Here is a 71,769-nt window from a genome sequence, read left to right on the forward strand (position 1 = left end):
CTTCCATGCATATACTTGTGTTTATTAAGGGAACAATTTGACATCCTGTGAATTGTTGCGAACATATGTACTCGCGTATATTATGTACTCTCATTGTAATAGGTATGTGAACACCCGAATGAAAAATCATGACTACTAGCGTTTAAGCCTTATTCCTCGATCTTTAGTAATAGAAGTCGGATTTAATAACAATAACAATACGTTAGCAAAGTTGGGATTAATAGGAGCCTTATTAAAATACTTAGAATTCGGGACAAGCCGTTTAGCGAAATTCCACGGCCTTACCTAAAAATAATAATACGCTAGTCGCTTTAGGCGCGCCTTTAATAATTTAATTTTCTTAAGCTCGGGTGCACATTTATGTGACCCAAATCCAAGTCTCAATGAAATCGAAATGTGTCTCTAATCACGGGTACATTGATTGTGACGTGGTCTGAGATGCATTTCCATGACGTTGTAAATCCTTTTAATAATGAATGAGACGAGCCTCGACAAACAAAAATGCACAACTTGCGGGGCCCTCTAAATGTGTATATATTAAAACACTTAGAATTCGGGACATGCCGTTTAGCGAATTTTACGGTCTTCCCCAAAATAACAATACGTTAGTTGCGTTAGGCACGCCTTTAATAATTTATTTTCCTTAACTCGGGTGCACATTTATGTGACCTAAATCTAAATCTCAACCGAGTCGAGATATGTCAAACAACCACGGGTGCATTGATGTAACGTGGTTCGAGATATGTTTTCGCGACGTTGCAATTCCCTGTAAGAAATAATAATAATAATAATTATGAAAGCGGTAAAAGTTAAAATTTGCACATAAGTTCATATTTGTATAAAATCAGATAATCAAGCCGAATATAACAGTTGAGCGACCGTGCTAGAACCACGGAACTTGGGAATGCCTAACACCTTCTCCCGGGTTAACAAAATTCCTTATCCGGATTTCTAGTACGCAGACTGTAATATGGAGTCATTCTTTTCCTCGATTCGGGATTAAAATTGGTGACTTGGGACACCTTAAATCTCCCAAGTGGCGACTCTGAAATAAATAAACCAATCCCGTTTCGATTGTCCTTTAATTGGAAAAAACTCCCTTGCACCCTCTCGGGTGCGGAAAAAGGAGGTGTGACAGCTCTGGTGACTCCGCTGGGGAATTGACACCCAGAACCACTGGTTCAGGGTTAGAAATTCGAGCTTAGATAAATTGTTATATTTGGCTTTATCTGATTTTTACATGTTTGAGCCTAATGTGCTAAATGTTGCTTTTACCGCTTTGATATTATTTGAACTGTATATAAATTGTGCCGAAACCTTTCTCTTCTTACCTCCGGGGATGTGCTTACTGGTTGAGACTCCCTATTCTGTTAGTGTCATACCCTGAATAAAAGAGGCTCGGAAAGTTTCTAAGCCGGCTGGCCTTTTGGTTCCCGGAAAGGAGCTCCTTCCTCAGCTCGAGTTGTCCGCTCGGGTACACTGTCTAGAACACCGACCCAGGTTTTTGAACATAGAATAACGTGACTTCATGCCGGATCCCTAGTAGGAACGCTTATTTGCATCACGTTGCATTTGACTCAGGGGACTCAACACAGGGGTTGGGTCCGTCTAGGACTAGCGACCTGATATGAAAAGGCCATCCTGATGCATCCTATTTGTTTTCCGTGCATTTATTTGTCTCGTACCCGCATGCTGACCGGTGTTTGAATATTATGAATTTTGTGAAATTGAAAAAAAGGGAAATAACGGTTAAGGAATTGATTGTTTATTTTTGAAAAAAAACCAATACCCAAATACTGTCAAAACTCAGCCAAAATTTTGAGAAAATGAAAAAAAACGTCTTATTAGTTTGTTTTATTAAAAGCAAAGGAAAAATAGAAAAATCGTTGTTCTGTTTTGTTTTTCAGAAAAACATAGAAATATATAGTTTGTCTTGTTATAAAAATAAAAATTAAAAAAAAAGTGTCTTATTTTAAAATGGTTTTTTTTATGAAAATTCAAAAAATAATAATAATAAAAAAGAGTCTTTCATTATTTGTCACAAATATATACATGTATATATATATATATATATATATATATATATATATATATATATCCAAAAAAATTTATTTCCAAAAAATATATATATGTCTTTATTTGTTGCAAAAATATTTGTCTTGCCAAAAAGTTTAGAAAAGTTTTTAGACTCCCAATTTTCAAAAACAAAAAAAATCCAAAAATATTTTCCATTATTAATTTCTTTGGAAAGTCTTTTAATTATTTTTTTAAAAAAAATGTATAATAAGAAGAAAAAATCCGAAAATATTTTGATTCTTCTTTCAAAATTGAAAAGAAAATTCAAAATTCAAAAAAAACATTTTAGAAGCATTTCTTTTATTAAAGGTAAAATTCCAAAAAATATATTCTTCTTTTCTTTAGAATAAAAGATAATGCAAATGAAAATTCAAAAAATATATCTTAGAAGTGTTTCTTTTAAAAAGAAAATCAATCAAAAATTAAAAAAAATATACTTCCTTTCTTCTTTTAAAGTAGTTCTTTCACAAATTCAGAAGAAAAAAAAAGTTAGTTCATCTACTTATTCTTGATTACCCGAACTACGCGGGTTTGATTCTCACCGGATATGAGATACGTAGGCAACCCTCATCGGGTCCAACCCCACCTTTTGCTAAAAAGCCAAAAACAAATATAAAAAAAAACAAAAAAACATGTCAAAGATTTTTAATTTTGTCGTAAATAAGTCTAGTGATGTAACTTCCCCTTTTTACAAAAAAAATAGCAAAAACAAATATGTCAAATTTTAATTGTCATAAAGAAGTCGGGTGCCGCTGTTTTATCAAGAGATAGCCGAATGTTCCCGAAAGGGACGCCGGAAGGCTGACTTTGCATAAACAGCCACCTTTGGGTCATTTTTAAGACTTGGTCCAGTTGACCCACACAGCCTTAAAAATCTTCGTCCCCGAGGCATTGAAAGGCCGTGTTTGCAATGTTGAATTTTCTATTTTTGAAAAATGATAAAAGAGTCATAAACAAGTCCGGGTGATGCCGCTTATGTCAAAAATAGCCAAATGTTCCCGAAAGGAACTCCGGAAGGCTGCCTTGGTACAGACGGCCACCTCGTTTTTTTCTCACACAACCTTAAAAATCTTCGTTCATGAAGTGCTGAGAGGTCGTGTTCAGAAATCCTTTTGAGAAAAATCGCATATATTTTTGTTTTTTATCAGAATAAGTTTCGTTTGTTAAAATCTTATTAATAAATGTGCAGAATGAGCACGACTCCAAATGAACCCTTTTCAATCATGAATAAAATCCCCCTCCAATTGCGGCTCTGGTGGAATGATTTAGGCAAAGAAGGGCATGACGAAATCAAGAAGTATCTGAAAGGCCTCACGAGTTTGTTGGATATCAGGCCACGGGGAGATAGCATAAGGGCACTAGTCCCCCACTGGGATCCTGCGCACAATGTCTTCCATTTCTCGAACTTTGAACTTACCCCAACTTTAGAAGAAATAGCAGGGTATATCGGCAGCGCTGAGACTCCTTTGAGGCACAAATATCTGATTGCTCCAAGAGCTGTAGCAATACACCGGTTTCTGGACTCCTTAAAGATAGTCAGAACAATTCATAACCCTGACTTGGCGAAAGGTTTTTGCAGCATGAGTTTCATATATCAAAGATATGGTCACATAGGAGGATTCGACAAGCCAGAAAACCAGTTGTGCAGCAAAAGTAATCGTCAAAAGTGGGAAGAACATAGACGGATTGCTTTCATGATAACTTTCTTAGGACTCTTAGTATTCCCAAGAAAAGACGGGAATATTGACATAAAGATAGCAGGGGTCGTCAGTACGTTGCTCACACAGAGAGATAGTACGTTGGCGCCCATGATAGTATCTGATATGTTCCGGGCTCTCACGTCTTGCAAAGCCGGAGGAAACTTTTTCGAGGGTTGCAATTTGTTGTTGCAAATGTGGATGACCGAACACCTATGTCACCTAGCCCAGTTTCTGAGCCATGGATCCGCTGAAAAGACCTGCATAGAGGAGTTCTATACCAGAGTTAATGAGACCTACCTACCTGAAGGAGTCACAGCATGGACCTCATATTTCCTTACCCTCGACGCCAGTCAAATACAGTGGGCGCTAGGATGGTTACCGATCGACGAAGTCATTTACATGCCAGCAGCCAGGCCCCATTTTCTCTTAATGGGACTTAAGAGCATTCAACCATACGCGCCGCATCAGGTTTTAAGGCAACTTGGGAGGTGTCAGATAGTGCCGAAAGACGAGGATCTAAGCACCCAGGTGATTGAGATCAGTCCCGACGGCCAGTTTCCTGAAGCAAGGGTTCGCCAAATTTGGAGCTAATGTCAATACTTAGAAGCAAATACTGTTGTAATGAATCAGGCAAAAGGGGAAGTTTCGCCCGGGTATCAGGCCTGGTACAAAGGGGAGACATCATCTGGAAGGCCAACCAAAAGACCTCACCTGCAAGAATTTGCCAAATCTTTACAAGAGCAGTGGGGCTGGTTGGCCAAAGAGCGGGAATATCTTGCCGAAACAGGCAAACTGAAGCAACAAGTTCAGGATATGAAGTTTGAATGACAATTACAGTTTGCTGCCCACAAGGGAGAAAAGAACAGATTAATCAGAGAAGGCGAGGTCCTCAAAGCTCAGATCCGGAAGATGAAAAAGGAGGTCGATAACCAGTTGAGAAGTCGGGCGGATAAAAGATTGATAGCAGGGTTAAAGGATAAGGTTGCGGAATGCCAGGAAGATTTGGAAAGATCCAAGGCTAGCACAGCAAGATTGCGGACCAAGTGGGCAAAAGGTACAATGGCCCGGAGGCAGCGCCTACAACAAGTCATAAGGGATTATGAACTGAGCATCGGGACATTAAGGGAAACGAATTCCACTCTTCAAGAGCGGATCTTCAAGCAAACATGAGATGCCCAAGCCGATAGAAGGCGATTTTACGATGCAATGACCACAATGGAAAGACAAATGGAGATGTTCCAGGATCAACTTGCGAACAATGCGCAAACACTAGGATTGAAGAACCGACAGATAAGGCAGTTGTTCACAGAAAGGGACAACATTCGAGGAAGGATCGACGAGATTGGGCATTACATCTACATGAGATGCCTGGCATGCGAGCAAATGCCTCGGAAGACCCTCTTTGCTTCCATCATGGGTTGCGTCCACCGAATCATGAATGAGTTGAAAAGCCTGCAGAGGGACCTCACACCAAGGGCCGCGGAAAGGCCGAATGATGCCTCGGGGGCCCCTAAGTTGGAAAATTAATCTTTGGTTAAGTCTTGTTTATTTGGCTTTGTTGCTTTTCCATATGTTGTTTTCTTTTCTTTTAGTCAAAGCGGGTTAAGAACTGTGGAGTCTGTACTATTGTTATTCCTTGTTTGAAGTAATTTGTAATAGCAAAATTTTGAGAATGAATTTAATGATTTCACAAGAATTTTGTGTTTCTTTACTTTAAGGCAGAACTACGCCTGGTCTGATTCGCGCGGGGACGTGATACGTAGGCAATCCCCATAAGATTCGACCGCTTTTAATAAAGAAAGAAAAGAAAATACACAAATAAAATAAAATAACAGAAAAGGGGATAAATGAGCAAACCGGGATGACGCATGTTGTTTGAAGCGAAGCATGTAGAAACGGTTAACTGCCTAGGAGCATTGCATCCTCTATGTGTTGAGATCAAATCCGTTAAACTCTAACGCTAACAAAGTTTGTTGTTGTCTGATCAAGACAGTTAGTTGTTAAAGAATTCTGGCAACACACCCTTACCAAACCAGATCCAAAGGACCGGTAGCAATAAGCATGACTACTTCAGAGAATAGTAACGAGGAAGAAAGGCCGATGAGCCAGTTGTTAAAAGAAGCGATGGAAAAGATTGAAAGGATGGGACTAGAGATGAATGCAATGCAGCTAGCTTTAGCCAAAGCACAAAAGAGTCCTGAGCCACTGGGGCGCATGCCGGAATACCCTCATTCCGGCCCTTCCACAAGCCTCCCGAATCCCCGTTATCATCAAGAAAGAAGCCCTCATGATTCCCAAGCTCCACCACCCCATCAACCTCTCCCAACACCAAATATTCCCACTTTTGTGGGACCCCCATCAGCCACCTTGCAAAGAACGACCAGTGAGCCATTGTTTCAGGCCCACGATACGCAGTACTACCCCCCTGAGCCTACATTCCATGCCCCCGAGCCCCAGGCCTACAATCCGCACTTGGAGGTACCGGCAGAGATTGAAAAGCCGGTTAAAGCCCCTGAACAGGATGAGGTATTGAGAAAGTTCAAAAGCCTGGAGCAGTCCTTCAGGAACCTGCACGGTTTGGGCAACCAAGTCAGCGTAGCTTACAAAGATCTATGCCCTTTCCCGGACGTCCAACTCCCGGCTGGGTTCAAGATGCCTAAGTTTGATTTATATGAAGGGCACGACGATCCCATGGCACATTTACGGGGATTCTGTAGCAAAATGAGAGGGGCAGGCGGCAAAGATGAGCTGCTGATAGCTTATTTCGGCCAAAGTCTGAGCGGATCTGCACTAGAATGGTATACCAGGCAGGATTCCAGTAGGTGGTACACTTGGGATGATATGGCGCAGGCTTTCGCAGGTCATTTCCAGTACAATCTCGAGATAGTCCCTGACCGTCTCACGTTGTTGAGGACTGGGAAGAAACCCGGGGAAAGTTTTCGCGAGTTCGGTTTCCGCTAGAGAGAGCAAGTGGCCAGAGTCGATCCTCCCAAGAGAGAGGGAGAGATGGTGGACTATTTCTTACAAACATTGGATCCAACCTACTTTGGTCACTTGGTGACAACGGTTGGAAAATCCTTCAACGAGGTGGTCAAGATAGGGGTCATGATAGAAGAGGGTCTGAGGTCTGACAAAATCCTGAACTACTCGGCACTCAAGGCAACGACCCAGGCTATTCAGAACGACACGGGAGGTGCACTGAGAAGAAAGAAAGAAGAAGTTTCCTCGATCGAGGCAGGCAGTTGGTCCGAATCTGGCAGGCCACACTACAACCAACCCAGACCTCACAGGACAAACTACCCACACAAACCACCACATCACTACTATTCCCCCCAAGAACCGCATTTCACCGTCCATCAAGCCTAGACATACACCCAACCTCTGGTTCGCCCACAATGGCGTGCACTGGCTCCCCACACTACATACCCAGCTCCACATAATACCTACCCATTACTACAAAATACTTACCCTCCACCCAGAGCACACAGGAACCCTCCAGGGACAGGTTTTCGAGGGAGTCAAGTGGCTAAAAATGATAGGCTACAGAAACATAGAGCCTTTACTGAGCTGGGAGAGTCCTATACCGCCGTATTCCACAAGTTGAAACGATTGGGTTTGGTAACTCCTGTCGAACCCAGAGAGCAAAACCCCCCGCCTCAAAATATGAACAGGACGATAAGCTGTGAATATTGCTCAGGGATGCTGGGACATGAAACTGAAAAATGTTGGAGATTGAAGCAGGTGATACAAGACCTCATTGATACTAACAAAATTGAGGTCCAGACACCGGAGGTTCCCAACATCAACCAGAACCCACTGCCAGCACACCACGAGACTCACATGATTGAGTTGGTGTATGAGGGAGGAGAGTTGAGAAAACCCTCACAGACAGTGATGATGATTCAAGCCGCCCCGAAAGAAGAATCAACCAGTGGGGGAACGAGGGTACAGTCGCAGAGGGAAGGAGTCAAGCCAGTAGTGATATTGGGGAAGAGCCCGTCCGCCATAACAAGCAAACCCGAGCCAAACAAGTTGGTAATATTAGGGACTCCGCCCACACCTACGGTTGCGTTGAAGGGGGTATACAAAGAATTGGTCACTATAAAGCCTGTAGTCCAGCTGCCAATGATTGATAGCAAGGCTATGCCTTGGAAATACGAGAAGGCAATAGTGATGTACAAAGGAAAACGGGTGGAGGAAGTTAGTTGTGAAGCACAGGGGCTGACTCGATCAGGTCGGTGTTTTGCTCCGGTGGAGCTGAGAAGAACCAACCCGGCTGCAACCAAGAAACCTGTATCTGAAGAAGAGGCTGAGGAGTTCCTGAGAAAGATGAAGGTACAGGACTACTCCGTGGTCAAACAACTGAGGAAGACACCGGCCCAGATCTCGCTGCTGTCATTACTGATCCATTCTGAGGAGCATCGTCGGGCCCTGATGAAGATATTGAATGAAGCTCATGTGCCCAACGAGATTTCTGTAAACCACTTGGAAACCATTGCCAACAAGATTTTCGAGGTGAACAGGGTAACATTCTCAGATGATGACCTGCCGATGGAAGGTACATAGCATAATAAAGCTCTTTACCTAACTGTCAAATATGAAAACTCGGTAGTTACTCGGGCATTGGTGGATAACGGTTCAAGTGCCAATATCTGCCCATTATCCACTCTGAACCAGTTAAAGGTCGATCACGGAAGAATTCGCAAGAATAGCATCTGCGTCCAAGGATTCGACGGAAATGGAACAGCCACGGTAGGGGATGTTGTACTTGAATTGACCATCGGTCCAGTCCTGTTCACCATGGAATTCCAGGTGCTAGATGCCACAGTATCTTATAACCTTCTGTTAGGACGACCATGGATTCATGCAGCCAAAGCAGTGCCCTCCACCCTACATCAGATGGTGAAGTTCGAGTGGGAAAGGTAAGAGGTCGTGCTACACGGCGAGGACACGGCGTGCACCATGGGTGGCGCCATTGTACCTTTCATAGAGACCGATGATGACAAAGGTCCTTGGGTCTACCAGATTTTCGATACAGTGTCGGCAAACAAAATTTCTGAAGGAGAAATCATCCCGCACCCTAGGGTAGCTGCCGCGACAGTCATGATGGTATCGGAAATGCTGGGTAATGGATTTGTGCCGGGAAGAGGCCTGGGAGTCGAGCTTCAGGGGATTGTCCAACCTGTCACCCTGCCTAAAAATCTGGAAACTTTCGGATTGGGGTTCAAACCAACCGCAGCAGATAGGAAGCAAGCGCGAAAAATGAAGAAGAGGGTCTGGTTTCTGCCCAAACCGGTGCCATGTCTCTCAAGGTCCTTTGTCAGAGCCAGTGCCAAGGGGTCGCCAGTCCCGAAGATCCTAGGACCATTGATTGGTATGGATGGGGACCTGAATCAGAGATTCGAGAGGCTATTCGCTGATATCAGTATGGTAGAAGCTGGAGAAGGTTCCAGCAGAGCAGAGATACAGTTTGTGGGGCCTAAGGCCAAAACCAACAACTGGACGGTTACTCCTCTTCCTGTCCGAGGGGAGTCTTGGTAGTAGGCTTTGATTTATGTTTTGTTTGTTTTGTTTTGTTCGGATTATTCCAGGGTGTAATCCAAATTTTACTTTTGTTTTGTAAAAGTGTGAACCTTTTTATCCCGCAAGTTTAATAAAGTTCTCTTCTTTTGCCCATTTTAATTTTGCTTTGTTCTTTTTCTTTCTGAACAGTTCTCTTTTTACTGGTTCTAATGACATGGCATGCACAGCGGATCGTCGACCTAGTCTAATAAATCAATCTGAATCCGACTTAATGACACAAGAGGTCGTTTGCGACGATGAATCTGAATATGACGAAGATAAAGCCTTCGAAGAGATAAACCGAGAACTGCGCCAATTTGAAGAAAAACCCAAACCTAACCTAAATGACACCGAGGCTGTGAATCTAGGGGACGCTGATAATGTCCGAGAAACCAAAATCAGCATCCATATTGAGCCGAATGTCAGGGAAGAATTGATCAAAACCCTCATGGAATTCAAAGATGTTTTTGCATGGTCATATGATGATATGCCAGGATTAAGCACCAATTTAGTGGTTCACAAATTGCCCACTAACCCGGCATACCCTCCGGTCAAGCAAAAGCTAAGGAAATTTAAAACAGAAATAAGTGTAAAGATCAAAGAAGAGGTGATTAAGCAGTTGCAAGCGAAGGTCATTCGTGTCACTCGATATCCCGAGTGGTTGGCCAATGTGGTACCAGTTCCAAAGAAGGACGGGAAAATCAGGGTGTGCGTCGACTACCGCAACCTCAACAAAGCCAGTCCCAAGGACAACTTTCCATTACCCAACATCCATATCTTGATCGATAATTGCGCTGGGCGCGAGATCGGATCATTTGTGGATTGCTATGCGGGTTATCATCAGATCCTAATGGACGAAGGAGATGCGGAAAAGACAGCATTTATCACGCCATGGGGAACTTACTGCTATCGGGTAATGCCGTTCGGACTAAAGAATGCCGGGGTAACGTACATGCGAGCAATGACTGCTGTGTTTCACGACATGATACACAAAGAAATTGAGGTGTACGTCGATGATGTGATCATAAAATCTTAGCGTCAGGAAGACCATGTAGCAGACCTAAGGAGATTCTTCCAAAGACTCCGAAGGTATGATATCAAGCTTAACCCGGCCAAATTCGCATTCGGGGTTCCATCAGGAAAGTTGTTAGGATTCATCGTCAGTCGACGGGGGATTGAGTTAGACCCATCCAAAATCGAATCCATCCGAGATCTACCACCGCCAAAGAACAAAACAGAGGTAATGAGTTTGCTGGGTAGACTCAATTACATCAGCAGGTTCATCGCTCAACTCATGGCAACTTGTGAGCCCATATTTCGGTTGCTGAGAAAAGATGATGCGGTAAGTTGGACGGCAGAGTGTCAAGGGGCTTTCGACCAAATCAAAGGGTATCTGTCTAATCCACCCGTATTGGTCCCGCCTCAGCCAGGGAAGCCTTTAATTCTTTATCTGACGGTCCTGGAAAATTCTTTTGGTTGTGTACTGGGGCAACATGATGACACAGGAAGGAAGGAGCAGGTCATCTACTATCTTAGCAAGAAATTCACAGTATATGAAGTCAAGTACACTCAACTCGAGAAAACATGTTGTGCCCTAACTTGGGTAGCTCAGAAGTTGAAACACTACCTGTCCTCGTACACTACTTATCTAATATCCCGTTTGGACCCATTGAAGTATATCTTTCAGAAACCTATGCCCACAGGGAGGTTGGTAAAATGGCAAATTCTGCTCACAGAGTTCGATATCGTCTATGTGACGAGGACAGCCATGAAAGCCCAGGCGCTGGCCGATCATTTGGCAGAGAATCTTGTTGATGAAAAATACGAGCCTTTAAGAACGTATTTCCCCGACGAAGAGGTAATGCATACAAATGAGCTGGAGTTACCCGAGGAACCGGGTTGGAAGCTTTTCTTTGATGGAGCTGCAAAGGCGAAAGGGGTTGGAATAGGAGCAGTACTCATTTCTGAAACAGGACGCCATTATCCTATTACGGCTCAACTACGCTTCTATTGCACCAATAATATGGCCGAGTATGAAGCTTGCATTTTGGGTCTACGATTGGCTGCGGACATGGATTTCCAAGACGTCTTGGTCTTGGGAGACTGGGACCTCTTGGTACATCAGATTCAGGGTGAATGGGAAACACGGGACTTGAAACTCATACCTTATCGACAATGCTTGCACGATCTGAGCAAGCAATTTTGATCGGTAAAATTCAAACATATCCCGAGAGTTCATAACGAGGTTGCGGATGCATTGGCCACCTTAGCATCAATGTTGCACCACCCTGACAAAATGTATGTTGATCCTCTGCACATCCAGGTCCGTGATCAGCACGCTTATTGCAACGCCGTAGAAGAGGAAGCAGATGGCGAGCCCTGATTTCATGATATCAAAGAATACCTCAGAATGGGGATATATCCGAAACATGCCACTAGAGACCAAAAAAGAGCCCTTCGGCGTTTGTCAAATGGCTTCTTCCTCAGCGCAGGAGTGCTATACAAAAGGACCCCAGATTTGGGATTGTTGAGATGTATAGATGCCGGTCAAGCCACGACGGTTATGGCAGAGGTACATGCTGGAGTTTGCGGGCCACATATGAGCGGATATGTATTGGAAAGGAAGATCCTTCGGGCAGGGTTTTATTGGCTCACCATGGAACATGACTGTATCACTTTCGTGAGGAAATGCCATCAGTGTCAGATACATGGAGATCGGATTCATTCTCCGCCAACAGAGTTACATACGATGTCAGCACTCTGGCCGTTTGTGGCATGGGGCATGGATGTCATTGGACCTATCGAGCCAGCAGCATCCAACGGTCATAGGTTCATTCTAGTAACCATTGATTACTTCACCAAATGGGTTGAGGCTAAAACCTTCAAGTCGGTAACTAAAAAGGCAGTGGTGGATTTTGTGCACTCCCATATCATCTGCAGATTTGGGATCCCAAAAGTAATCATTACGGATAACGGTGTGAATCTTAACAGCAGCCTGATGAGAGAGGTATACCAACAATTCAAGATTACACACCGCAATTCCACCCCATATCGTCCCAAGGCGAATGGAGCGGTCGAAGCAGCCAATAAGAACATCAAGAAGATACTGCGAAAGATGGTGGAAGGGTCCAGACAATGGCACGAGAGATTACCCTTTGCTTTGTTGGGTTACCGCACTACAGTCCGGACTTCCATAGGTACAACTCCTTATTTGTTGGTGTACGGAACTGAGGCCGTAATACCGGCGGAGGTCGAAATTCCGTCCCTCCGGATTGTCGTTGAAGCCGAGATCGATGATGACGAATGGGTCAAAGCTCGATTGGAACAGTTGAGCTTGATAAACGAGAAAAGATTGGCAGCGGTGTGCCATGGTCAGCTGTATCAGAAGAGAATGGCGAGAACATATAATAAGAAGATACGCCCAGGAAGTTTGAAGTAGGGCAGCAGGTATTGAAGAAGATCCTCCCACACCAGGTCGAGGCAAAAGGCAAGTTCGCCCCAAATTGGCAAGGGCCTTATATCGTGACCAGAGTATTGTCCAATGGAGCTTTGTGTTTAACGGATATCGAGGGAAGATGTGTTGACATGGCTATCAATTCGGATGCAGTCAAGAGATATTATGCGTAATTTCTTTTGATTATGGCAGTTGTTGGTTCGTTTGTTTGTACTTGGTACTTATTGGATAATAAAATGACGGAGGCAATTCTTTCTTCTATCCAAACACTTTTACCCTTGTTTTCCCCTTTTGAGCTTTAAGTTATTCTTTCATACCCCTCTTTTGGAATCACTAACGGAAAAGATATGAAAAGAGAAAGAAGAATAAGAGAAAATTTTAAGAGAAAATGAAAAAAGGGAAAAAAAAGAGAAGAAAAAAAAAGAGAAGAAGAAAAAGAAAAAGAAGAAGATAAGAACCACAAAACAGTGGGAACTACGTTTGACCTGATTCCTCAAAAAGGATACGTAGGCGCCTCACGGCTCGGTCATAGTGTGCATCATAGAGTACATAGTGTGCATAGTATACACAAGTACGCATGATAGGCACAGTGTGCGAACGCACATAATTCAACATAGAGTAAAAATAAAATCCCCCAAGCAAGAAAAACTGAGGCAGAGGTTATGTTTTACGGTTCCAACAAAGTTTTGATTCCAAAAGTTGTAGCGTATCACCCATCAAGTTATTTTATTTTGATAGCCTTTCTTTTAGCCCACACCGAAACCAACATCGACGTCCAAAAGACCTCCCGATCAATATCCAAGAGGCGCCAAGTCAGGCAAATAAAGCCGAGAGTAATACACTGATCCCCGGCAAAGAAGAGGAGCATAAAACGAGAAATGAATTGATCTCCAGAAGAGAGGGTCACATCGATAGCACTCCCATCCTCCGTTGAAAATATATAATAAAATGAGAGAGTCTTGGCGGTGAAAACCTTCGCAGGCACCACAAGGCGACGAAAGATGAGGGATATAAAACGAGAGAGTCTTATTGGTGAAAACCTTCACAGGCACCATAAGGCGCCGGGAGCTGAGAGAAAAGAGAGAGTCTCATTAGTGAAAACCCCTCGAAGGGCACTATGAGGCGACGAGACAGATCAACAAAAGGGATCCGCGTTCATAGAGAAATGGACGCCCATTTATCCCCAGCAAGTAAGGTCATCTGGAAAGTTGATTGATACAAATAGACTGGGTCGGGAATCTATGGTGCACGTCATGATCACAAGGACCAGTCCTGTTGTCCAGATAAGTTTTTCTCTTTTCCTTTTTCCACCAAGTATTGGTTCAGAAAGATTTTCTTCTTTTTTCTATTTCTTTCGTTTTTCTTTCTAAGAGTTCGTGTTGAAAGAGATTTTTCAAAGTTTACTACCAGTCCAAAGTGGTCAGATGCCACAAGAAAGGGAAATCAATCCAGTGCAAGATATCCCCAGGAAATGCAATTCTATGCCTCACAATTCCGGGGGAAGTGAACTCCTGAAGGGGGGTAATTTCGGGATTAAAAGCAGACTCCCACGGCATGTCCTAAAAAGAGAAGCAGAAAGGGGGTTAAATGGAAAAACCACCCCAGCAAGCGACGTCGTCCACCAACCAGTTATTGGTGCACAGAGCAAGGAAAAGAAAAGGGAGAAATCATCCCCCAACGGAAAGATCACCGTTTCCCAACCATGATTAAAACTAATTAAGTCTTTCTGTCTGCTGCAGGAAAATAAAGGTCGATGAAGGCAGAGGAACGCGATACCAGAAAGGTCACCAAAACAGGGGCAGAAAATTTACTGCCATTGTCAAAAAATTTCTCGGAGGAACGGGAAAACAAAATCAAATCTGTCTTAGTTTAAATAGGCGTCCACCTGTATAACGAGAGGAATAAATTTCATGTCTTAGTTTAAATAGGCGCCCACCTGTATAACGAGAGGAATACTTTTCATGTCTTAGTTTAAATAGGCGCCCACCTGTATAACGAGAGGAATAATTTTCATGTCTTAGTTTAAATAGGCGCCCACCTGTATAATGAGAGGAATAATTTCCAGTCTTAGTTTAAATAGGCGCCCACCTGTATAACGAGAGGAATATTTTCATGTCTTAGTTTAAATAGGCGCCCACCTGTATAACGAGAGGAATATTTTTCATGTCTTAGTTTAAATAGGCGCCCACCTGTATAACGAGAGGAATAATTTTCATGTCTTAGTTTAAATAGGCGCCCACCTGTATAACGAGAGGAATAATTTTCTGTCTTAGTTTAAATAGGCGCCCACCTGTATAACGAGAGGAATAATTTTCAGTCTTAGTTTAAATAGGCGCCCACCTGTATAACGAGAGGAATAATTTTCATGTCTTAGTTTAAATAGGCGCCCACCTGTATAACGAGAGGAATATTTTCATGTCTTAGTTTAAATAGGCGCCCACCTGTATAACGAGAGGAATATTTTCATGTCTTAGTTTAAATAGGCGCCCACCTGTATAACGAGAGGAATATTTTTCATGTCTTAGTTTAAATAGGCGCCCACCTGTATAACGAGAGGAATATTTTTATGTTTTAGTTTAAATAGGCGCCCACCTGTATAACGAGAGGAATATTTTCATGTCTTAGTTTAAATAGGCGCCCACCTGTATAACGAGAGGAATAATTTTCAGTCTTAGTTTAAATAGGCGCCCACCTGTATAACGAGAGGAATATTTTCATGTCTTAGTTTAAATAGGCGCCCACCTGTATAATGAGAGGAATATTTTTCATGTCTTAGTTTAAATAGGCGCCCACCTGTATAACGAGAGGAATAATTTTCAGTCTTAGTTTAAATAGGCGCCCACCTGTATAACGAGAGGAATAATTTTCATATCTTAGTTTAAATAGGCGCCCACCTGTATAACGAGAGGAATATTTTCATGTCTTAGTTTAAATAGGCGCCCACCTGTATAACGAGAGGAATATTTTCATGTCTTAGTTTAAATAGGCGCCCACCTGTATAACGAGAGGAATATTTTTCATGTCTTAGTTTAAATAGGCGCCCACCTGTATAACGAGAGGAATATTTTCATGTCTTAGTTTAAATAGGCGCCCACCTGTATAACGAGAGGAATATTTTCATGTCTTAGTTTAAATAGGCGCCCACCTGTATAACGAGAGGAATATTTTCATGTCTTAGTTTAAATAGGCGCCCACCTGTATAACGAGAGGAATAATTTTCATGTCTTAGTTTAAATAGGCGCCCACCTGTATAACGAGAGGAATAATTTTCAGTCTTAGTTTAAATAGGCGCCCACCTGTATAACGAGAGGAATATTTTCATGTCTTAGTTTAAATAGGCGCCCACCTGTATAACGAGAGGAATAATTTTCAGTCTTAGTTTAAATAGGCGCCCACCTGTATAACGAGAGGAATAATTTTCAGTCTTAGTTTAAATAGGCGCCCACCTGTATAACGAGAGGAATAATTTTCATGTCTTAGTTTAAATAGGCGCCCACCTGTATAACGAGAGGAATATTTTCATGTCTTAGTTTAAATAGGCGCCCACCTGTATAACGAGAGGAATAATTTTCATGTCTTAGTTTAAATAGGCGCCCACCTGTATAACGAGAGGAATAATTTTCATGTCTTAGTTTAAATAGGCGTCCACCTGTATAACGAGAGGAATATTTTCATGTCTTAGTTTAAATAGGCGCCCACCTGTATAACGAGAGGAATATTTTCATGTCTTAGTTTAAATAGGCGCCCACCTGTATAACGAGAGGAATATTTTTCATGTCTTAGTTTAAATAGGCGCCCACCTGTATAACGAGAGGAATATTTTCATGTCTTAGTTTAAATAGGCGCCCACCTGTATAACGAGAGGAATATTTTTCATGTCTTAGTTTAAATAGGTGCCCACCTGTATAACGAGAGGAATAATTTTCAGTCGTAGTTTAAATAGTCGCCCACCTGTATAACGAGAGGAATAATTTTCATGTCTTAGTTTAAATAGGCGCCCACCTGTATAACGAGAGGAATATTTTTATGTTTTAGTTTAAATATTTCAGGTTTTGAGAGCAGTAACCCCACCGGAAGGTAGAAGGTTACAACAGGAATATCCAGCGGGTAACAATAAAAATCCCCAGCGCCGGGAAGCAGAGGGCGGCAAACTCAGGCACACGAGTCAAAAGGACGCGTAAGGATGCATTTTGAAAGAAGCAGCTTGTGAACATTGAGTCATGCCCAGCGTGGCAAATCTGATGAAGAGAGCCATACCGCCGAAGGAACCATTGAAAGGCTTGATGAAGAAGGCCATGTCCCCAGCGGATCAAGCAAAATGAAAACTGGTACTCAGAGGAGCAAAAGGCCCGTACCATCCCTCAAGTTCACAAAATAAAAGCATCGGAGGAAAACGCAAGCCGATAAGGAAGTAATCAGGCGTCCACCTGGAGAACAAGGACAAAGAAAAGAAGTAGTCAGGCGTCCACCTGGAGAACAAGGACAAAGAAAAAGAAATCAAGCATCCACCTAGAGAACAAGGACAAAGAAAAGAAGAAATCAGGCGTCCACCTGGAGAACAAGGACAAAGAAAAGAAGAAATCAGGCGTCCACCTGGAGAACAAGGACAAAGGAAGGAAGAAATCAGGCGTCCACCTGGAGAACAAGGATAAAGAAAAGAAATAGAAATCAGGCACCCACCTGGAGAATAAGGGAATACAATTGAAGTATTGAAGCCAAAAGCCCGCTCATATGAGAAGGGAGCACACTTAGAATCAATAAAGCAGAGGAATACAACAGGAATCCCCCGCAGGAAACAATAGGAATCCCCAGCACCGGGAAGCAGAAGGCTACAGCTAAAATCACCAGCATTCAACCAAGTTATAAATAGCATAAGCTCGCCTCAAGAAGGCGAGTCAACATGCTGAGGTGGTCAACAAAAGCTGGACACAAAAAAGGTATCAAGGTATGCTCAAGGATATGTAGGCAGAACAAATATGGTCTGCTCAAGAACTAGCACCTACAACTAGCAAGTGGCAAGGTTCAAATCCAAAGTCTGTATGAAGCACCATTCAAGACTCAAGATCAAGTTTCAGAAGACTTGAAGATAGGAATCCTTGTAACTAGTAGCTGATAGGTTTAGTTAGTCTTTTTCAGTTATCATTTTTGATGTAATGACAGGACCACGGACCGAAACCTCAGCGGAACGGCACCTCGATCGGCTCTTCACCTCGGTACACTCTACCATCTCTCTCATTTCCGAACTACACGTGGCCTGATTCCTGTATAACCAAGGATATGTAGGCAGCTCAGATACCAGGGCTCGGTCACATTCCCTCATTTTCCTTAGTGTAGTCCGTCCAAGTAATGGTCGGGTCAAAAACATGTCTAGTCGTTCTTTGTCGGAAAACTCTTCGTGTTTCCAATCAAAGAGGGGCAGCTGTAGACACCTGATATTTGACCCTCCCCGAGAATTTTTACATTTTTAGCATAAATATGTAATTTAGGCCTAATATAGCTATTTTGACTATTTTTGCTTTATTTCGTCGCAAAAGAGGAAAATTACAAATATATATATATATAAATTTAAGTTTATGTATTTCTCATAAACTTGAAAAAATACAAAAAATTGTACTTTATTTTTGTACTTTATATAATTTCGAAAATTACCAAAATATAGTTCTATTAATGTTTTATAGTCATTTTAATTTTGAAAAATACAAAAATGTTACTTTATATTTTATCTTTATATTAAAAACGAAAATTACAAAAAAATAGTTTTATTAGTATGTTGTAGTTATTTTAATCTTGAAAAAATATTTAAAAAGATCTAGTTTTGTGTTAATTATCAGTCTTATTTTTGTAGTTATTTTGCTTACATAATCAGTTGAGCAACGTCGTGTTCCTATTTCTCGGGTCCGGGCAAAAGAATAATATTCGGATTCAAACTACCCGGTTTTAGGCCTAATTTCGGACCTAGCCCATAATAATTCGAGTCCACCACATGTGAGGGGACACGCGTGGGGAACACGTACGGAACACCGTACACGGGGAACCCACCACACGTGGGGGACACAAGTCTCGAACCCCACCACGCGTGGGGCTCATTTTTCTTGGCAGAAGGTTATCAAATACACGGGCAAAACACATTTGGAGAGGACTTTTGAAATTTTTGAAGAACTTATGCACTGTTGATCTTCTTCTTGAAAGGAAGAAGAACCAAACGACCCTGGAGACCACCAAAAACCACCATTCCTTACGTCCCGTCCAGCTAACCCCTCTCCGTCTCGCCACCTCCGTCAACAACCAAACAGGCCCGTCGACCACTGTCCAAACGAACGCCGGAAAACACGACCATTCCTCCTCCTCCTAGCTCCGTCAAACCAGTCCGGCGATCCTCCATTAAACCCGGCATCCGCTGTTCATCGTCTTCCTCCTCTTCCTGAAGAAAACCTAGGAAAAAACCCTAGCGACCATAACCCAAAACCACCAGCTCCCTCATCGTCGTCACTATCCCGTCGCCACTGCCCCCTACTCTCTCACGTCCCAAAACGCCATAACCACCAGCTCCACCCCCTCGTCGTCACTTTCCAGTCAACAACTAAACGACCAGCGAACACCACCGGAAAACCAGCGGCTTCGCCATCGAGCAGTAGTTGTGACTGCGCTGCTGCATCGCGCCACCAGCTCCTTCCATATCTGATCCTTTCCTTACATCCAAACGACCCCTTCTGCTGCAGCTTCACGTACCAGTTGCCGCGTCGAAAAATACAACAGCAACCCAACAATCTCTGGTCGTTGACAGTTTTTGTGTCCGAGCTTTCTATTTCCATCGAGGTCGTCTTTGGTTCGTCGAGGTCCGGTACGTCGAGGTGTTTGTCCGAGGTTTCGTCATTGTTCCTCGTTTAGTGAGGTCAAGTTCGAGTTCCGTCGAGGCGCTGTTGGTCGTTCTAGGTTTGTCGAGGTTTGAAGGTTAGTGTTCTTCGTCCTTTGTTTCATTTCGTTCGTTTCGCATATTATGGTTCAAGGTGAATGTCAACAATGCAATTTTTTGTCGTTTTATTAAAAAAAAACAAAATGTTTATCTTATGGTTAGTTACGGCATGTGTTTAAAGTAAATGTGAGAACATATCGTGAGCTTAAGTTTTTTACGAGAATGTCTACTTCCATGCATATACTTGTGTTTATTAAGGGAACAATTTGACATCCTGTGAATTGTTGCGAACATATGTACTCGCATATATTATGTACTCTCATTGTAATAGGTATGTGAACACCCGAATGAAAAATCATGACTACTAGCGTTTAAGCCTTATTCCTCGATCTTTAGTAATAGAAGTCGGATTTAATAACAATAACAATACGTTAGCAAAGTTGGGATTAATAGGAGCCTTATTAAAATACTTAGAATTCGGGACAAGCCGTTTAGCGAAATTCCACGGCCTTACCTAAAAATAATAATACGCTAGTCGCTTTAGGCGCGCCTTTAATAATTTAATTTTCTTAAGCTCGGGTGCACATTTATGTGACCCAAATCCAAGTCTCAATGAAATCGAAATGTGTCTCTAATCACGGGTACATTGATTGTGACGTGGTCTGAGATGCATTTCCATGACGTTGTAAATCCTTTTAATAATGAATGAGACGAGCCTCGACAAACAAAAAATGCACAACTTGCGGGGCCCTCTAAATGTGTATATATTAAAACACTTAGAATTCGGGACATGTCGTTTAGCGAATTTTACGGTCTTCCCCAAAATAACAATACGTTAGTTGCGTTAGGCACGCCTTTAATAATTTATTTTCCTTAACTCGGGTGCACATTTATGTGACCTAAATCTAAATCTCAACCGAGTCGAGATATGTCAAACAACCACGGGTGCATTGATGTAACGTGGTTCGAGATATGTTTTCGCGACGTTGCAATTCCCTGTAAGAAATAATAATAATAATAATTATGAAAGCGGTAAAAGTTAAAATTTGCACATAAGTTCATATTTGTATAAAATCAGATAATCAAGCCGAATATAACAGTTGAGCGACCGTGCTAGAACCACGGAACTCGGGAATGCCTAACACCTTCTCCCGAGTTAACAGAATTCCTTATCCGGATTTTTGGTACGCAAACTGTAATATGGAGTCATTCTTTTCCTCGATTCGGGATTAAAATTGGTGACTTGGGACACCTTAAATCTCCCAAGTGGCGACTCTGAAATAAATAAACCAATCCCGTTTCGATTATCCTTTAATTGGAAAAAACTCCCTTGCACCCTCTCGGGTGCGGAAAAAGGAGGTGTGACAGGTAGAAACGATCCTGCTTACCTAATGCTTCTTTGTCCTGCAATGATCTATTGTTCCAACCACGGTCAGTCCTTCTGTCGGTAGTGAACCTATCTGCTAACCGGAAGCCTCTGTCGCGTACTTAAGTTCGTTCGTAGGGCAAAAATCGGCCCCTCGAAGACCGTCTATTTGTTCGAAATCGTCTTTTAATTTTTCTTTATTCTTCTCCCGTCCTTTTGACGAAGCCAACCTAATCATATTTGATCCTTATCTTTGACTCCTATCGATTATGGGCATCCGCCCAAGTTGTTGCTTAGAATTCAAGTAAATTTTCCTTCAGTTTCCGGGAAGTGTTTTAACTTCCTCCTGGTAAATGCTTCAGCCGCCCATTCGTCCGGAACAGCCAGGAGCAACATCATTTCCTTTTGGAATCTGGTGACAAACTCCCGCAACAACTCGGATTCTCCTTAGGTAATTCTGAAAGTGTCGGCCTTTCGGGCCTGCACCTTTCTGGCCTCAGCATGAGCCTTAATAAAAGAGTTTGTGAGCATCTCAAAGGAATCTATGGAGTACTCGGGTAACAACGAATACCATGTCAAGTCTCCCCTCATAAGAGTCTCTCCAAATTTCTTTAGCAAAACGAATTTAATCTCGTGGGGGAGCTAAATCATTCCCTTTTCACCATTATTGCATTGGTGGTAATATGCTCCCGAGGTTCTGAAGTTCCATCAAACTTCGGCACGTCGAGCATTTTAAACTGCTTCAGGATTAATTCTGGTGTCGCGCTGGATTTGTACGGCAGCTGAGTATAATTCTTTAAGTCCGGCCCATTCAGCATATGTGGTACGCCCGGAATTTGGTCCATGCGGGCATTACTTCTCTCATATACCATAAGAGTTTGCTCTTAAAGGGATCGTTCTCGTTGTTGGGGCCGGATCCGCTCCTCCCAGCCCCATCAGATCCAACCTCGCCCCTCTGGGTGTTGTTGTCAATCCTCTGCGTTGCTTGATTTGCGGGAGCACCGGGAGAAACTAGGCCTCGTCTGTTCGCACTATTGGAAGCCTCCGATAATGCCTGCTTCAACTCCGTCATAACCTTATCTTGTCGTGTGAGGTGATCTAGAATGATCGGTTGTTGCTCTTATAGTACCCTTACCGCATCAACAACATGTTTTTCTTCAGCATCATCGGGAGTCGCCTCCCGAACATGTCGTGAGTACCGCCTATCGTGGACCGGCGAGACATCGTTCCCCTCATTGTAGGTGTCACTAACTGAATCCTCATGACGAGGCTAATCTTCTTGAGCCTCGAGATTATGCTAGCTATTAACACAATTGTCTGCCATTTTTTGTGATTTTTAATAAGACAAACAATCAAAACACGTTAGTAAAAGAGGCAAGGATCAAGTTAATTACATGTCTGTCTAGGCCCTATTATAGGCGCCAAACTATTTACCCATACAATGGTACAGTTGAATTTATACGTGGTTTCTAAACAAGTGAATTAATTCGATCCTGAAATAATAGAATAATTGAAGAAATACGCAATACTTAGCCTCGAAACGAAGATAAAATCGCATAAACACTAATTCTGGGAGCAAAGCTTTCGAGCACAACAGTGATGAAATCAAGGAACAAGAAGATAAAATTATATAAAACTTTGAATCGATTATAGCATAAGTTTCCTAGAAAAGTCCTTCCCCTTTACAATTATAACAGAGCTTACTATTTATAGTTGCACCTAGGGAACACGGTCCTAGGATCAAGCCCCTCTTAAATGTCAATTATGAGGGTCATTGATGAAGGTGTAATGGTGAGCATAAATGACAAGTTCTCGATAATGGGTAACGCACTAAATGCTGTAGAATATTCTTCATTAAACACCACCGGGCGAAGGATATTTATTGCATCTTTACGAGTGTCATTCTTTCCGGTGACAAACGAAATAATTGCATTCGGTTCTAACTATTTCCGTTTTAGATTCCACATATCACTCTCTTAAACGATCACTTAGCATAACATATTTTACCATATACGGTTATGCCTGAGTAATCCTAACGAAGAAGACGGCAGCAATAACAATAAGGGGAAGCATATAATAATGGATCGATATTTATTTCCATCAAGTTCCATTTTTATTTTTTATTATTTTGTGCTGATGGTGATTTTTGCCATCTCCCTTATATCCAGAAGCTAAATAAAAGGAAATCAGATATAATAATCTTAGATACTTCCAAAGTGCCCAATTTGATGACTTCATTTCAATTATCCATAAAGTATGTTTGACACTTGTTGTTTCGTGGTAGTGCCACTGTTATGTACGGTTCTAAATGGTGCATTTTTGACTTTGCTGACACTGCGTGTCTTAATCAAATACTAACCCCCAACCAACATTCTCCCCCATAATTATCTTCGTTTTCTTTATTACTAGTTTTATTGTATGCTTTTGCGTGTGTGTCTAACTCAATAAAAGATTTATTTAAATTTTATCTTTGAATTATAAAATAAAAATATAAATTTTTTAAAATAATAAATATTAATTGTATATAGCTAATAAAAAATAAAACTTCTCCAGAAAAATACTCAATCACCAATCAAATAATTTAACTTAAATTACATTTCAAAGAATTACTGAAGTTAGAATTGCAAGTGTGTATTTAGTTTAGAAGTATAATTATTTAAATGAGATTAGTATTTAAATAATACTAATTAGCTAGCTCATACTAATTTTAAGTATTTATTTACAATTATTTTTTTATTCGATAGGAATTTTTTTCAAATAGTAAGAAACCGATTAGGTGAAAAATCATTTATGCATGACATGTTCCAAAAAAATCAAATGATAATTCTTTGTAAATCTCAAAAATTTAAGAATTACTGTATAGTATAAATAAAGTCTACAATTGAAATGTATTTTTAGAAGTCATAATTACAGTCAAGAAACTCCCTTATATTCAGCAAAATTAAATACTATCTAGAGAAGTTAAAAGATCCCATAAATTATCTTGTTGGAATAATTAATAATTTTGAAGTTTGTTATTGATTTCTACTCAATATTCCAAATAATTGTTATTGATTTCTAGCCAGTATGCATAGATTATACATTGATTATATATAGCTATATATGTATTATAATGAATTATACATCTATTATACATTCACCGGCTATTTTTAGAGCTTGTTTGGATGGGCTTAAAAGCCGGTCAAACCAGCTTTTAAGCCCTTTCTAACTTCTGGAAGTGTTAGGCAACCAAAAAACGGCTTAAAAAAGTTAAAATCTACTTTAAAAAAGCTAAAACCAACAAATTGGGTAAACCCAACTTTTTCAAAATTGGCTTAAAAATCATATTACTTTGACCAAAGATATTACTTTCTTATCCATTATAAGTTTTCGTAATACCAAAATTACCCTCAGTCAAATAAAATCCTAAAATCTCGCATTTCTCCTCTTTTCTGCACTTTATGAAGACAACAGTCATCTTTTTTCCTCTTCCTCTCTGCTTTATCTTCATTTTTCTGCATTTTTGGCAAGTGTCCATGCCAAAATCCACTCTAAATCAGAAAGTTAACTCAAAAACAAAGAGAAAGCTTTGGAAAAGAAAGAGCAAGATCCATAAATGTTAAAAGAGAACATATGCAAAAAGAAGAAAAAACAGAACATAATAGCAAACCCTTTGAACTTGACAACAACGTTGCCACTAGCTGCTGTTAGATTCTCTAAAGAATTTGAGTTACTTAGATTTTGAGGTTGGCCAATCAAGCTTAAACATGAGTAAAAATTATCTAAAGTAATCAATTAAATTAACATATAATTTTTTATTTGGATTAATTCATAATTAAATAAATTATACTTCCTCCGTTTCAATTTATGTGAACTTGTTTGACTAGGCATGGGGTTTTAAGGAAAAATGAAGACTTTTAAAATTTGTGGTCCTAAATAAGTCAAAACGGGGTCTAGAGTATTTGTGTAGTTATAAAAGCTTTTCATTAAGGGTAGAATTAGAAGTTAAGCTAAATTGTTTCCAAATTTAGAAAGGGATCATTCTTTTTGGAACGGACTAAAAAAGAAATAGGTTCACATAAACTGGAACTGAGGGAGTAGTAATCAGCTACTTTATAATGTTAACAACTTTAAGGTATTTCCGCCTTTTTAACAAAAAAAATGTTTACCAACACTTGTTTACCAAACACTTTAACAACTTTTGTCACTTTAAAAGCTGCAAAGCTACTTTTTTCCAGCTAATCCAAACGGGCTCTTAGTTTAATATATTAGTTGGACGGCTATTTGGGCTAAAGCATCAAAAAGCACGGCCTAAACAGGCTATAAGCCCATCAAGCCTCAAGGGCATTTGCATTTGTACCCGTTTTTTGGGTCACGTTTTAACTTGTACCCGCTTTGCAAAAAAAAATTGCAAGCGTACCTACTTTTTCGCGCAACTTCAGCATACGGGTCTGAAGTAGCAAAAACAATAATGCAAACTTCAAATTCTAGTAGATGGGCCTGAAGTAGCAAAAATTGTTGAACCAAGTGTGCTGAAGTTTTTGTTTGTAATTGCTGAACTTAAGCATTTTAGTAGCTGAAGTTTTGTTCTCTACCCTCCGTGCTAATATTTAACACAAAATATCAGTTGTTTTTCTTCTCATCTTGACTAATTATGCTTCGTTGATTTCTTTGCATTTTCCTGCTGGCAGGTAATTCCAGTGTATTGCAATGTATTGCTACTCTTAACGTATCTTGATTTAATTAGTATTCCTACTATAGTAATCTGTTCTTACAGCAAGACACATTTCTTTTTAAACTTTGGTTCTTTAGTCCGTCAAGAGTGCAAATTTTGTTATAGAAATACTGAGATTTATATTTGACTAACAGAAAAATAGGTCGCCATATAAAAGTATTGTTTATTTGCCAAATTATAGCAGCACCAACAACAACAGAAGAAGAAGAAGAAGAAGAAGAAGAAGAAGAAGAAGAAGAAGAAACGAAGGAGGAGAAAAAAAGGGGTTAAAGTTGTTTAAAAAGTGCGTACAAATTAAAACTTTTAAAAAATATGAGTATATATTAAATAAGCGTGATTAAATAGAACGCTCCGTGCAATTTTTATCAGCCCTTACCATAGGTCACGGCCCACATCAAAATTGCCTCTAAGCACATACAAAATCCTAATGCTGAAAATAAGGGATGAGTAATAGGATAGTTTGGTCATTAAACTTCCAATTTGAACATTTAAACCCCAATCCAGCAACGGTCATCTCTCAGCATATACATCTCTAACGTCTCTCTAATTCCAATCTCACATTCAAATCTTCGTCTCCATCTTTCCCAGAGACGCTCCTTCTTCTTCTTCCTCCTCAATCCCTCTTTTCTTCTTTCAAAAGATGTCAGAAAACAGATTCTTAGGCAACATTTCAGCCTCATCGATCCGAAACCTCCTCCCAAAATCAGTTTCAACTAAGAAAAAATTTAATTCAAGCCGCTTTAAACATAAAATGAACAGTGAAAATGTTGCTCCTGTTGATCCCAACATTCAGATCAGCGATCCCCCGCTTCTACCTACAAGTTCTATCCTCAAAAAACCCGTCTTGAAGACTGTTGATATTGATTATACATCGGAAGATCTCACCAGATCTGAAACCCCGGAACAAACTCTAGAAGCTCCTGACTCACCAGTCAAGGTAAGTTAATAATTCCTTGCCCTTTTCATTCATTTTTTGCATGAGAGTTTTTATTTTAAAATCACTAGGTTAGGAGTAGCATTATATGGACTGTGTTACTTTTTGACAATAGATTCCAAAATCCAACTGTGTATATATTTAACTCGAGCCAAAGATTTATAAGTTATATATACACTGGCAATGTTATCAATCCTGTAATAGTAGGTCAATTACCATTTTTAACAGATTATCAATTAATACATGAATATATCTGTAATTACCTAATCCTGATTGTGTAAAAAAAAATTACACTACTCTTCGCTATATATCTGCCCTGGTTGTTGTGTTTTTGGTTATAATGATCTTCATATACACCGTATGCTGGGTGTTTGACAGGTTGTTGTAAGGATTAGACCTGCCAATGGTAATGAGTGTGGAAGCCAAGCGGTTCGCAAAGTTTCTGATACTTCAGTATGCATTGCTGATCGAAAGTTTAACTTCGACATGGTTTTTGATTCCAATTCAACTCAGGTTTGGAAATTAAGTCCCAAGTTTCTGCCTTTTCAAGTTATTTTGGATTAATTGCTTTTAGATGGTGCATGGTTCTTGGCGTCTATACAACCCTTTTCATTTTTAGTTATTTCTGATATTCTCATAATTAAAGAGGGGACTTAGTTAAGAGTTGAACAATGGAAGAAACTATCGGCTGTACTAGCTAATCTGATTAGTTTAGTTTTAACACTTACATTAGCTAATTAGATTGTAAAATATTAGTGAATTCATATAGCCATCCCTACTAGTTTGGGATAGAGGTGCAGTTGTTGGAATTAAGGAGGGATCTGATTTGTGATATACTACAAGGTTCCGATAATTAGGGGATCTTTAGTTTTAAGCTGGTTTTTCTTATGACAACAGGAAGACATATTTCAATCAGTTGGTGCCCCTTTAGTTAGGGATGCATTGGCAGGTTACAACACTTCTCTCTTAGCATATGGACAGGTTGGTCTTACTTGTTATGTTTCATTTTTATTGCCTATTTGTATCATAATAGACTCTATCTGATGCCTGAAGTGATTCTTTTGGTCATAGACTGGAAGTGGCAAGACATATACGATGTGGGGACCTCCTAGTTCCATGGTTGAAGTTCCATCACCTAATGGTCTTCAAGGCATTGTTCCGCGCATTTTCCAGACATTGTTTTCTAGTATTCAGAGGGTAAGTTCTTTATCCAGTCATGAATCAGAACTAAAGACTGTGAAGACATCTCTGATATTTGGATAATTTCCCTGATTGATCAGGAGCAAGAGAACTCTGAAGGTAAACAGATAAACTACCAGTGTCGTTGCTCATTCCTAGAGGTATGTTTTTTCTGTCTTTACCCAAGTCCATGTCTCTTGCATATGGTATCACGTTAAAACATGTCAAACTTGTACCTTTACAGATATATGAAGAACATATCGGGGATCTACTCGATCCTACACAGCGAAACTTAAAGGTTAGTTGCCTATTCTAACTTGGAAAAGAATGTTGTTCTGGTGTTTATTTACTTTCTGAAGATAGAGCGCTGAAGATTTGGCTGTTCCAGATAATGGACGATCCAAGGGTTGGATTCTATGTTGAGAACTTGACTGAAGAATACGTGTCTACCTATGAGGACGTCACCCAGATATTGATTAAGGTGGCATTACAGCACTGAGTGCTTTTCCTATCTTAAAACTTTTATTTTTTTGTTTTGAAAAATCTTGTTGCTCTGTCAATGCAACAAGTTTAGATTGCATCTGCTTGACATGATCTTTCTTTTATAGTTTTTCAGTTCTTTTTGTTTCTTACTCTTTTGCATTTGAATTGTAGGGCCTTTCAAGCAGAAAAGTTGGATCGACGAACATAAACTCGAAGAGTTCAAGGTCCCACATTGTTTTTACCTGCATAATTGAATCCTGGTGCAAGGTATTTTTCAACAATGAAATCCGATTTCTTGTGCATTATCATTGTCAGGAAAGAATTACCTTCTAATTCATCAACACTTAACTACTCGTCCTGCAACAAGCTCAAGTCTGCAATTCATATTACCTTCTAGTTTCTAAAATTCCTTTAATCTTTTCAAGTTGCTTAATCTAAAAATATTGCTTCAGGAGTCCTCATCAAAGTGTTTTGGTAGTTCAAAGATGAGCAGAATGAACCTTGTTGATCTTGCTGGATTTGAAAGAAATATACCTGATGATGCTGGTAAACTGTTTGTTAAGGAAGGGAAGCACGTAAAGAAGTCCACATCACAGCTTGGGTATGGTTCATAAATTAATTTGAGTGATTGTTGGATGTTGATTTAAATGTCATCTTGTGTTTGATGTCACTTGCACTCAAACATCCTTTTTCCTAAATTTCTTCTTTACATATTGCCAAAACTATTGCATAGAGGCTTGAGATGTTTGCAGTTTGAAAGCACTTTGATGCCTTTGTGATCATTGATGTAGTTATACTGATAGAAGAAAGGAAAGTAGCTGGGTTTGTGCATTGAAATAAAATGTTAAAAGCTGTAAATGGTGTTAAATTTTTAAATTTGATCAATGTTGCCAATTTGCTGTCATCATAAGTATGTCTCAAAAAATTTGCAACCCAAAGCAAAAATTGTGCAGTAGATTGTGACAGGAATACTTTCTTGTATGTATGGAGGGAGTTAATGTTCTGATCTCAAATTAGCTCATATATGTCAAAGAAGCCTTCTCAGATTAAAGTTTGTGGTGCCAACAGAAATTTTATGGCCAGGAAAAAGTAAAATTTAGTTCCAGCTATTTTGGCATGGTGTACTTAGTTAATTGTTTCTAAAACTGGTGCAGGCGTTTGGTAAATGTCCTTTCTGAAAGGAGCCAGTCCGGGGAATTTGGTGATGTTTCCTATAGCAGTTCCGCTTTGACCCATTTAATGAGAGAATCGCTTGGAGGGAATGCCAAACTCGCAGTGATATGTGCTGTCACCCCTGAAAACAAGTACCTCCTCGTTTGATTCATTCAGTGTTTATTTAGGAAGATATATTGCAGAGATCATCTTAATTTAGCTGGGAAAAGCATTCTGTTACCTATGGCATGCATGAATAACATATCTTATCTGACGCTTAACATTGTAAAATTATTTGGTACACAAATAATCCTGGATTATTTGGTCATATGACCAACTGCATATGAAATATCAGTTTTTCTTTTCTTTTCTTTATGTCACTGATTTGGGGCACATTTATGTAGGCATAATAGTGAAACAATAAGCACTCTCAGATTTGGAAAACGGGTGAAACTCATGCCAAATGAGCCATTGGTAAATGAAATATCAGAAGACGATGTTAATGGCCTGAGTGATCAGATTCGCCAACTGAAGGTACTCCACTTGTCTCAAGGGGGCAGACTGTGCTTCCAATTCATAGAGAAACTGAACCTTATCTGACAAATACTTTTATCACTTACAGGAAGAGCTAATAAGAGCACGGTCAAGCACAAACATTTCAGTTGGAGGCAATGGCTACTTCAGAGGACCAAATGTACGTGAAAGCTTGAATCAGTTGAGAGTGAGCCTTAACCGTTCACTGATCTTACCTAGCATAGATAATGATCCTGAAGAAGAGATTCACATCAATGAGGATGATATAAAAGAACTACAACTCCAGATTGATAACTTACATGGTTCACATGGAGACAACTCAAAAGCAACACTTGAGAAGAAAGACTCCCTAAAATATTCTTCTGGAGAAAGTGAACACTATCTCAGCTGCTCAGAAGAGAGTGAAAATGAAGAAATTAACTCAGAAGAAGCACTAGAGGAGACCCAAAATAATGCTGATCAAGAGATGGAAATAATGCAACCTGAGTACTGTAATAGCATCTCAATCAGCCCACGTCGCGGTTCTGCTGTTCTTCAGGGCCCTGTGTTATCTGAGTCACCAAAGTTCCGAAATACACAGAGGAAAAGCTTAATTATCTCCAGTGAAGATGATATTCAATGTTCTTCCAAAAGTCCAGAGTTGTCTCCCCTACCACAAGGTGACCTCGTCCAGTCTTCTTTGAGGTCCAGCAGAATATTTCCTGGGCCAACTGAGTCCTTGGCTGCCAGTCTGCATAGAGGTCTGGAGATCATTGACTATCACCAGAGGAACTCCGCATCAAATAGATCCTTAGTTTCTTTCTCTTTTGAACATTTGGCAGTAAAACCAAGCCCATTATCAAATGATAAGGCCAACTCTTCTGTTCAAACATCATCGGCAGAGGGACTAACTTCTCGTTTTTTAGCTACTTCATTTGTGTGTCCAAAGTGCAACACGAAAGCAACTTCCTCTAGTGATGTTCAGGGTAGCCTTCGGACATCATGGATGGTCCCTGTGGAAGGGGCAAGTTCCGATCAAGTGCCTGAAGTATGTACAGGGTCGCCTTGCCTCTTTCTTTATTGGCTCATTGTGACTGTTAAATTAAAATGTTATTTTTTCTTTGGCAGGACCCAGAGAAAGTTCTGTTCCAAGCTCTAGAGAGAGAGAAGCAGCTTGAAAGTGTATGCAAGGATCAAGCAGACAAAATTGAGCAGCTAAACCAACGAGTAAGAGTTCTTCCACTCTAGTAATATTTTGTTTTAATGTGACAACATTTTACTTGAGATTTGATGACATCCATTGCGAATTTTGTCCTTGCAGCTAGCCCAGTGTAAATGCACAATAGAACCGAGTTCCCTCATTGAATGTGACAAGGTTGTTGATATCAAGGACTATGAGAAGCAGGGTTCAATAATTTATCAGAATGGGAGTCAATCACTAAACAATCCAAAGGTTAGTGCTGCGTTTGCTTTCTTTTGTTAAAGTGGAGCTTTTTCCCATATTTTCTCAATGCCTACTTGTGATTTGTTTTCAGCTTCTGAAATGGGATGATGAGGAAAGTCCTGATCCTGAAGCTGTAAAAGAGAAGTATGAAATTAAAGAAATTCAGGGCGATGTGGACCATTGTGGTGGGAAAAGATTGTTTGATATGGCTGAGAGAGAAACACTACTAAAAGAAATTGAAGGTTTAAGGTCCCAATTGCAGTCACATAATGGAGCCTCTACAAATAAATCAATGGAAAGAACCAGATCCTCCTTATTGGCACAATCAATGCAGCTGAGAAAAAGTGGTGCATATCTTAAAAGTTCTGGTGAAGAACTTGAGAAGGAAAGAGAAAGATGGACCGAAATGGAGAGCGAGTGGATTTGTTTAACTGATGAACTGAGAATTGATCTTGAGGCTCACCGCCGGTGTGCAGAAAAGGTGGCAATGGAATTGATGTTGGAGAAGAAGTGCACAGAAGAGTTGGATGATGCCCTCAAAAGATCCGTCCTTGGGCAAGCAAGAATGATTGAGCATTATGCGGAATTACAGGATAAATACAACGACTTAGCTGAGAAGCATAAGTTGATCTTGCAGGGGATACAAGATGTGAAAATGGCTGCAGCAAAAGCAGGAAGAAAAGGTCATGGTGCTCGTTTTGCCAAGTCTCTCGCTGCGGAGCTCTCAGCTTTGAGAGTGGAAAGGGAGAGGGAGAGGGAAATGCTGAAAAAGGAGAATAGAAGCCTTAGAGCTCAACTTAAAGACACTGCTGAAGCTGTTCACGCTGCTGGAGAACTTCTTGTTAGGTTGAGAGAAGCAGAGGAAACAGCTTCAGTTGCTGAGGTAATTTTGTGTTTAAACGTGTCTGGTGTATTCAATGATTAAAGATGGTAGTCATTTTGATCAAATATTCCCTTTTTTTTAACAGGAGAACTTTACAAAATCAAAGGAAGAGAATGAGAAATTAAAGAAGCAAATAGAGAAGCTGAAGAGAAAACATAAGATGGAGATGATAACAATGAAACAGTATCTTGCTGAGAGCCGATTGCCAGAAGCAGCATTGAGGCCGCCATTGTACAGGGAGGACTCGGATGTAGCAAACAGTGAAACCGTCCAACATCATGAGTATGATGATGATCAAGCATGGAGAGCAGAATTTGGTGCCATTTACCAGGAACGCATATGACCTTGGAGACTAGGCAAAAGTAGGCAAGACCCTGCTCGGGACTTTGCTGACAAAATGTGCTCTCCTTCATTTCCTTTTATCTTTTGTTACTATTTAGGCTGAATCTGTTGCATTCTTATTCATTCTTTTACAAGACAAGATTGACCGGATTTGACATTTGTTGAGCTGTTTCTTCAGCTTGTTTATAATAATGCTTGATGTTTCATTTTATTTTTAATGATTGTGCACAATGAAGGATCTTTTGCATTGTGTTAATGTGCCTATTAACTCCATGCTTTTCCTTCCAATCTCATTCTCAAACTAATTGGGGCTGATCATACGAATTTGTTATAATCCATCCTGCTCAATTTTCATGCTAAGTTTTAAGAGTAGGAATCTTGTTTCTCATTTCTTAAAGTCCATACCCGTTTATTTAACCAATTCAATAAAACAGATGGATGACCACTCAACTTTCACTTTGTTGCACCAATGAATAAGTCAGTCAACATCACAAAAGTCAATAAATTATTCTCTAATCAAAATATCACTCAACCTTGCCTTAAGTATCATAAAAAGTTACTATAAGGAAACAAAGGAGACGATTTCTATGATAATTAGGCAAAGTTGAGTGTTTTTCCATATAAAAAATATACTAGTTTAGTAACTCTGGTGCAATAAAACAAAAGTTAAGTGACTATTCGTGAAATTATTCGGAAGATAATCCGATGCCCATTTTCTCTGAGTTTCGTTGGCATCAAAGTATGAAGATTTGGCTGTCAAAAACCGAAACTCCATAACAATGATATGAACTCATTACTTAATTAAAAAATTTAATATATTATTTTCTTTTAAAGTGGAGTGTATTAAACATGGAGTAATTTCTTTTTCAGAAAATGATCGAGACGGGAACCTTTATATAAAATGGCTAATTTTAATACATTTTATTTATCAAGATTATGCTACGACTCTAAAACAGTATATATAAGTTTCCCACAACATGATCGGTTCAATTAAGGGCGAGTGATGATGAATTAATTCTAAAAGAAAATAATTCATATAACATATCCCAATTAATTTGAGATTGAAGCATATTCCTTGTTAATTTGTTTTAAATTATGAACACTTTGCTATATAAGCTATTCTTCAGATACAATTGTCTATTGAACAGGAGACAGTTTCTTTTTATTTGTGAAGGTTTTGGTAGATAAATTTGCAAAATTATCTATGTGAGTGAGAAGTAATCTATTATCTATTATCTATTATATATTAAAAAGAAGGAAGTCATCCATGAGATTTCTCCAAGTCTCGCATAAAGAATGCCATGTCACAACTTTAAAACAAATTAGTTATGTTAGGTATAATAATTAGTTACTTGATTTAAATTTAAAATAAAATAATGAAATATCTCCTGCGTGTGATTGCACATAGATAACCCAAGTTTTGAATTGACTACATAGATAAATTTTTTAGATTAAAAATGAAATATAAGTTTAACTCAACTTTTCTTACATCTTCAAATATAAAAACCAAAAAAAAAAAAAAATCAATACCCTTACTGCTACTGCTGGAGTAATTTATCCATGGTATAAAATTTCTCCTAAATGATAGGCACATATCTCTCCACTTAAAATAACAAAACAAAAAATTAAAATAGATAACCCACACGTAGGAATCAGGTAGTTATTATAATTCTTTGGGTAAATTTTGAATTGAGTTAAGAGATAAAATATTTAGATTAAAATTGAATATAAATTCAACGCAATTTTCCTTATATCTTCAAGTATACTAGTATATGTACTCGCGCGATGCGCGAATTGTTTCAAAGGAAAAAATGATATAGTAGAAACAGGTCTCTAAGTACTTCTTTATTAAAAAATAAGCTTTACACACCAAGTCTTTTCCGTCATCCTCGATAAATGCACTTTCTCAAAGAACAGAATTTTTTTAATCCACTAAAACTAATTAAAGTATTAAAAAAAGTAAATAAATAAAAATCTTATTGCATGAATCATCATATTTTTCAAAATTATTTAAAGCTTCGAAGTACTACACTTATCGTTACAACTAAATAATATTGTACTTAGCTTAAGCTTTTGGCTTAGCAAAATTAATGTGATTCATCTGTAACATACAATATATAGTTGTGCTTTCTTGTGCAATTTTTAGAGATACAGAAAAAATTTGGCAAAAGAAAACTTACACCGTTTGCTCTGATCTTTTTTCTATTTTAGAGTTTTTATAGCCATGAGAAATTTCCTTTTCTTTTTTCACTTTGATAGCTCATTTTATTAATTATTTGCAATTTTAGGTTCATATTGGTGCTCTTGTTGGTAAGACCCTATATTTTCATTAACTTTTGTGTCAAATATTGTGTCTCGCACAAGGTGTCGCACTCAATGACACAAAGTGCTGGTCTTCACACTCCATATCAGCAAAGTAGCCAAAGTTATAGCTTAATATCATGCACAAATTTTGCATCACTTGGTTCCCTTTGCAGCACATTGACGCAAAAATTGAGCTGCACACTGGAGTTTATAATTTTTTTGTGAGCTTTAGTCACGTAGATACTAATTCTATTAGATTATAGAAGGGGGGTTTCTGCAATGTATCACAAAAAATTTCACTTAGAGGAAGAAGTTTACATTTCTTACTATATGGATCATAGAGTAATTTAATGCAAGAAAAAGAACTAAACTCAACAACCACCAAAATAACTGAATTTATGAGTTAGCGCAGACTTTATAGCTTCCAAATAAATGCATTTATGACAGATCATATTTAGGTGCTGACTAAGTGAAGATGGCAATATATTTATAGCTTTAGAAATTGATTATCAATTTGTGAGGGAACTTAACTTAAACTCTAAGAATCTAAAGTTCCATCAAATCCTAAAGGAAACAATAGAGATTACAATACATGAGCAGTTTCTCGACACATTTCTTGTTTCCAACTTTTGATCATTGACAATATCTTCTATTGCAGACCAATATCTGATGTTTCTAGTAATCTTACAATAGAAGTCGGAACAGCCAGATTTGCTCTTCACAAGGGAATTTTCATATATCTCAGTAAATACACTTCTTAGTTGACATAATTCTGGCACGTCAGCGAGTCTAGCTGCTGCAAAAATCAAAGATTTTACAGCTTCTCTACGCTCCTCAGGACATGTCCTTTAAACAAAAATTACCCAGAATGAATTAACATGTGGTAAATCATTTTATATTGAGAGGGAAAAAAAAGGTAGTCAACATCAGTAATGAGAATTTTCTGCACAACCTTTGTATAAAGCAACAATCATTGTAACTAACAAGATTATATCAAAATAAGCCATCATCAGAATAAAAAGTTGACCAAATATTTAATTACCAGTATATTTTATAGGAAGCTCTAGAAACAAGTTGTAATTTTCTACCTGTGTGAATATAAGCACAGCTCACATGCTCTATGCAGAGTTAATGATAAGATAGATATGCATAATATGATGGTTAATGCAATGCAACATTAAATCTAAATGATGACCTCCACACAAGTTGCTTTAAGTGAAGCATTTGACAAAATGTAAATGCATTGGCTAAATATTGAAGATTAAAAGCTATCTTGATTCTCTCAGATGAGATTATGTCCATTCCTTAAAGACTTCTGGCTCTACACAAACTACTGCTACTAAAGAGGAATTAAAGCTGTCACCTGTAATGTTGCAGCAGTGAGCAAAGGAGACACCATTTAGTTAACTCGCAAGAGAAAAGTTCTTTATCGGCTTATCATAGACAAAGCACTGTGCAATAAATTTGCATTTGGCATAAACATTCTCAATTTTCTCAGGAGCTACATATTCAACCAACTTGAAGATATTCTTCTTCCTATTCATAATGAGCATTTAGACATCAGACTACCACTCTTATTATATATTTTCTAATAAAATTCATTCTAAGTAATATTGCATACCTAGTAGCAATCTATAAATGTGAAATGATGGTTGGTAATCCATATTCTTGCAATTCCACAATGTAACTGAAGTGATTGACTGCAAATATATATATATATATATATAATTTAACAAATAAAAGTATTTCCCTGTGACTAAAAAACAATTAGGCTATAACAGGATATATCAAAGTAAATTAAATTTAGAAGAATGTTTACCTCATCCAATTTTATGTTTGTCTGTAGTATGACCAACTATATACTGAGTATGTACACTGAACTTGTTATTGGTGATGCTTATTTGATACTTACTCATTAAAAACTTCTATCCTCTAAATTTCGGAAAAGTTCTTTATACACTACATTGGTAGCTTCATTTGTTATTTTTCCATCTTCATCATAACATATGATCTTCAACCCTTTTCTACTTGTTACTCCTGAAAGTGCAACGTATAGTTGTCCATGAGTAAACACAGACTTCTTCAAAATAATCCCACATTACATAATGACTGACCTTGCTTTTATTGATGGTCATGGCAAAAGATACAATGACTGGAAATTGCCTTCTTTGGAACTTAAAAGGAATTCTTACATCAGATGGAGTAAGTGTTATTCTTGGTATAAAAACTTTGTCTCTAGCCATTTTTCCTGATAATACTTTGACTTCAATTACCCGATTTCCAAGACTTGTGATAATCAATCTTGTACTATTACTAATTGTATAGAGTCCTTTTATTGTAAAGTAAGTAGAAAATTTAATAACCTCGGTATTTGTGTGCTCTAATCAATTGCATGACAACGACAATAAATTTATCATTAGATCAATTCAAATATGGCTTGATCTGTTCCACAAAATCTCCCTAAAGAGTTGCAGAAATATTGTTGCTCCTACAATAATTATAAGGTTAAGCATAGAAATCAAAATAAAGAATTATTGAAATATGTACTTAGTTGAATAAATTATGGCGAGCTTACTCATAATCTTGTATCTCAATGTTCATGTATACATGGATGTTATCATCTTGTTTTTTGATAGATTGTACGTCCTCATAGCTCACAATTTTGCCAATAACAACTACAATAACATTGACCAAGGAAAAATGTGCAAAATTAGTAATCATTATAGACAATATAAATGAAGATTATAAAAGAATTAATAAATATTATGATCTACCTAAGATATAGCAATTGGTATTGCAATAATGTGAAGAAATCAGATTATTTCATCAACAATAAGCAGCATGATAGTGGTAAGACTTTTTAAGATGACATACTAACAGATTTAAAACTCTCACCCATAGTATGACATTTTAAAATCACATACTAACAGATTTTAAACTCCCACCGTCTTTTACTCAAGAGATCAAAAGGATTGCATCCGCATCACATGCCCTTTTTTCAGAAACTATCTTTTATTTGTTCATTTTGCATCCCCCCCCCCCTCTTCTTTAGTTCCATGTTTCTTCAAAAGCCTTCTAGAAATCAGATTATAATTTTCGATTTAGGATTTAACAATGTTAAGAAATTCGGCTTTAATCTAAAACTTAAGCTTTGATCTTATGTACTGTGAAGTCAAGAAATGAGACTATTTCATCAACAATAAGCAGCAGGACAGTGTTATAACATTTGAAAATCACATACTAACAGACCCTCTTTTACTCAAGAGACTAAAAGGATTGCATCTGCATCACATGCCCATTTTTCAGAAACTATTTTTTATCTGTTCATTTTGCATTTCCCCCTTCTTCTTTTGTTCCATGCGCCTACAAAGGCCTTCTAGAAATCAGATTATGATTTTTGATAGAGGATTTAACAATGTCAAAAATTTCAGCTTTAATCTAAAACTTAATCTTTGATCTTATGTACTATAATTAGTATCGATTTAGTTCACACTAGGCACTCATAAGATAGAAAACAAATAACACAAAGTAAAATAAAAGTGGAAAAAATGAGAGAAGTTTAATTACCGAATAGCTCAGTATTGTCAAATTCTTGGGGATTTGACAGCTGCTCATAAGTTCTAAATTTCAAAATACACATATTGAAATGTGGATCATGTATTTCATCAACAGTGGTCTGATGCGTGAACATCAACTTAAACTTGTGGTCTTTGGTCTCCAGCTTCATATTATCCGGACAAACCACGAAATTCTTCATGATGTACAAACCCATTTCCTTAATTTCTTGTTTGAACCTTTAGATAAAAGACCTGCCAATACTTGCGTGAATGCGGTCGCCCTATTAAAAAACTCAATTAGTTAAAATGACTAAGTTAATTCGTATATGACTGTAATATACTTACGCATATGTAAATAATGCTAAATAGAAAGTAATTATAAAGTTTTAAACAATATCTTTTTATCCATCAGAATAATCTCAATTGAAAAAGGGTTATCAGGTCTTTCGCGATCCGGATTTTCCCAAAGCCTGACAATACGAACCTTTAATTTCTAATTCATTGACTTGCTATTAATTTTGCTAGCGAAATTGATTTCCGCCGCCATTAAATCCTGAAATAGACAGAGCTATTTATAAATATAAGTAGAAACTCCAACAAAATGCTTAAATAAACACAATAGATGCAATCTTGTATCTGAAATAATTAACTTATTGCTGATGATTATCCAAAAAATGCATGTGAAATACAAAGCATACCAATCACCTCTTGTACTCCAAAATTGTTGTTTGATATGCACACGATGGAGAAAGAATAGAACTCTATACTGTAAAAGTATAATTGCTTTGATAAAACTGTGAAATCATGTTATTGGGATCCAGTGCAGAAGAGTTCGTGCGTGAGGAGTTGAAATCGTGGTGAGAGATCGTGGGATTGAAGTGCTGAATTTGGAGGATGAAATTTTTAGGGAATCTAGCACAGAAGAGTTCGTGGGTGAAGAGTTAAAATCGCGGTGAGACATGGTGGGATTGAAGGGTGAATTTGGAGGATGAATTTTTTAGGGCAAATAGGCGAAAATGGCGTTCTCAATGCCCGTTCTTTAAAACATAATCTATACGTGAATTGTATCCATCAGGAGTAAAACAATGGTTTTTAATTAGGTATTGTATATTTTATTGGGTGCATAATAGTTTGTAATTATATCATGATAGAATAAATGAGTTGGCTTTTTTTAAAGATCCATTAAAAAACGCCAAAAATCAACCCAAAAGAAATAAAGTTCCCCCTTTTTTATACACAATATTTCATTGTATTCTACAATATACACTTACAACTTTGAAGGATATGCAAAATAGCGTAGAACCTACTGATTCTTTAAAATATAGAATACCTAATTAATTGTTTTCAAATTCAAATTTTTAAAAAGAAACTAATTTTTACCTAAATTAACTAATTTATCCTAAAATTACCATATGGCATTTTATGCATGTGACACTTGGCAAAATCTCCGTGCTAACTTTCTTCCTTTTAAGTAAATATACTAGTATTAGTACCTGCACGATGCGCGGACAAAAATCATATCAAATTGTGATGTAGGTTGTTTGAATCATGTGCGAATAACCTTAAAATATAAACCTCCGAGATAAAAATTATATAACATTAGATATTAATTATGAAGAATGATATGAAATTATTGTTCAAATCTCATAGTGATATATATATATATTTATATTCAAATCTCGTAATGGACAACCTATTTTTTCTTTATATATATTTGTATTAGCATAATCCTTAATTGTAGTACTTGCATTTTATTTTGCTGTCAATATTAAAGAAGATTAAACATGTCATGTTGTGATCTGTCTTGTTTGAGCACATTAGATAATATTATTTTAACAAAATTCTTACTATCACTTTGTTTTTATCTGAAAGACTGAAAGTCAAATATGTCTTATTTATCACATCATTTTTATGCAAATTCCTTTTTTTTGTTTTGTTCTTTTCTTATAGTTATTGTCTATTTATTAATTAATATTATTATACTATCATATAAGTTTTTATTAGCTTAATAATTAAATTAATGTCTTGCTTATTATCCTTTAATAGTCCTTAATAAATATAAATGTTTTATTCTTGAAATTTGGTATATTTTTATGCTTGTAACCTCTTATTCGAAATTTTTTAATTATTTAAATTTATAAGTAATATTTTAAAATATATTTTAATTATTTAATTTATTTATTTTTATTTAATTTAAAGTATAAGTATCCTCACACTACCTCTATTTTTTATACACTCTCTTCTCTACTACAATATTTTAATTAGTTTTTATATTACTGTTTCACCTATAACCAAAATAATATCATATTTTATTTTAAATTGTAACTTTGAATTAATTTATTTGATTAATATGTTTCAAATGTATTGAGTTCTCTTATAATTATTTTTGTATTAGCTGCAGTTAAATTTTCTTTCTTTTTAGCTTTAAGATGCAAATTTAATTTTTAATTTTTATTAGTAAATTACCTATATTAAATTTTATTTTAATCAAAAAAAATATTTTAATTATTTTGAACACATTATATCTGAATGTTGTAACAATATTTTCAATGTCATATTATTTACTTATGTAAATTTTCTTTCTCTTTTAGTTTTAAGATACAAATTTATTTTTTAATTTTTATTAGTAAAATTGCCTATATAGAAATTTATTTTTTATTTTTCATAAATAAGACTTCAATTTTGTGGTACTATCCATAGTTTGAGCATTCTCGTCATAGTTTTAAGAACTATAATCTCACATTCAAATAGTTTTTCCCTTTCATTTCGAATAATAATATTTAGTAATTTAACGTAATTTTGCTATTTTTTAATCTGATATATAGTCTTACTACGTTTTATGTTGCTTTTCATTAACTTGTAACTTTATTTAATATCATTATCAACTACTATTCTTTAATATAATATAGATAAATATATAATTTTTTAATCATAAAATAAGTATTTATTTTGATTTAAAAATATTGCTTGAAAATTTTAAATTATTTAAATTTTAATAATATTATTAAGTATTATATATTTACTTTTAAACTCATGATTTATAAATATCCTCACATTATCTCTAATTTATTTTTATTATTCAATAGTTTTAGTTTTTGATTTTGTATATTAGACTTGAGTTACGTGGACTTACCCATATTATGACTTTTCTTATCACAATATAAAAGACTTTCTTATCTCAAATTTAAATTAGTTTTACCCCTTTTCTCTATGATAAAAAATCTGAATTTTATTTTTTCTCTATTTAGTCTTTATTTTTGATATTATATTATTCAATTCCTAATATTATTACATTGTCATGTGGAGTTTTATTAGCTTGATTGAATTTAATATATATTTCTATCACACTCATTCTAATATAATATAGATAAAAATTGAATAACTTTCTCATCTCAAATTCAAATATTTTTTTATCATTCTATTTTCTAAATTGGACCGCATTTTCAAAAATTTATGTTATGCTTTCAATCTTAAACTAACTGTACTCAATTCAAATATTAATCATACAAAAGTATTTTCTTAATTGTTTGAACACATTATATCTAAATATTGTAGTAATATTTATGTATAAGATAATTGTTTGCCCGATTTATTAATATTAATATGACTTCATTATTATTGTTATTAAAATATTTTCTTACTCATTCTTTAGTTTTTTTCTTACTGTATAAATAATTTGTATACTTTAATAAGATCTTATTTTGCTGCTTGAATTTATTAAATTTTTAAACTCAATAATCTTTAATATCTTAAGTAAATTTTAGTTTTATTTATATTTTAACTTACTCCAAAATATAACTAGTCATAGGTTATCTCAATTTACGCATCTCTATATTTTTATTTTTTTCTATTATAGTTTTTTTAATTAATTTTTTACCTCCATATTTCTAGCTAATATAGAAGAAAATCTATGAGTTGATCAATATATAGATACAAATATATATATATAGATTAGATTTGTCTAAGATCTATTTAGATTATGTATAAGATTCAGAGAGAGAGATATTAGATTTGTCTAAGATCTATTTAGATTATGTATAAGATTCATTAAACTACTTCCATTGATTATGTTTTCATTTATAATTTCTAATTATTAATGTTGTCCTAAAATTGTCAAGTGGCTTCATTTTAGCTTGCCACTTGGTTTAACCACAATGCATACTACTCTCCTTTTAATATAAGACTAGTACTAGAACCCGCGCGATGCGCGGATCGTATTAAAAAATACTAGTTATTTCAAATTGTGATATCTGTTATTTTGAGCATATTAGATTACATTACTTTGAAAAATAAAAATTCAACTTCCATTTTGATTTTCAATATAATATATTTAATAACAAAATCTATATGAAATTAAAGGAAGTAGATCATAATGGAATAATATTTTTGTTTTTTGTTTTTCTTTATTATATTATCCAGCAGATGAATATATATATATATATATATATATACACACACACATATATCTTACTCTTGGTACCTTTTTTAATTACTTTATTTTTTAATTTTCTAATTTAATCAATAATATTTTTGTGTATTATGTACTTACTTCATTTTTTTATTAATTCAAAGTATAAATGTCCTCATATTATCTCTATCTCCCTATTTATACATTTTTCAAAACTATTGTGATATTTTTAATTGGTTTTTTGCATCTAAAATTTTTACCCTTTATTTAGTACTAATTTGTGATATTGGGTTTGTCCAAAGTAAAATTAAATTTGTTATTTTATTATAACATCCTGATAATTTTTAATAATTTTTATTTTTGTATTATGTGTCATAACCAATTATTCATAGTTTAAGCATTCTCATCATAGTTTTAAGAATTTTCTAATCTCAAATTCAAATAGTATTTCACTTTCATTTCTAATAGTAAATTTTAATAATTTAAAGTAATTTTGCTATTTTCTTAATCTAATATATAGTCTTATTACGTTTTATGTGACTTGTCATTAACTGTAACTTTATTTAATATCATTATCAACTACTATTCTTTAATATAATATAGATAAATATATAATTTTTTAATCAAAAAATAAATACTTATTTCGTTTTAAAAAAACTGCTTGAAAATTTTAAATTATTTAAATTTTAATAATATTTTTAAGTATTGTACATTTACTTTATTTTATTTTCTAAACGTATGATTTATAAATATCCTCACATTATATCTAATTTATTTTTATTATTCAATATTTTTAGTTTTTGATTTTATCTATTAGACTTGAGTTATGTGGACTTATCCATATTATGACTTTTCTTATCACAATATTAAAAACTTTCTCATCTCAAATTTAAATTAGTTTAACCCTTTTTCTCTATGATAAAAATCTGAATTTTTATTTTTTCTCTATTTATTATTTATTTTTGATATTATATTATTCAATTCCTAATATTATTACACTGTCATGCGGATTTTTATTAGCTTGTTTGAATTTAATATCTATTTCTACCATATTCATTCTAATATAATATAGATAAAAATTAAATAACTTTCTCATCTCAAATTCAAATAATCTTTATCATTCTATTTTCTAAATTGGACCGTATTTTCAAAAATTTATGTTATGCTTTCAAACTTAAACTAATTGCACTCAATTCAAATATTAATCATACAAAAATATTTTCTTAATTGTTTGAACACATTATATCTAAATGTTGTAGTAATATTTACGTATAAAATATGTGTGTGCCCGATTTATCGATATTAATATGACTTTATTATTCTTGTTATTAAAATAATTTTTACTGATTATTTAATTTTTTTCTTACCTTATAAATAATTTGTATACTTTATGTAAAATCTTATTTTACTGCTTGAATTTATTTAATTTTAAACTCATTAAATCTTTAGCATCTTAAGTATATTTCAGTTTTATTTTATATTTTAACTTACTCCAAAATATAAATAATCATAGGTTATCTCAATTTACGTATTTTTATATTTTTTATTTTTTTATTATAGTTTTTAATTAATTTTTTACCTCCATATTTTTAGCTAACAAAGAAGAAAATCTATGACTGGATCAATATATAGATATAAATATAGATATAGATAGCAATATACATGTAAATATAAATATAAATATAAATATAGATATAGATATAGATATAGATATAGATATATAAATATAAATTATATTTGTCTAAGATCTATTTAAATTATGTATAAGATTCATTAAACTACTTCCATTAATTATGTTTTCATTTATAATTCAAATTTTTAATGTTGTTTTAAAATTGCTAAGTGGCTTTTTTTTAGCCTGCCACTTGGCTTAACCTCATGTTTCACTACTCTCCTTTAAATATAATATAGATAACTATTAGTATTAGTACCCGTGCGATGCACAGATAAAATCTTAAATATATTACTCATCAAACTTGTGAAATATCTTATTAAGGTATATTAGACATTTTTCTTAAATTTCAATTGTCAACGCAATGAACCTAATAACAACCTTTCTAATAAAAGAAAAAAAAATCATTTAGTCACAAAATAACTTGTTTGTAATCTTCTCTTTTCGCCGGAGCTTAGTGAATATTTCCATTTGCCATTTGGCCCCTTCTTCAATTGATATTTAGATATGAGCTATACTTCGCTTTTCTTTATTATATTTTTTTTTATCGAAGTTGATGCAATATTCTATGAACTAATTGTTCTCCTTTTTCATAATTGTCAAACTTGATACAAATTTTCTCTTCAATCTCGAAACCCTCTTGGCAAGCTAATTGACAACTTATATGTTCTTCATTTAATAAGTCACTCGCTCAAACTTATAAAAAAATAATATTTTATTCATTCTTATATTTGTCCAAACTCCAAACGGGTGAAAAAGGCCAGTATGGGTTAACTAAAGTCTAGGAAAATGAATCATATTCTAATGTAATTTCTATGAATCATTTTTTTATAAGAACGATTAAAAGAGATAAATTTGGATTTTGTGAAGAAAAGAGATAAAATTTATTACCTCACATCAAAGGGGCAATATTCCTGAAGGCATTGGTCGAAATTTTTTATCATGATTCTTATTTAAATATAATTTGATAACCACCTTCACTGTCCAAATTGAAGAAAATATTAATAATGTCAGAAATAACATATGTTTTTCTCTCTTTCTCTGACGTTGTTCCATAAATCAACTACTTTCTACTCCAAGTTCCTATAAGATTTGCAATATGACAAACTAATTTCGTTCATTGAATATATTAGCTATGTTGTACTTTGGTTTGTGCTATTTGGTGTTGTACATGTCTATTATGATTCTCTTGACATATCCCTATACTAATTTAGTATTACAAAGGTACTAAACTAAGCAAGAAAAATATTGATGAGAAGGCAAGGGAAAAAAAGTATCAATGCTGCATTTTTTTCTCTCGAAACACTCTTATACGATTGTTTAATTATATTTGTTGAAAATGGGGATTCTAACTCACCATGCCACAATGATCTTTTTCTTTTAATTATCATTATTGGACTTTTGGTCCAAAACACGTTCGAAAAGGATTTTTCCCTTCCATTTTTATCATAATGTCAATAAAATATTTCATACCTTTTTTTCTTACCTATATTAACTCAAAGCATTAACTTAACAATTTGGAACATCTGTCTAAAAGGAAAAGGTATTTGCATAGATTGTACTTAAAACTATAATAAAGAAGATAAATTATTTTAATATAATATAAATCTATATTATATTAGGTTTAATACTATTTGCTTATGTTCTTTTTTTTTTTAAATTAATGCTTGCTTTATTTTCTCACTTTGAAGGAAACATGAATATTCATTTCCTTATATTCTTTTCGCTAATTAATGGTTAATTTATTTATTTACTTTAAAGGAAATCGTGAATATTATTTGTCATATAATATTACTCTAAATATAGTCACGGACAACTCTAATATGCAATTCCTAAGGAAATATTTTCTTTTCAATTATTAATTAAATGCAAAAGAATATCAATTAGTAATTTTTTAATATTATACAAATAGAATCCAACAAATAGATTCTTTAAAAATGCCCAAATGTTTACGCCATTTGGCAGAACCATATGCTTCATTACCGTTTTAAGAAATTTCTAATCTCAAACTCAAATTGTCTTTCCCTTTCATTTCTAATAGTAAATTTTTAATAATTTAACATAATTTTGCTATTTTTTTAAAATCTAATATATAGTCTTATTACGTTTTGTGTGACTTTTCATTACTTGTAACTTTATTTAATATCATTATCAAATACTATTCTTTAATATAATCTAGATAAATATATAATTTTTTTAATCACAAAATACATATTTATTTTAAAAACATTGCTTGAAAATTTTAAATTATTTAAATTTTAATAATATTTTTAAGTATAGTATATTTACTTTATTTTATTTTCTAAACGTATGATTTATAAATATCCTCATATTATCTCTAATTTATTTTATCATTCAATATTTTTAGTTTTAAATTTTATCTATTAGACTTGAGTTACGTGAACTTATCCATATTATGACTTTTCTTATCACAAAATAAAAAAATCTCTCATTTCAAATTTAAATTAATGTTACCCTTTTTCTCTATGCTAAAAAATCTGAATTTTTATTTTTTCTCTATTTATTTTTTATTTATGATATTATATTATTCAATTCCTAATATTATTACACTGTCATGTGGATCTTTATTAGCTTGTTTGAATTTAATATCTATTTCTACCACACTCATCCTATATAATATATATAAAAATTGAATAACTTTCTCATCTCAAATTCAAGTAATTTTTATTATTCTATTTTCTAAATTGGATCGTATTTTCAAAAAATTATGTCATGCTTTCAAACTTAAACTAACTGCACTCAATTCAAATATTAACCATACAAAAATATTTTCTTAATTGTTTGAACACATTATATCTTGATGTTGTTGTAATATTTACGTATAAAATATTTGTTTGCCCGATTTATTAATATTAATATGACTTTATTATTCTTGTTATTAAAATCATTTTTGCTAATTATTTAATTTTTTCTTACCTTATAAAATAAGATATATTTAGATTATGTATAAGATTCATTAAACTACTTCCATCAATTATGGTTCCATTTATAATTTCTAATTATTAATATTGTCCTAAAATTGCCAAGTGACTTTATTTTAGCTTGCCACTTGGCTTAACCAAAATGCATATTACTCTCCTTTTAATATAATATAGATAGATATATAAAAAAAAATTAACCCTAACTGCTACTGTAGAAGTAGTTTATCCATGTTATACTCTTTGAGAACAAAGTGGTACATATTTCAAATGAGGGAACAGTTACATGATTTCTAAGCATTGGGATTGAACAACAAAAATCAATTTTTCACTGTATGGTTAAAGTTTTTGCAAAAAAAAAAGAAAAAAAAAAAAAGACCAAGCTCTAGATAACTCCCAATTTTTAAACGGGTGGCTAAATTTTTGAATCTAAAATAAAACTCCTATATAGTGTTGGTCTCCTATAGAGTTTTTTCAACTTTTATACATTCTAACTTGAAAATAGTAGTAGATAAATTCAAATATTAGTTATATTGCAAGATGAAATAGTTTCTTCCATGATGGAATCATCCTGAATATTCCCTAAAGAAAATCGCAAGGGATGGACTGCATCATGGTTGCATTTAAAATCTGTGTACTGAAAATCAGGAATGACACAAGAAGGGAGGAAAGGTATCGTTTGTACTTAGATATAATTCTACATGAGTTTAGAGTTATTTTTTTTTTTTTTGCAGTGTATTGTTATTTAAATTTTATGCATGTATAATAGAGGTAGAAATAGTCTAATATGTTGAATGATCCTGTTCTAAGAATTTAAGGAGTCAACAATTAAGGTATGAGATGTCTGAATCTTTCATCTTTCACTTCTAATAGAAAGATTACGGTCAAATCTATCTCTCCCAAAAGAGTTGTAGAGGATTACAAATACAAAATAAAAATGAAACATAATATAATTTATCATATACATATATCAACAGAATAGTGGTATATTTGTAATGTAATTTTAGAGACCATTAATATTTTCGAAATATAATAAAATTTTAAAATAGGTAATTTTAATTACGATTAAAATTATTGTACGTACTACTATAATAATAATCATTAAAAACAATGATAAAAATTTCTTGAAAGATTTCATCCATAATTAGAGTATAATCGTCATGTTAATAAGAATTGAAGTTATTATTAAAATATTATATTGAAAATAATATAGAGAGCAAATTTAATTTTAATTGTGCGTACTATTACAATAATAATTATTAAAACTAAAAATTTCGAGAAAGGCCTTACCGATAATAATTAGTATAGTAGAACACGAAAAATTATTAAGTCTAAGTTATATGTCTTTATATTTATAAAGGTGTGGATTGTTATTTTATTCCCTAAATTAAATACAAATATTGAACGGAAGAAAAGGATGAAAAAAGTGATTTTATATCTTTATATTTATAAAGGTATGGACTATTATTTGTTTTCGTAAAATAAATACAAATATTGAAGGGAAAAGATGAAAAAATATTTAAAAAAAACTATAAGTCATTTGTAAATAATAAAGTGAAGGTAAAAACTTACCCGCACCGGGTGTTTATACCAAACCAATAGATATATAACATGTGTCTTGCATATGGACTTCAATCATTTAACCATGGTAAATTACATGTATTCTCATCTAATTAAATTAATTAACCATAGTGAGTTAATATAGTTTGGTGTAAACACCCGGTGTACTATACTAGTCTACTAAATCAGACATGATTTTCGTTATAAATATGTTGGACAATATGATCATCCTTATAATAATGCTAACTTTATCTAAGTCAAATAACTTCTAAATTTAAGCAAAGATTATTTTCTGTCGCATTATTATTTTCTCATTATTATAAGTTTTTTTTTGTTTCTCATCCGGTGTCCGGTACTCGCGTTGGAGCCCGACTATATCCGGATTCGCGCCGCGTAGGGCCCCATTCGGGGGGAAGCGCTCCCTACCAAGGATTTTTCCATACTCAGGGCTCGAACTCGAGACCTCTGGTAAAGGGAAGAACAGTCACATCCACTGCACCACATCCTTTGGTGGTCATTATTATAAGTTAAGACAAATATTCTTTAGTAATGATTGCGCATTGTGCGAGTACTAATACTAGTATGTAAAATTAATCGAGATACATGCAAAATGGGCCGGACATCATGATTAAAAGAAAATTGCCTATTTGATCATTGAAACAGTACACTAAGCTCATCATCCATTTAATTTACTGCAAAAATATTTTATCTAGTCTTTTTTAATTTTTTTATTATAATCATTTATCTCTACATTTTACATCAAACCACTACATCTCATAGGGGCAGGGAATTATGAAGTTAAACGGTGTCGTTATTGCGGACACTGTGTTTTGATAACGCAATTTGGCATATACCCACTGTGAATATCTGATATCAAATCCACAGAAATATCTAAAACTTTAGATTGACCAAGCTTAGGGTTTATCGTATTTGTATATTTGCTATGGCGACGCCGGCGAACCCTCCGAACTCTGATTCCGATACCGAAGCAGCAAATCAGGTCACGAACCCGAAATCCGGCCCGAATCCTGAATTCACTTCTGACGCGTTAACCGCCACGATTCCATCTAGTCCTGTCGTCTGCCTCCTTAGGTTCGCCGGTGACTCGGCCGCTGGCGCCTTCATGGGCTCCATTTTCGGCTACGGTAATTGTCTATGCATTTTTCCGTCAACTCATTTTCTTCTATGGTTCAGTAGTCTTCAATTTTCAGTAAGTTTGTTATTTCAGCTAGAATTTTGTGAAATATGAGAAATGAGTTACTTCTGATTGTTATTTTTGGGACTGTGTTCTCTCCGGAATTGTCTATTTTATGCATTTGACAAACTATGTCGGTATCAGTTGTAAATATTCATCTAGACGTTGTGCGTATCAACCTCGTTTGGTGCTGTAGCTAAGCCGTTATGGTTTTTGGATCTGTTGCAATGGTCTGCTTACCACTCTTGTATGGTTGTTGAGTGCTTACATGGACTATAGTCGTGTATTAATCCCTCCGTCCCAATTTATGTCACAGTGTGTGATTGAGCATGGATTTTAGAAAGATTTGTCGGAACTTGTGGTATAATAAAATAGTGTTATTTTTTGTGTGTATAATAAGAAGTTTAAAGTTAAATTGTTTCTAAATATAGAACTTGTCATTCTTTTTGGTATTGACTAAAAGGATAGTGCTTCACATAAAATGAGACAGAGGGAAAAGTGCATTATAATTTATAAGTGTGGCTAGTATTTTATAAGTGAGGCAGTTGAAGCTTGAAGGCAGCTCATCTGAATCCCACTACTGATTTCTCTTGTTGTCTTCACTCATTTACTATATTTGATGACAGCCTACTGTCTTGCTTATGCCTTTTCCTTTGGCGGAAACCTCTTATTTCTGTAAGTTTAACGAGCCTCGAGAACCCTACGTTTTCGGATTGTTTGTTATTTCTTCTATTTATTTGTGTAATGGATTTTTACTAGGAATTATTAAGGTTCCTTTAGATGAAAACAGATCGGTAATCTTTCTCCCACCATCACGACTTGAAGTTTGAGATTTCCTGTAACAAAAACATTCTTGTGTTGCTACTGATAACCATGCATTTTCAGAGAAAGTCCTTTTCTTAATGCTTCTGTAAGATTAAATGGCTTTTGGGGATTTCATAAATGGAATTCCCTTAATGCCAAAGATTTGACCTTATAAGTTGGCGATGCACTCAATTTTGCTCAATGTGGTGTTCTATTTCAGGATCAGGATTGATAAAAAAGAAAGGCTTTAGAGGATCCTTTGGGGAAGCAGGAGCTTCGGCAAAGGTATCACAATCTTTGCTTGATGATATTTTTTGCAAACTACAGTACAGTAACACTAATGTTACTGCCTCTCTTTTGATCTATCAAATTGTGACTTGGTTCGATTCTCCTTTCTAGACTTTTGCAGTTTTGTCAGGAGTTCATAGTTTAGTTGTCTGTTTCCTGAAGAGATTACGGGGAAAAGATGATGGTATGGCACACACTTTGTACAGCCAGAGAGTGAATACACCTTTTATTTTCATTTGACTTTCTCTTCATTCTACAGTTATCAACGCTGGAGTAGCTGGATGTTGCACTGGTCTCGCGCTAAGTTTTCCAGGTACTTCAAATATTTCCCACTTTAAAACATAGTTATCAGGTCTATGGACTGCTCTTTTTATTGTCAATTCCTTGAGTGGAGACCCGTGAGGTCTCGCGCTCAAATTCCAGCGGAGAAAAAAACACTAGCCGCTAGGTTATTTCTTCTCATCTAATTAAGCCTTGCCCGATAGAGTTAGCGGGTACTTGTGGTGGTGGGAGGTAACAGGTACCTTGTCGAATTAGTCGAGATGTGTACAAGTTGGCCCGGATGGGGCATGTCGGTGGTATTGTTTCCTTTTTTAGGTTTTTCTTTTTTTTTTTTTAAAAAAAGAATTGAGGTGGACTGGTCGAATTGGGCTTAACTTTGTTACGTAAAAGCACAATTAGGCATCTGGAGCTACAAAGAACACTTACTGCATAAGTGGAGAATTTTTATATCTGCGGAAACTGTTCAGGGATCTCACTGCACTTGTTGAAATAGGTAAGGACCTCCAATGCTTTTGACTCTACAATATCATGAAATATATAGCTACAAAAGCATGGTAGGAAAGATCTATTGATTGGCCCGTAACTTATAGTTCTCCCCCAGTTTCTGTATAAACTTGGGGAATCAACAGTGCACTAGGAAGTTGGTTTGCATACCTGCTGATGCCAGATGGAGAATAAACTTGGAAATAGATATCTATAGAGAAGAGATCTAAAAACTTGTGGATTTGAGAGGGTACATTTTCATACACCCTCCTCCATTAGGAAGAGATGCTAGAACCAGTGTTCAACCGCTCCTGTAGTTGCAGGGTGTGAGCATCTGTGCATTGAAGATGTTGGAGAGTGTTGTTAAATAAGGTGGGAGATTTAAGGACGTCACTTTGCTCACCACCATAATGAAACATATTCGAAAAATGGGTTTGGATTGAGAGAATTAGAAGGAAAGTTGGTGAAAAAATAAAGATGAGCGAGAGGGTACAGCTGTGTCTTTCAATATTTGGATTTATTCCAGCATGTCATGATCGTTTCTTGCCCGAGTTACTCAGGCCCATGGTGTTAAGCTCAACAAATGAAAATGACTAGATTGGCTGATATTCATGTATTTCTATGATGTTGTAAAGTGCACATAATTTTCGGTTATAATTTGAATTCTCCTTATTTGCTTTATCGAAACATTTTAGTTTTCTCTATTTTTTCCTTTTTTTATATTTAGTTTCTCATTATTATACACAAGTTGGGTCAAGCTCTAAAAAAGTGTTGCTCGTTAAAAGGTGTTCTATTTCTACATTTAACTTATCTATTATTTTTCTCTCCTCATTGCATTGATCTATTATTATTTGGGATGACATCTGGCTTTCAGTATAAGTGTTTGTCAACCCTTTTGGCGAAGTGGAGTGAGAATTAATCTCTCTTGGTTAATGATGCTTCTCAGGTGCACCACAGGCGCTATTACAAAGTTGTCTCACCTTTGGGGCTTTTTCATTCATCATCGAAGGTCTTAACAAGCAGCAACCTGCATTAGCACTTCCTGTGCACGCGAATGTCAAAAGTAGGCAATATTGTGTGCTTGCTCCTTTGTCACTACCTCTACCAAGTGAGCTTAAGGAGTCCTTTTCATTCTTCTGCCAGTCCCTTGAAAAACGTCGCAAGCACAACAATCATGGTTCTGGTTAGATAGTGAAGAAATGATGTGGTTCTCAACCTTATGTCAATGTTGGCATGATTATGAAGTTTTGTAAATTGTTATTGACTTTTATTCTGCTTTTAAGAGTTATGGATCGTGGTTTTCTAGCTGGTGTAGCCAAGTTTATTTTTATGAATGCGCAATCCGGATAAGTAATCTAGTGACTTCTGACCAATTTCTTCTTAGAAATCGCGTTTTATTTTCAAGAAGAATTATCTCCTTGAAGTTACAATTCCCTTGCCATGGTAATTTAGGCTTATGATGTTGAGATAATACCCTGATCAGAAATTGGGGATAACGTTCATAAGAACTGAGCGTATTTCTTTACACTAATAACTTAAAAAACACCAATTACAGAAGGAAATATATTTTTTACATCCAAAATGTCTTTACACCCCCCCCCCCCTCTTCTACCCCTTACTACTTTTGTTTTTTAAAAAGGTGTTTAAACTTTCAATCTTACACATTAAATTTAGACCCAAAATATAATTGATATAAAACTTGATCGTAATGCAAATAAAAGTATGAGTACCATTATTCTATAGGCTACGACGGTAACTTATATAAAGTTAATCAATTAACTTCAGATTATCTAAAGCATTTAAGAATTACTAGGAGAAGCGTAGAGAAAATCCTACATTTCTATTTCCATTTCCAAATAAGAAAATATTTACTTTTATTGAGAGAGATTTTAGCGGATGTATTAATGGAAGTGCAATATTAATTAATTTGAAGAGAGAATCGGCATGACCTTTTTTTAGCATTGTTACAAAATCAAATCTTTCCTTATCCATTCAATCTTCTCTTGAAATAAGATCCACGCAAGAATTTAATACTAATACTACACTAATTTCAGTGATATGCAATTTGCATAACACCAGAAATACAGGATTATGAAGCCATTGAAAAACCTCATTCGAATGTTAAGTGAATGCTTTCAACCAGCTCCTCTTCCCCGTCCCAATGAAGCCAATCTTGCTTTCATGGTAAATCTTCTTTTTCCCTCTTTTATTCTAATGTTGTGACATATGATCAGAGTCGAATCTAAAAACACGTTCGATTTTTATCTTCTCATCACTCATATTTCAATTATGATTCAGGAATTAATATTTATTTTAGTCATTTTTTCATATGCATCTGTATTTCGTATGAAAAATATGCATTCAGTTTAACCTGTATGCATCTGTATTTGATTATTTTGTAAAATTTCTCTGCAGGTTTGTGTAATTAAAGTTAAAGTTCGTTCCGTTGGTTGGCAAAAAGCAGTCAACAGAGTCTTGAGTAGCACAAAGGGTAGGGCATGGTAGAGTTCAATATTTGTGTTCACATATGGATGTGTTTTAATATGTTGTAGCTGATAACTAGTTTTGTTTTCGAGATTATTAATTTTACTTTTTTTTTTTATAGATGGTGACATATACGTAGTTATCTTTTTGGTGATATAAATATAAAATCTCTTTTATATCGTCTGTGTATATTAGTTAAACTCTTTAATTCTTTGTTATTTGGCACGGTATAGCATATGTGTGATCTTGGGCTAGTTTGTTGAGAGGCTCATCATAATTTTTATTTTTAAATGCAGGAGTGCGTCAATTCAAATTGAAAGAAGATGGAAAGGTGGAAGTATCAGGGATAGTGGATCCAGCTTTATTAATGAGAAATCTTGCTAAATCAGGAAAATCTGCAGAATTAGAATGGATTCAATTTGGCCAATGTTCCAGCAATTTGTTTCTTCCTTCACAACCTCCAAAACCACCCGAAAAAGGACCCTTTAGTCAAGGACCATTTCGTAATTTCAATCACCCCAGGTTTGCTCTGCCCCGGCACGGCGGATACCACGGCCTACAACCGCCTCTGCCTCCGCCGCCCTTGGCGCCTTATTCCAGGCCTAGGCCGCTGCCGCCTGCATTTTATGGACATGATTCCAGAGATGGTCATATTAGCAATTGCAATGCTATGTAACTAGTCTAATTAAACCTATTTACAGTAATAGTGTAAAGAATTTTTATATGATCAATGCAATTTAAACAAGTTATTACTTTATTTATTAGGTTACATATGAGACTTAATATAGAGAGTTAGTTATTTGTTAATGTAGATCTAACTTGATTTGATAGTATAATTTACGGACTGTCTTGTTAATCTTCTTAGTCAGTTGTCTTTTGTGGAGAGACAAATGAAGAATTACTCGAGTTAGATTACTAGTTAAATGCTGAAATTTCAAAGATCTTTTGAATGGGAAAGGGAACCCCCTTGAGCAATAGTTTTACGTGAGACTCAGAATTTATTTACAAATGAAAAGTATTATTGTCTTGTTTTTTTTTCCTTAAAGTTTTTACATGTTGGTGCTGATTATTGATGTTAAATACTCCATTGTTTTAGTCTATCATCTGGATAAAGACATTGCTAGAGATTAATCTGCAAGTACAGAACTCATCCTCAAATTAATTTGAAAATGAAATGACATGTATTATGTGTTCATTTAAAGTATACTAGTATTAGGTTACGCGTGTAACTTGTACGATGCATATAAAATTATAAAAAATACAAACCCTTAAAATAAATTTTTTAAAATATAAACTCTTGGAAATGATAAAATATTGAGTCTATTTAGTCAAAAAAGTAGAGGCTAAGCATGAAACAACCGACATGATTTTAAAAGTTTAGTGTTCTATTATATATCTCCTTTTATATTAATTTTCTATCAAAATAATCATCTAGATACCGTGTATTCTGGACAAGTCAACTACATAAAGAAAAAAACTATAGATGAAAAAATTGTGTAGTTAAATAATAAAAAGTTATCGCTAATACTATTCAGTGACGGTATTAGTGACAGATCAATTTAAATTTAAATTATGCAATAAATTTTTTTAGTAATAATATTATTTTCTTTTTTAACACGAATTTTTATTGAGGTAATTTAGGTATTTTTGAAAATTAAATTACGGTAATTAATTTATTATCACAAATTAATTATTACTTTTTCCCCCAAAATAACTACTCTTCCCTAAAACCTAATGCCGTAGAACATTTTAAGAATAGAAATAAACGAATTTGATAACCAAGCTTCTAACATAATGCTTTTCATTTAACTTTTAAAAAACCAAAAGAAATCATATGAAAGGGAAATAAAGAGGCAAAATAGGTCTTTATGATTAAACAAGGACAAAGATATAAAATATTACACAAAATCGTGAAATTTCCTTGTTGGAAACCAACAAAAAGATTTCCTCCTACTTTTTTGGATTCTTTTATTGTCTTAATATTTTGTATCCTTATTAGGAGAAGATATCAAACACTGAATTACTTAGAAAAAACTTCTTTGCTTTGGAACTCCTAAATATTAGGAAAGTTTTTTATTTTACAATTTTATCAAATATAAAATATATTTTTAAAGGTAAAAAAGACGAACGATATTTCGTTAAGAGTATTCATACTTAATTTTAATATAATATAGATAGATATCTTCATATATTCTAATGATAGCTTGAAGTTTACTTATTACGAAAAATCTCACTGTACAATTATATTTACCATGCATATTTATGTAAGATAAATATCTTATACTAATTAATTTGGTGTAAATATCGAGTATAGGTAAATTTTTACAATGACATATTAGTTGACGTATTTAATTTCTTACACCTTCTCCGTCTAGCTTATTCTTCAATCTCATAAAACTCTCCCGCAAAAGCAACATTCTAACTTCTCCAAAGAATCTATTTTGCCAATCATCAGCCACGACATTATTAATTATGAATAATGGAAAGAAGGAAGTAATATAAAATGGCCATCACAAAAGGAAAATAAAAAAGGCAATTTTGCATTCTGTATAGCATGCTGACTTTTTTAACATATATATAGCAAGAGGCAGCTTAACTACACGTAGCAACTTCGGAAAGTTCATTATAGTTATCCGAAGGTCTAGCTAACATGAACAAACAGTATATATTGGTCTATTATCAATATTGACGACTTTGTATTAGGAAAAAAAACTTTTAAAAAAAGAGAATAATGTTATAAAATAATAAAAGAAGAATAATAGTATTGCAGAGAAAAGTAGGGAGAGAGAATTCTTATTGATTTTTGGGATGATTTACAATGTAATAGAACCATCTATTTATAGGGAGAAGGTAACTTAGCCACCAAGTAATAAACCCTAGAATCTCTCTAGAATATAGACATTCACCTTAAATAGAATTCTATTTATAACACTTCCCCTTGAATGTCTATTCAACAGATAATGTGTCTCGTTAAAACCTTAACTAAATAAAACCCAATAGGAAAAAAATTCTAGAGAAGGAAAAAGAGTACACATATCTAACAATACGCCTTTTGGTTGCCTCGTTAAAAACCTTGCTAGAAAAACCTAATGGGACAAAACCTTGTAAGGGAAAAAGAGTACAACACATATTAACTCCCCCTAATGAGAGCATCAATTAACATCATTGAGCCTTCGCATTCCAATCTTGTGCACTGGCTTCTTGAAGGTTGACATCGGCAGATTTTGGTGAATAAATCAGCAATATTAACTCCAATGAATATATTGCACCTTGAAAATCCTCGCTATCACATTATCATGCTTATAGTTATAGCAAGATACAAATGTGCACAAATTGCACTGAGAAAAGTGGTACTTAATGATCAAGAATTGTATATACTTTAAGCAACTTAAATCCTTCATGGATTGTCATATAAGTTAAGTCATATAAGCCATCTAAAGAGACTTTAGATGTATATCAAGTTTTCATGTCATGCTAGACATATAATATATTGAAAACTGATTGCACATACCGTTGACTTTATACTTTCAAGTATTTGAACAATATAGACAAAATTATATGTCTTTTATATGAAACCAATTCTATTCGAATTGTGTCTCTTCCATTTGGACAATATTTTTGTGTCTATATTCGATAGACTTAAGATCCTCATCTATACTTAGCGCTATGATAGATGTCGTCGACAAATATTTTATATCGGTTCCAATATTTTTTCATAAAGACATAATATAGAGATCTTTTCATTCATATATTCAAGTACCTGAATCTCTCATAAGATTTTATGAAGTGTTATGTCATGTGATTTTCTAGATCACTTGTGTCACGACCTGGATTTTCCACCATCGGGAGTCGTGATGGCGCCTACTATTGGAGCTAGGCCAGCCAAGTATTAATACATTGTTTATAACATTCGCAACAATATAAATAAAACAAGACAATTAAATAAAAGCGGAAGTCTTTAAACTTAGATAACGGAAATCGAATGCAGAAGTCTAAATACATCTCTACCCAGAGCCTGGTGTCACTAACTCACGAACTACAAGAGAGTACTACAAACAAGGTTTGAATAAAAGATACAATGCTTTGTTCTGATACAAAAAGGAAACAATCTAAGTAAAATAGGAAGGGACTCCGGCTCGCGGACGTCAGCTAGGCTACATCGAAAGTCCCTGGACTGAAGTCAGCTCTCGATCAAATCCTACTGTTGAGGTCCAAAAGCTGCTCCTGGATCTATGCAAAAAGATGCACAGAGTGTAGCATCAGCACAACCGACCCCATGTGCTGGTAAGTGTACGGCCTAACCCCGACGAAGTATTTACGAGGCTAGACGGAGCCTACCAAAAACAACCTGTGCAGATATATGCAATAAAAAGGAATACACAGAATTTAAACAGCTAAGAGGGAGGAGGGAACATGCTATGGGGGTGTAGCAGTTCAGATATAAAGTCAACAGATAGAGAAGTGAAACTGTACAATAGCAACAGTTAAGGAGAACAGGTTAATCGACAGTTGCACGGCATCAACCTTCGTGCTTTTACTCTCGTTCTCACCAAAACAATCATATAAGGTACACGACATTAACCTTCGTGCTCTTCCTCACATAAACTCTCATATCAAGGCACGAAATGACCCTTCGTGCATAAATGTTCAAAACATGGCACGGAATGACCCTTCGTGCATAATATTCAAAACATGGCACGGAATGACCCTTCGTGCATAATATTCAAAACATGGCACTGAATGACCCTTCGTACATAATCATTCAAAACATGGCACAGAATGACCCTTCGTGCATAATTATTCAAAACATGGCACGGAATGACCCTTCGTGCTTTTACACTCTTTCCTCACAATAACAAACAATGCACGACATCACCCTTCGTGCTCTATCGCTCTTCCTCACCCAACAACAATCACAAACAAAAGGGCAAGGGAGTGAACAAATAATGATCGGAAATCCCGGCAAGGGAATGGAATTAAACAACTAAATCCCGGCAAGGGAGCACAATTAAACAATCAAAGCCCGGCAAGAGAAAAATATCAATAATCTCAGTATCCCGGCAAGGGAGATAATCAACAAAAGGGCAAACATCCTGGCTAGAGAACAATTCGATAATTCTTTCTCTTTCTTTCACTTTTGCCTCTTATCTCACTTTACCACCTGAGCCAACGCTCCAAAGGGGTTCAATCATTTCATATACTTTCACGCTTTATAATATACTCGATCCAATGCTCCAAGAATGTACAAATCATAATTCTTCCTCAAACTCTTCACATCATATGAAATTTATCAATTTAACAAGGAAGAAATATCACAAAATCCGAATAAACACAAATAAGACTCACGGTCATGCTAGACTACGGTGTATAGATACTTGTCACCATGCCTATACACCGTACTCAACAATTAGCAAATAGCAAACAACACTCTAATCCTATTCCCTCAAGCCAAAGTTAGAACAAACACTTACCTCGTTCCAAAGAATAGCAATCAACCCTCAAATACTGCCTTTCCTTTATAATTCGACTCCGGAACAACGATATCTAGGCATAATTAATTCAATAATATCAATGAAGACTCGATAACAAAATCCCATAGCTTAGGTATGAAGTTCCTAGCATTCTTCCAAAAATACCAAAATTCGACCCCGGGCCCACACAAGGCTCGGACCAAAACCCGATTACCCATAACCCTACGAGTTCAAATATATAATTTATTTTAAGACCCGACCCCAAATTGAGGTTGAATCACTCAAAATTCTCAAAACCCCTAATTTCTACTCTAAATTTGAAAGTTTATGAAGTTTGAAGAAAAATGATGATTTTGAGGCTTGATTCATTGATTTTGATGTTATTTCAGCGATTTGATCGTTCGAGTAAGTTCGTAGGATGTTATTGAGTTAATGTGCATGTTTGGTTAGGAGCCCCGAGGACTCGGAGGTGTTTCGGAAGTGTTTCGGAAGTGTTTCGGAGTGGTTTTAGCCTTAGAGATGTTGCAGAATCTGCTTTCTGCTGTTGCCGAGTTCTTTGTTCTATGCGATCGCATAGCTGAGTCCGCGATCGCATAGTGTAAATTCTCAGGGGTCCAGTTTGTTCTATGCGATCGCATAGATCCTCCCGCGATCGCATAGTGTTAGCCTGAGAAGCCCTATATTTTCCTCCTATGCGATCGCAACCTTGCTTCCGCGATCGCAGTGTACACCAGACCTGACTATATGCGATCGCAATCCTTTCTCCGCGATCGCATAGAGCAATTTTGCCCAGTTATAAATTTTAATTCCAGAACAGTGTAGTTAAGGGATTTTCATAAAAACACACGAGCTCTTTCTTCTCCAAGGTCCTTAGGCGTCCATTGAAGCTCTCTTTCACCAATACTTCTTGGGTTTAATGAAACCCTTATCAAGCAAGTCTTGCAACTGCTCTTTCAACTCTGGCGGGGCCATGCGATGAGGAGGCTTATTGATGGTCTGATTCGGCCAATTCGTCTTCAGATGGCCAAGGAGGCCGGGAGTGAGATCACATTTCAGGATGCAGCCAATGTGGCCCGCAGAGTTGAGATGGTTCCGTCACAGGGAGGTGGTCATGGGTCGGATAAGAGGCCCCATCATTCAGGCAGATTTAGTGGTACCTCGTCTGGAGGTAGAGATTCGTATGGTAGAGGCTATCCTCCTAGGTCCTTTCAGTCAGCTCTCCAGGTCTCTCAAGGTACTCCAGGTGGTAGTGGTTCTCAGCCATATTATTCTAAGCAGCAGTCCGTCAGTGCACCACCACTTCAGAGCTTCAGGGGAGGACATTCAGGTCGACAGGTTCAGCAGTCTCCGCAGCCGAGGGCTTGTTATAGTTGTGGTGATTCGAGTCACATTGTTAGATTTTGCCCTCGAGCTTCGGGTAGTTCTCAGCAGCAGGGTCCTCGTCCTATGGTTCAGGCACCAGTTGCTCCACATCCTGCCCATCCAACTAGAGGCGGGGGTGGAGGACGTAGAGGTGGAGCTCAGACCGCTAGAGGTAGGGGTCAGCCAACAGCCGATCGTCCTAGGGATGTGATTCAGGGAGGTGGGGCCCAACCCCGATGTTATGCTTTGCCAGCCAGGCCAGAGGCCGAGTCATCCGATGTTGTTATTACAGGTACTATTTTGGTCTGTGATAGAGATGCTTCAGTGCTATTTGACCCTGGATCTACGTATTCATATGTGTCGTCCTATTTTGCACCCTACCTGGTTACCCTAGTGAGGCCTTCAGTATTCCTGTGTATGTATCCACACTAGTGGGTGATTCTATAGTGGTTGATCAGGTTCATTGTTCCTGTGTTGTGGTGTTTAGGGGACTTGAGACCCGTGTTGATTTGTTGCTCTTAGATATGGTGGATTTCGACGTTATATTAGGGATGGATTGGTTGTCCCCGTATCATGCGATCTTGGATTGTCATGCCAAGACTGTGACTTTAGCCTTACCGGATTTGCCCCGTTTAGAGTGGAGAAGGACTCCTGGTCGTTCTGCCCGCAGTGTTATTTCGTATGTGAAGGCTCGACGTATGGTCGAGAAGGGGTGTTTGGCCTACTTGGCTTATGTTCGTGATTCCAGTGCTGATATTCCCTCTATTGAATCTGTGCCCGTGGTTCGTGAGTTTCCTGAGGTTTTCCCATCAGACTTGCCAGGGATGCCACCCGATAGGGATATTGATTTTTGCATCGATTTGGCTCCAGGCACTCAGCCCATTTCTATTCCTCCATATCGCATGGCCCTGCCAGAGTTGAAAGAACAGTTGCAAGACTTGCTTGATAAGGGTTTCATTAAACCCAACGTATCGCCTTGGGGTGCGCCGGTTCTGTTTGTAAAGAAAAAGGATGGCTCGTGAGAATGTGCATTGATTACCTACAATTGAATAGGGTTACAATTAAGAATAAGTATCCATTGCCGAGGATTGATGATTTGTTCGATCAGCTTCAGGGTGCCAAGGTATTTTCAAAGATTGACTTGAGATCTGGCTACTATCAATTGAGGATTAGGGCATCCGATGTCCCTAAGACAATATTCCGCACTCTGTACGGGCATTATGAGTTCTTGGTTATGTCATTTGGGTTGACCAATGCCCCAACAACCTTTATGGATTTGATGAACCGAGTGTTCAGGCCTTATTTGGACTCGTTCATGATAGTCTTCGTTGATGATATTTTGATATATTACCGCAGCCGAGAGGAGCACGAGCAACATCTTAGAGTGGTTCTTCAGACCTTGAGGGATAGTCAGTTATATGCTAAGTTCTCAAAGTGCGAGTTCTGGTTGAGCTCAGTTGCATTTCTGGGTCATGTTGTATCAGCAAAGGGTATTCAGGTTGATCCAAAGAAGATTGAGGCAGTCAAGAACTGGCCTAGACCAGTATCAGCCACAGAGATTTGGAGTTTCTTGGGGTTAGCAGGTTACTATCGTCGGTTCGTGGAGGGGTTTTCATCCATTGTAGCCCCAATGACCAGGTTGACTTAGAAGGGAGCCAGTTCAGATGGTCGGACGAGTGTGAGGCAAGCTTTCAGAAGCTCAAAACAGCTCTAACTACGGCACCGGTATTGGTTTTGCCCATATGTTCAGGGCCTTATACAGTCTATTGTGATGCATCTCGTATTGGACTTGGTGCAGTGTTGATGCAGGATGGCAAGGTCATTGGCTATGCTTCGAGGTAGTTGAAGGTGCATGAGAAGAACTATCCAGTGCATGATTTGGAGTTGGTAGCCATTGTTCACGTATTGAAGATTTGGAGGCACTATCTGTACGGCATGGCGTGTGAGGTGTTCACGGATCACAAGAGTCTTCAATATTTGTTTAAGCAAAAGGAGTTGAATTTAAGGTAGAGGAGGTGGTTGGAGTTGTTGAAAGATTTTGACATCACTATCATATATCACTCGGGAAAGGCCAATGTGGTGGTCGATGCCTTGAGTAGGAAGTCAGCCAGTATGGGCAGTCTTGCTTATATTCCGATCGATGAGATGCCGCTTGCTTTGGACGTTCAGGCTTTGGCCAATCAGTTGGTGAGGTTCGATATTTCTGAGCCTGGTAGAGTATTATCTAGCACGGTCGCTCGTTCTTCGTTATGAGAGCGTATCCGTGATTGGCAGTTTGATGATCCCCATTTGTGTGTCCTTAGGGATACGGTACAACGTGGAGGTGCCAAGAAGGTGACCTTAGATGATGATGGTGTTTTGAGATTGCAGGGGTGAGTTTGTGTGCCCAATATTGATGGGATTCGAGAGTTGATCTTAGCGGAGGCCCATAGTTTTCGGTATTCTATTCACCCGGGCGCTGCGAAGATGTATCAGGACTCGCGACAGCATTATTGGTGGCGTAGAATGAAGAAGGATATCGTTGCCTACGTGGCTTGGTGTTTGAATTGTCAGCAGGTTAAGTATGAGCATCAGAGGCCTGGTGGTTTATTTCAGAGGATTGATCTTCTCGAGTGGAAGTGGGAGCGGATCACCATGGACTTCGTTGTTGGGCTCCCGCAGACTCGGAAGAAGTTCGACGCGGTTTGGGTCATTGTTAATAGGCTGACCAAGTCGGCACATTTCATTCCTGTGGCAGTCTCCTATTCATCTGAGAGGTTAGCTGAGATCTATATCCGGGAGATTGTTCGCCTTCATGGTGTGCCGGTATCTATTTGCTCGGACCGAGGTACGCAGTTTACCTCGCGTTTCTGGAAAGCAGTCCAGCGAGAGTTAGGCACCCAGGTTGAGTTGAGCACAACATTTCATCCTCAGACGGACGGGCAGTCTGAGCGGACTATTCAGATATTGGAGGATATGCTCCGAGCTTGTGTCATTGACTTTGGAGGTTCGTGGGATCAGTTCTTGCCTTTAGCAGAGTTTGCCTACAACAACAGCTACCAGTCGAGTATCCAAATGAACTCCGATTTTTGTGAATTTGGTATGTATAGACTCGTGGCGAGATAAGGGTCGTATTGATGTAAAAATTTCTGAATTTCGAGACGTGGGCCTGGGGCTCGAGTTTTGCTAATTTCGTGATTTTCGACATTTTTCGAGTCTTTTCGATTGGGTTATATTCCCTTAGCCTATTGTAACGTATTTGTTGTAGTTTTGACTATATTCGACGCACGAAGAGGTCAATTCAAGAGGAAAAGGCATTGCGGACTAGTCTACGGCCGGTTAGAGGTGAGTAATAGATGTAAATGTTGTTCTGAGGGTTTGAAACCCCAGATTTTCACATCGTAACGCTATATTGAGGTGTGACACGTACTCCATGGCGAGTGCGGGGTCGAATACTATTGGGGATTGTGACTTGGTCCATCCCGTGTGATGTTTATACTATACTGGTGATTGATACACATACTTCATTGATATTACTGGGCTTGATGCCATGTTTGGGGCCTTGTGTCGATTTGTAAAATCCTTCGAGGATTGATATTACCGCTTAGCATGATTTGCATATCATTTAATTTCAGTCCAAGGTTTTAAATGCTGTTTTGCAAACTCAACCATAATTCTAAGTGTTGAAAACTTAAATGATATTTTTAAATGTATTCCGGGCTGGGAACTTCTGTTTTGTAAATGCCCAAGGGGCTTATTATATTATTTTCTGGACTGATTATAAAGTGACTTGAAACAGTGGTAACAATGACACTGTGTGATATACTTGAAACAGTGGTAACAATGACACTGTGTGATATACTTGAAACAGTGGTAACAATGACACTATGTGATATACTTGAAACAGAGGTAACAATGACACTGTGTGATATACTTGAAATAGTGGTAACAATGACACTGGATGATATACTTGAACAGTGGTAACAATGGCATTGTATGTGTAAGCACGTGATTTTTGCCTCACGGACAATCACTCCAAAAGAAAACAAAAATAGTGACCAGTGACCTCGCTGTACAAATTTTCAATTTTTCACGCCATGTGCTGCTAGTCATCTGTGGTTCGGCCCGTGTTGCAATTAATCTTACAAAATACAAAAATAAGTACGCCGTGTGTAATCAGGCCGTAGTCCGGTTTTAAGAGAAAACTCACAAAAAATATGCAGCTTTTACTCTAGGCTGTGGTTTAACCATTTTTAAAATTCTATATATGTGTGTCATTTGTTGTAGGTGTTACCCAATATGTGTATAAGTTTATGTTAATTTTTTACATTGTTTTGGGAATTTTTGTTAATTTATTGAATTAAAAGGAAAGGGAAAATCGGTTTGGGCCCAAGAAATAAAACAAAAATAGGCCCAAACCAGCACTCAAGTCCAGTCCAAATCCGGCCTGCCCAAGCACCAATTCAAACGACGCCGTTTCAGGCAAGTCGATCTGAGCCGTCTAAACCCCTTGATCCAATGGTCCACATCCGCACCCGTATCCCGACCTGTTTAGCCGGTCTAACCCAACCCACCACTTAAACCCAAACGACCCCGTTCTAATGCCAAACGACCTCGTCTCACCCCTCACCATCAGATCCCAGCCGTTGAGATCAGATGATCTAACGGCCTGGATCCAATCCTCTACGCCGTATATAAACCTTCCCTCACACCCCACGCCCCCTATCCGAACCCCCCTTCACTCATCTCCTTCCCCAAGCCTTGAACCCCCAAACCCTAGCAGCCGCCCTGATATCCTTTTCACCAGAACCCGGCGGCATGAACGCCGGCGACCACCCCCTTCACACCCCTGAAACATCTAACCACCCTGAGCACGAATCCACTAATCACGTACCTCGAATCACCTCCCTTCGTCTCGAATCTGGATTTGAAGATTCGAGACAAAACTCGATTTATACCAAACCTCACCATCTTCGTACCAGACAATCCCCTGACCTCCCTTGTGACCAAACCAAGCTTGGTTTGGTCTGAATCTACCCACAACTCCTAAAAAACCAGATCTGAAGATCCAAAACCTAGAACACGAGTAGCCTTGGAATCCGGCCGGTCTTGACAGGGGTTTGAGGTCTAATAGACCTTAAACAAGGTGTTCTCATGTGAGAACACCCTGGTTAAAATTTGTTCGGCCTCAAATGGTCAAAGTTGAGTCAGATTTGGGTCAGTTTGGTTTAAACATTTTTCGGTAAGTTTTTCTTTTCCTTTTTGTTTTATTCAACTGCTAATTAAGTTGTTAGCATGCTTTGTTGTGATTGTTTGTTATTGTTTGATAGTTTTCTTAATTTCTTTCATCTCTGTCAAAGACCTTTTATTTGGTCGATTGTTTTCTGTGTATGCTCTGAATGTATTCTGTGGTATACATGATCGTCAATTAAATTAGTCGTCAAATGAGTTAATTCATATAGGTTCCCAGTGATTGAACAAAGTTGTCTGAAGTCATTCGGGACTCTGTACATGTTGTTTATATGAACGATTGATTGTTATGTGTTACGATTAATATAGTCGAGTCGATGTATGTCGTCAATTAGTTTCAGTCATTAATGGTAACAACTTGATCCGTGTTGTTTATTTCTACTGTGATCGTATTTGAATCCCATTAGGAACTGAATTGTATTGCCTATTGGTTTTGTTCAAATTTGAATTAAAAGAACATCTAGGGGGTAGGTTATAATGGCAGTTCAGACTTTGAGCTTAAATGGATGCCATGTTCACTTAGTTCAGATGGTGGGCAGCATACGTATGGTCAGTTGTTTTGGATTAAAATAGTCTGACAGCACATGCTGTCAGATTATATTCCTGCTGCCCATACTTTGGTTAAATAAATAAGGGATTAGGACACTTTAACAACAAAAAAGAGAGAGGGGCTGTCAGGGATTTCATGGGAGTCTTGTTATTTAAAATAAGTGAGTGGAAAAACAACAGGGAGGGGGGAATTCTGAGTTGTTCAGCAGGCTGTAAAGTGCTGGGATTAGGCTATAAGAAGGGGGACCTTCCGTTAGAGGAGGGAGGATTTCTTTGGAGCCTAAAAGAGGAGGTTCTTCTGGAAAAAAAAACTTAGTCTTGAGAGAGGTCTTGTGAGTTAAAGGAAACTGAAAAAATATAAGGAAATTTCCAGAAACACTGTAACCAAACAATGTCTGAAAACTACAGAAGAATTCATATTGGTCAAGCTGTCTTGGCCAAGTTCTGTTGTTTGCCCTGATTGAGCTGCTTGTGATTGTTGAACTGCTGGTGTTGCTGCATCGAATACTCTGTTATTTCTGTTGTTTCACTACTCTTTTCTGGGATTACTTGTTTGGTGCTCGACCATCTGTTGGTTTTTCTTTGTTCTGGAAACTGTTGCTGGTTGTCTGTGGACTGTGGAAAACACTTGTGGTTGTTGGTTTGTTGCTGTGTTGTTGCTGTGTATCTGTTGTTGCTGTGTTTGTTGCATACTGCCCAGCTGATCATTCCTTTCTTCTTTTGTTCTCTATACCAGGTACACAACCAATACACTGTCAAATGTAATTGGAAAATTGAGCATGAATACAAAAAGAAAAAACCTGAAGTTGACTTTCATACATAGATTGTTACATTAGATATCATGTACTGTATAATAATTTTCATTCCTGTGTTGACAATAGAAGTAGCCTCTATGCCCAGTGTATATCAATATAGATTAGCTGAATGATAGTTTATATATGTATGCTGATAGGTGAAAATATTCCCAATGAAATAGGTTGTATATTAGACTTAGTTTAACTTTGTAATATGTCCTTTAATGTAGGCCAAGCCTGAAAATCATACTCTACTAGTTAAGTTCTTCCCTTTCTGATAAACTGCTTCATATAACTGGTAAACCATGTTTTAAGACAAAGAACACGGAGACTGCAATCTCAACCTCACGAAGGTCGAGCCCAGGTCGAAACAGACCAAGCAGGCCTGCATCGAACAAACAATGGCCCAGGTCTGGTCCATCACGCATGGGCTGGATTTGGGCCCTTGATTTTTGCTCGGCCGACTGTGTACGTGGCCGTGCTTCTGATTTTGTGCAAGCATTCGGAATTCTGTATAGATAACTTGCAAGCATGTAATTAACTAGGGCTATCTACTGTTTTCAATTAGTAGAGACAAACGCAACAAGAAACGTAGTTGCTATAGGATATCCTTTTAAAATAAGGACGAGATGAGCCTCGACAAAAATAAAGAAAAACTCACAATTTGCGGGGCCCTTGTTAAATATATATATGTTGAAGCATTCAGTCCCTAAGGTGGGTCGTTTAGCAAATCTCACGACCCTCCCGGAATAATAACGCGATAGCCTCTTTAAGAGCGTATTTAATAATTTTACCTTCCTTAATTCGGGTGCACATTTATGTGACCCAAATCCAAATCTCAACCGAGTCGAGATATATCGATAACCACGGGTACATTGATGTAACGTGGTTCGAGATATGTTTTCACGACGTTGCAATTCTCGTAAAAATAATAATAATGACAAAAGCGGTTAAAAGATAAAATTTGCACATGGTTCATAATTGTATTTAAAATCAGATAATCAAGCCAAATATAACAGTTGAGCGACTGTGCTAGAACCACGGAACTCGGGAATGCCTAACACTTTCTCCCGGGTTAACAAAATTCCTTATCCAGATTTCTGGTACGCAGACTGTAATATGGAGTCATTCTTTTCCTCGATTCGGGATTAAAATTGGTGACTTGGGACACCCTAAATCTCCCAAGTGGCGACTTTGAAATAAATAAACAGATCCCGTTTCGATTGTCCTTTAATTGGAAAAACTCCCTTGCGCCCTCGCGGGCGCGGAAAAAGGAGGTGTGACAGCTCTGGCGACTCCGCTAGGGACTGATTTTACCCAGAACCACTGGTTCAGGGTTCAAGAATTCGAGCTTAAAATAACTGTTATAGTTGGCTTTATTTTTATCTGATTTTTACATGCTCCGCTTTAATATTATCTGAATTGTGTATATAAAACTGTTGCGAACCCCTTCTTCTTTCTGAGTCTTCTAAATTTATGGTGTACACGTGCGCGTGACCCACCTTTCTGTTAGAAGTCATACCAAATAAGACGAAGTTGGGACAAGTAACTAGGCCGGGTGGACTTTCGTGCTCCCGGTACGTTACCCCCACTTCGGCTCAAACTGTCCGCTTGAGTAAGCCAGGTTTAGAACAATACGCCTCAGGTTTTTACCTAGAATAACTCAGCCATGTACCAGATCCCTAGTAGGAACGTCTATTTGCATTATGTACATCCGACCTTGGAGACTCAACACAGGGGTTGGGTCTGTCTAGGACAGGTGAACCCGAAATAAAAAGACCATCCTGATGCATCCTACTTGCTACCTGTGCATTCATTTACCTCGAACATGCTTGTTGACCGGCGTAAATGAAATCATGGTGAGAACTAAGGAATAAAATGGGTTGCGTTTTTTTTTAAAAAAAAATAATAAAAAAAATAAATAAATAAATAAAATATAGTTTCAAATCTTGAAATAAAGGTATTTAATCTTGAAAGGTATTTAATCTTGAAAATAGTTTGAAAAATTCCCAAAATAGTTCTAAATCTTGAAAATAGTTTTAACTGAAAATGATTAGAGTATATTTTCAAAATGAGTCTTGACTTTATTAAACTAAATTTCAGATACAAAATGAGCACCACATAAAACCCCTCATCCACAAATACAGAAGAGTTTCTATTCCAGCTTCAAATGTGGTGGTGTGAATTAGGCGAAGATGGTCAAAAGTGGGTCATCAAGCATTTGGGAAATCTCCCGGATATTATGAAAGTTAAACCCCGTGATGATCTGATTGCGGCATTAGTAACTTTTTGGGACCCTGTTCACAAAGTCTTTCGTTTCTCTGACTTCGAGCTCACTCCTACATTAGAGGAGATAGCTGGATATGTTGGTTTTGACGGAAGTTTAAGGAATCAAAGCTTGATATTCACAAAGGCTCCCTCGGTACATCGATTCTTCGGTCTTCTGAACATCAACAGTCAAATCAGGAAAAGCAATGTCATCAATGGATGTTGTTCTTTCAACTTTTTGTATACAAGGTTCGGAAAGTCAGATGGGTTCGAAATTCATGAGAAAGGCCTTACTAACAAGCAAGACAAAGACGCATGGCAGGTTCACCGTCGCTTCGCCTTCATGGTGGCTTTTCTAGGAATCATGGTCTTCCCAAACAAAGAGCGAACAATCGATATTCGCACCGCAAAGGTTGTGCAAATCCTCACCACCAAAGAAAACCACACCCTTGTCCCCATCATTCTCTCAGACATTTATCGGGCTTTAACTTTATGTAAAGCAGGAGCGAAAGTCTTCGAAGGATGCAAAATTCTGTTGCAAATGTGGGTGATGGAACATCTCCAACAACAACCCAAGATCATACAGTATGGGCCAAGCAACAATAATTGCATCGAGGGTTATGAGGAAAGAGTAAAACATTATCAGGTTCCAGAAGGGACAGAAGCATGGGTATCTCATCTAAGGACTTTAACGGCAAATCAAATTGAATGGACTTTGGGATGGCTCCCGATGAGGGAAATGATACACATGTCAACCTCAAATAGTTATCTGCTACTATTGGGATTGAGAAGCATCCAGCCGTATGCGCCATTGAGAGTCCTAAGACAACTAGGGAGATATCAAGTAGTTCCTGATGATGAAGATTTGAGTACGCAAGAAATCGAATTGCACCCAGAAGCCACTATTCCTGAGGCTCTGCTCCAGCAGATGTGGAATGGATGTCGATACTTGAAAAGTGATACTCAAGTCCTAGACACATCAAAGGGTGAGATAAATCCTGGATATGCAAGGTGGTTCAAGAAACGATCTCGCGTGAATGATGTACCAGAACCTGAGCTAAGAAGGCCAACCAAAAGACCCCATATTCAAAGCTTTAATGATAAAATCCAAGAGCGGTTGATCTGGGGAGAAAAAGAAAAGGGGTACAAAGCAACTATCCATGCCCTAAAGGAAAATCTAAGGAACCTCAGTCTGGAGAAAGATTTGCAAGCACAAGAAGCTGAAGGCGAGAAGAAAAGTCTAGCCTGTGAGAATGAAAGTCTCCATGCTCGATTTCTGAGAATGAAAAAGGCTTCTGAAACGCCAATGAGGAATTGGAAGGATCAAAAAACTATCGCCAATCTTTTTGAAAGAATGCAAGATTATGATTCCGTTCTTGCTGCAAATGAAAGGGCATTGAGCAAA

The 71,769-nt window shown here is 36.6% G+C and overlaps 3 protein-coding genes across 7 annotated transcripts; 2 read left to right on the forward strand and 1 right to left on the reverse strand.

The window, feature by feature from the left end:
- The first annotated feature begins 26,310 nt into the window (after nt 1-26,310).
- LOC107764439 (kinesin-like protein KIN-12F) lies at nt 26,311-32,933 on the forward strand. The gene is made up of 16 exons (XM_016583001.2): nt 26,311-26,722; nt 27,098-27,232; nt 27,617-27,700; nt 27,791-27,916; nt 28,000-28,059; nt 28,143-28,196; nt 28,287-28,379; nt 28,553-28,648; nt 28,834-28,982; nt 29,536-29,685; nt 29,938-30,067; nt 30,156-31,094; nt 31,175-31,273; nt 31,368-31,499; nt 31,582-32,373; nt 32,459-32,933. Exons 1-16 carry the CDS (start codon nt 26,426-26,428, stop codon nt 32,714-32,716), a joined length of 3,594 nt encoding a protein of 1,197 aa, XP_016438487.1. The 5' UTR covers nt 26,311-26,425; the 3' UTR covers nt 32,717-32,933.
- Nucleotides 32,934-35,431: 2,498 nt separating this feature from the next.
- On the reverse strand, nt 35,432-39,661 carry LOC107764441 (uncharacterized). Of its 5 annotated transcripts, none has more exons than XR_012695636.1 (7): nt 39,282-39,660; nt 39,061-39,129; nt 38,587-38,857; nt 36,839-37,694; nt 36,641-36,719; nt 36,383-36,555; nt 35,432-35,865 (listed from the first exon to the last, which is right to left on the reverse strand). XR_012695636.1 is itself a non-coding variant. In XM_016583004.2 (5 exons), exons 3-5 carry the CDS (start codon nt 38,789-38,791, stop codon nt 35,577-35,579), a joined length of 594 nt encoding a protein of 197 aa, XP_016438490.1. In that variant the 5' UTR covers nt 38,792-38,857; nt 39,061-39,129; nt 39,275-39,661; the 3' UTR covers nt 35,432-35,576. The 5 variants fall into 5 exon arrangements, 2 of the variants coding, with proteins under 2 accessions (XP_016438490.1, XP_016438489.1); XR_012695637.1 differs by having other exon boundaries at nt 35,433-35,865; nt 37,595-37,694; XR_012695635.1 differs by having other exon boundaries at nt 36,641-37,694.
- A 10,357-nt stretch (nt 39,662-50,018) lies between these two features.
- LOC107764440 (chloroplastic import inner membrane translocase subunit TIM22-2) lies at nt 50,019-53,512 on the forward strand. Its single transcript, XM_016583002.2, has 5 exons — nt 50,019-50,300; nt 51,375-51,439; nt 51,554-51,626; nt 51,702-51,755; nt 53,154-53,512. Exons 1-5 carry the CDS (start codon nt 50,099-50,101, stop codon nt 53,393-53,395), a joined length of 636 nt encoding a protein of 211 aa, XP_016438488.1. The 5' UTR covers nt 50,019-50,098; the 3' UTR covers nt 53,396-53,512.
- The last annotated feature ends 18,257 nt before the right edge of the window (nt 53,513-71,769 follow it).

Source organism: Nicotiana tabacum, chromosome 10 (genome assembly GCF_000715075.1).
Source record: "Nicotiana tabacum cultivar K326 chromosome 10, ASM71507v2, whole genome shotgun sequence".
NCBI lineage: Eukaryota > Viridiplantae > Streptophyta > Magnoliopsida > Solanales > Solanaceae > Nicotiana > Nicotiana tabacum.

Coding starts and splice junctions, on each gene's coding strand:
- LOC107764439 (XM_016583001.2), top strand. CDS start 26,426: ATGTCAGAAAACAGATTCTTAGGCAACATTTCAGCCTCATCGATCCGA. Junction 27,917..27,999: donor TGTTTTCTAGTATTCAGAGG/GTAAGTTCTTTA, acceptor CTGATTGATCAG/GAGCAAGAGAACTCTGAAGG. Junction 28,380..28,552: donor TCACCCAGATATTGATTAAG/GTGGCATTACAG, acceptor TTTGAATTGTAG/GGCCTTTCAAGCAGAAAAGT.
- LOC107764441 (XM_016583004.2), bottom strand. CDS start 38,791: ATGGGTTTGTACATCATGAAGAATTTCGTGGTTTGTCCGGATAATATG. Junction 37,695..38,586: donor TGACAATACTGAGCTATTCG/GTAATTAAACTT, acceptor ATGTTATTGTAG/TTGTTATTGGCAAAATTGTG. Junction 35,866..37,594: donor ATTGAGATACAAGATTATGA/GTAAGCTCGCCA, acceptor TTTTGTTTAAAG/GACATGTCCTGAGGAGCGTA.
- LOC107764440 (XM_016583002.2), top strand. CDS start 50,099: ATGGCGACGCCGGCGAACCCTCCGAACTCTGATTCCGATACCGAAGCA. Junction 51,627..51,701: donor ATTACGGGGAAAAGATGATG/GTATGGCACACA, acceptor TTCATTCTACAG/TTATCAACGCTGGAGTAGCT. Junction 51,756..53,153: donor TCTCGCGCTAAGTTTTCCAG/GTACTTCAAATA, acceptor GATGCTTCTCAG/GTGCACCACAGGCGCTATTA.